The 72,089-nt window shown below is 35.0% G+C and overlaps 5 protein-coding genes across 5 annotated transcripts in view; 3 read left to right on the top strand and 2 right to left on the bottom strand.

The window, feature by feature from the left end:
- The window catches only part of LOC122306258 (protein SULFUR DEFICIENCY-INDUCED 1-like), a 15,487-nt gene extending 7,473 nt beyond the window's left edge, over window positions 1-8,014 (top strand). The window contains exon 4 of the mRNA XM_043118691.1: window positions 6,989-8,014. Coding sequence (XP_042974625.1) covers window positions 6,989-7,405 — 417 coding nt within the window. The 3' untranslated portion in view covers window positions 7,406-8,014. The remainder of the gene's footprint in view (window positions 1-6,988) is intronic.
- Window positions 8,015-19,217: 11,203 nt separating this feature from the next.
- On the top strand, window positions 19,218-30,962 carry LOC122307920 (protein SULFUR DEFICIENCY-INDUCED 1-like). Its single transcript, XM_043121051.1, has 4 exons — window positions 19,218-19,466; window positions 29,212-29,424; window positions 29,516-29,671; window positions 30,282-30,962. The coding sequence occupies exons 1-4, from the start codon at window positions 19,347-19,349 to the stop codon at window positions 30,726-30,728; spliced, it is 936 nt and encodes a 311-aa protein (XP_042976985.1). The 5' UTR covers window positions 19,218-19,346; the 3' UTR covers window positions 30,729-30,962.
- Window positions 30,963-34,643: 3,681 nt separating this feature from the next.
- On the top strand, window positions 34,644-38,874 carry LOC122307919 (pantoate--beta-alanine ligase). The gene is made up of 4 exons (XM_043121049.1): window positions 34,644-35,516; window positions 36,703-36,816; window positions 37,127-37,258; window positions 38,475-38,874. Exons 1-4 carry the CDS (start codon window positions 34,896-34,898, stop codon window positions 38,589-38,591), a joined length of 984 nt encoding a protein of 327 aa, XP_042976983.1. The 5' UTR covers window positions 34,644-34,895; the 3' UTR covers window positions 38,592-38,874.
- Window positions 38,875-39,728: 854 nt separating this feature from the next.
- Window positions 39,729-42,920, bottom strand: LOC122307870 (vesicle-associated membrane protein 722-like). The gene is made up of 5 exons (XM_043120982.1): window positions 42,608-42,920; window positions 41,259-41,400; window positions 40,997-41,117; window positions 40,758-40,820; window positions 39,729-40,169 (listed from the first exon to the last, which is right to left on the bottom strand). The coding sequence occupies exons 1-5, from the start codon at window positions 42,795-42,797 to the stop codon at window positions 40,017-40,019; spliced, it is 669 nt and encodes a 222-aa protein (XP_042976916.1). The 5' UTR covers window positions 42,798-42,920; the 3' UTR covers window positions 39,729-40,016.
- A 2,124-nt stretch (window positions 42,921-45,044) lies between these two features.
- On the bottom strand, window positions 45,045-56,304 carry LOC122307957 (uncharacterized protein At4g13200, chloroplastic-like). Its single transcript, XM_043121090.1, has 3 exons — window positions 55,940-56,304; window positions 53,719-53,873; window positions 45,045-45,447 (listed from the first exon to the last, which is right to left on the bottom strand). Exons 1-3 carry the CDS (start codon window positions 56,157-56,159, stop codon window positions 45,229-45,231), a joined length of 594 nt encoding a protein of 197 aa, XP_042977024.1. The 5' UTR covers window positions 56,160-56,304; the 3' UTR covers window positions 45,045-45,228.
- Window positions 56,305-72,089: the final 15,785 nt, after the last annotated feature.

Below are 72,089 nucleotides of genomic sequence, written 5' to 3'. Positions count from 1 at the left end.
GTCGTTTAGCCAAGAATAATTTGGATTCTTCTTACCATTGGCAATGCGTTGTCCAAAAACGTTGCCTTCTTCTTCCTCGCGCAAACTGAAATCAGTTTCTGTGAATGACTGATTAGTGCTTCCATCCAACGAGATTGACAACGGTGACCAAGTTTCCGATGAGTCCCCAACACTCTTGAATCCCTAAAATAGTAACATTGCGTGTAAATTTGTTGGACAGTGCATTGTTTTTTTGTATAAAAAAGTGTCAATAATTTTCTTCAAAATAATAACAATTTACAAGATTTTGAAGATTTCCAGTATACTCTAGACCTTCCATTGTAATTTGAAAAGAGTCTTTTCTTTAGATTCGAAATTCTCCGAAGATGATTGTAATATGCAAGTGTGGTTTTCAAATCAAGCACTTACCTCTTAATCATCTTCTTAATGTGCAAAATTAACCCCACTATCATGACCTGACTCTAATGCCACTGTAGAAAAATGGAGAACAAAAATAGCCAAAAATCTACAATATGGTGATACTCTCGTAAGGGTATTTTTCCGATAAGTTGGTAATGGACAAAAAGAATTAAGTGTCCTCATTATGTACCAATGATCCATATTTATAGGTCATGAGACATAGTTGGTAAAGGGCACAACCATTGTTGGCAAAAGACACAACCATTAACAAGCGACACAACCTTCTGACTAAATCAAAAAGTTGTATCTCTTGACACTTCCTCAACCATCATCCCTCATGGGAATCATTACCATGGAGACGATATCATTCCAAGGGATATACCGTTTGGTGATCACATTTCTTAGAATTACACACACGCACACAATATATATATACACAAAAATTCCTAGCCATGCATGTTTAACACTTAGGGCTAATTTAGGGAGTGATATAAGAATTTTGTAAATAGTAGTAAGATAGTTTGTAAATAGTAATAAGATAGTTTGAGTTGAGTATATTTTGAGTTTTGGGAAAGGAAAAGAAAATGTTGAATAAAAAATATTATAAAGTTAAAATATTCTAATTATAGTTTTATAATATTATTTTTATTTAGAGACTTGAAAAAGTTGGAATTGATATATAGCTGCATGTTTTGGGTGCATTGATCCTCTCATCTATGTAAGGAGGGGTTTTTTCTTTGCTATGCCAAAGGTTGTGTCTCTTAGATGGTGATATGGAGTAACAACTAGAGAAAATGTAGGCCACCTTTAGTCTTACTAATTAAGAAAGAAAAGAGGTTTTCCTATCTCCTTCAACCATTCACGAGTCTATTTCAAAAGGTAAAACTTGTCTACTTGCACTGGTTGTTACTAAAAAAAGATGAACATGGAGGCTTTTAATCAACCATATCTACAATCTGGACACCTGAGGGGTGGATTCGGTTGAAGGATGTTGAGGATAACATAATTCTAGTGGAGTTTCAGAAGGAGTATGACAAGGTAAGAGTCTAACAAGGGAAGCCTTGGTCTTTCGATAGAATGTTGGTCTATTTACATGAGCTTGATGGCCATATTCCTCCAAAAAATATCCATTTCTCATCTAAAGTGTTCTGGGTGCAAGTACATAACATGTCGCTTGCTAGAATGTCAAGAGAAGTGGGTAATTTGATATGTCAGGGACTTGCCAAGGTTATGGAAGTGAAAGTTGATGGTAATGGATTTGGCTAGGGCCAGTTTCTACGTTTGAAGGTGGAGATTGATATAACTCAACCTTTGATCCAAGGTAGATTCTTGTTTATTGAAGGCAGAAAAATATGGCTTCCTTTTAAATATGAATGACTCCATTTGTTTTGTCTTCAATGTGGAGTTATCAAACATGCAAAAAGAAGTTGTTCTTTGGTTGGCAAAATGTTGGACTCATCAGGGAGAATAAACCTCAATATGGTTTATGGCTTCGTGCAACACCCTTAAAGTTTGGTGCATCCAGGAAGTATGGAGGTCAAGAACTGTCTCATGAAAGCAGTAGTGGAGGCCCAATGAGAAAACCAAAAAGGAAAGTATTAAGGTGAACTCTGCACTGCAAGAGCTATCTATGAATCCATGGAAGGAACATACAATAATTCAGGAGGATCCCGGGTCTTTGGGCAAAGTTCCAAACTCAACAATTTTTTCTTTTCCATATAAAAAAAGCAAATTCAAAGGAAATTCCATTACCTCATAATAAAGATCTTTTCTTATTTGATAGTGGTCTAAGAAAGGAAACACAGATAATGGAGGAAAGATTTGACTTGATGAAGGAGGATCTTATTAAAGCATCTAAAGGCAAGTTTCAAAAGGGACTAATCGTCCAACCTGTGAGCATTAGAAAGGAAGTGTCTATATCGAATCAGGTTAATTCAATGGATCATTTCTTTACTACTCAGATTCAAGAATTAGCAAAGACTAAAAAGCAAGCTAGTTGGAAGAGAAGAGCCAAGGACAAGTATTTCCACTAATGCCCATAGTATGCAATCTGTTATATTTGGAGGTTCCAAGAGGGGTAGTAGGAAGTTGGCAGAGAGGTAGCAAGATGGAGGGCTTTTTAAGAAGGTAAAAACTATACTCTAACCTGGAGAGAGCTTAAACCAGGAAGGGTTGGTGGAGGCTACTATGCAGCCCCACCAACAACAATGATTTGCTTTAGTTGGAACTGCTAAAGGCTTGGAAACCTTTGGACAGTTCGAGAGCTTCACACTTTTGTGAAGAACAAGAGCCCAAGTTTTATTTTCCTAATTGAGACTAAGTGTAATAGAGGAAAATTTGAAACAGTGAGAACAAGGATAGGTTTTGAACATAATTTTGTGATTGACAACAAAGGCCTTAGTGGAGGTACTGCTTTTCTATGGAGATGGGATCATGCTATGGAGTTGGAATCATACATAGGGAATCATATTTTCTTGAGATTTTCACATCTTGTAGTAGGGAAGGATTGGATACTAACTAGATTCTATGGAAACCCTTTGACCTCCAAGTTGAGACTTGACAACTGGAGACTTTTCAAACCTCTTATACCTTCTCCTGGCATAGGGTGGATTTGTATGGGAGACTTTAAAGAGATATTACACCAGAATGAAAAGTATGTGGCAGCCATGAGGTCTTATGGCCAAATGAAAGAATTCAGATTAGCTGTGGAGGATAATGATTTGAGTGACCTAGGCTTTGTTGGAGACATGTTTACATGGAGTAACATAAGAGAAGGGGGACAATTCACTAAACAAAGCCTGGATAGAGTGTTCAAATAGAAGAGATAAACCATTCAGGTATGAAGCTAAATAGGCTCTTAGGGAGGATTGTTTACTTTTAGTGAAGGGGGAATGGCAGAAACCTATGTTGGCTAATCACAAACTGGCAATGGCACAAAAGGGCTCCAAAGATGCAAAGCTAAGTAGATGAGCAGAAGTAAGCTGACTTTTGAAAATTCTAAAAGACTTATCAACTCCAAACTTGCTTAGCTCTCAAGGGCACAAGAGTTCAACAAGGGTGAAATGGGCATCAGAATCAAAGAATTAAAAAAGGAAGTTGACTTACTCCTAGAAAGAGGATATTAAATGAAAGCAGAGGGCTAAGCCAAAATGGCTCAAAGAAGGTGACAGAAATACCAAGTTTTTCCACCAATGTTCTAATCAAAGAAGGAAAACCAATTCTATCCACAAAATTCTTGGTGATTCAGGTTCTGTGCGTCACACTCTAGAAGAAATCAGTGCTTAGTTCCAACATTTCTTTTAGGGGCTTTTTTTAACAAGTAATCTTGAAGGGATTGAGAGATGTCTGAGGCATATGAATCGTGTTGTGACTGAAGATATGAACAACATATTGACTAAGAAGTTCAATGCTATGGAAGTGAATGAGGCTGCGTTTCAGATAAAACCCCTCAGTTCCCTAGGTCTAGATTTCTTTCCTCTTGCTTTTGATCAAACTCCTTGGGATTATGTTGGAAAAGAGGTTATTGAAGTAGTCCTATATGCTCTCAACTCTGCTGGTTTGGTTACTGACATCAATGATACATTCTTGGCTCTTATTCCTAAGCTGAAATCTCCCATTAAGGTGTCTGACTTTAGGCCTATTAGTTTTTCCAATGTTCTCTACAAAATTATCTCAAAAACTATTGCAAATAGGCTGAAGAGGATTCTACCAGATATTATTTTTCCAACTTAGTCAACTTTTGTCCCAAGGAGGCTAATCTTTGATAATATCATTGTTGCTTTTGAGGCCATGCATACCATGAATAGGTGATTATTAGGCAAATATGGTTTTATGGCCCTAAAGCTAGACATGAGCAATGCCTATAATCGAGTTGAGTGGGTTTTGCTAAGAGCTGTTATGAGCAAGATGGGTTTTGCACAGAGTTGGATAGAGTTAATAATGAAGTGTGTTGATTTTGTATCCTACTCTATTTTGTTAAATGGTATTTCTTAGCCTTTTTTCAAACCATCTAGAGGTATTAAGCAAGGTGATCATTTATCACCTTACCTTTTTATCTTTTGTGCAGAAGCATTGAGCTCCCTGTTAAATAATGCTGAGATGATAGGTGATATAACTGGAGTCTCTCTTGCAAGAGGCAAGCTTCATATTAATAATCTCTTTTTTGCATATGATAGTCTGCCATGCTGCAATGCGAATTCACTCAAATGGAGTAGGTTGATTTTTCTGCTAAACATTTATGAACATGCATCTAGATAAAGACTCAACAAGGAAAAGAACTCTATCCAATTCAGCAAGAATACCTTGAGAGAGGCGTAAGATTTAATCTTGAGCATTGCAGGTATTAGATAAAGCATCCCTTATGAGAAGTAGCTTGGTTTACTAGCCTCGATTGGTAGAGCTCAAGCCAGGTCCTTTGGAAGCATCCTAGATAAAGTGAGACACAAAATCATCAACTTTAAGTCAAGTCTCTCTCACATGCTGCTAAAGAAATTCTTCTGAAAGCTGTTGTTCAAGCCTTACCTACTTATTATATGAGAGTTTTTAAACTCCCTCATAATTTGATCAGAGAGATTAACAAGGTGATGTAGCACTTTTGATGGGAGCAGCAAGAAAGGGAGAGGAAAATTCACTGGATTTCTTGAAACACAATGGGGAAGTCTAAGGTAGTGGGAGGATTGAGTTTTAGAAAGCTAGAAAGCTTCAACTTGGCTACGCTAGCAAAACAAGGATGGAGGTTACTTCAAGACCCTCAGTCACTAGCATCCCAAGTTTTAAAACTGAAATATTTTCCAAAAGTCCACTTTTTTTAAGCTAAACTGTGGGTAAACCTTCTTTCATTTGGAGAAGCATTTTAGCTACTAGATCATTAATTCAAAAAGGCACTATGCGAAGAATTGGAAATGGGAGAGAGGTTCATATTTGGAAAGATAAGTGGATTTCAAAACCCAGACACTAATCAATGGAGGCCTTCTTTAATTATAGAAATGTTCTCGAGGGAGGAAGCTAAGATTATTATGAATATTCTCATTAGTTTCACCAATAAACTAGATAAATTGATATGGTCTAGTTCTTCTAATGGACAATTCACAGTAAGGAGTATCTACCATTTTCAAAAGGAATTGGTAGAATTATCAAAGGGCCAACTTTCTTGCTCTAATAATGGAAGTGTAATGTGGTCAGTTTTATGGAAGCTGAATATCCCTCAAGCTGATAGGATCTCTTTCGAAAGCTTGTGTAGAAGGCCTTCCTACTAATGTGAAACTGTACAAAAAAAAAAAAAAAAAGGTGATAGATAGTCCAAGATGCCCTTTCTGTTTTGAAGATGAATTTATTTTTCATGTTATATGGTCGTATCAAGCTACACAGGATGTATGGAGCCAATGCTCTAAACTGATTCAGAAAAAGGTTTTCCAACAGAAGACATTTTTTTGAACTAGTTGTGGAATTTTGCTTAAACTTTGAGTCAATAGTTGTGGAAGAGGTAACAGTGGTAGCAAGAAGAGTATGTCAAAGAAGAAACCAATTTGTCTTTCAAAGTGAGTTCAAGCATTCATATGTGGTAGCATAGCAGTCTAAAGAGCTTCTATAGGACTTGCAATCTAATCTCTTGGAGAAGGTTACCACTTCTGGAGTGCCTAGTACTCTGATACCAGTGTGGAAACCTCCCGTTTTAAATTGTTACAAAATCAATTGGGATATTGCAACAGATAGACTTAAGGGCATGATTGGGATTGGAGTAGTAATTAGAGATTGTGAAGGGCCAGTGTTAAGTTGCTTGAGATTTAATTGACCATTAGCTTTTGATCCTTTATTGGTAGAAGCTACTGGGGCCTTACATGCAATCATGTTTAGCTTGGAGTTGGAGTTGCAAACTATTATCCTTGAAGGTGATTCTCTATAGGTGATCAATGATATCTAAGGAGAAGGGTAACTGATCTATCTATGGGATGGTGATTAACGACATCAAGTCTAAATTGTAAAATTTCTCTTCCTAGTCTATTCATCATGCGCGCAAGGAGACTAATGTTGTTGCTCATACATTAGCAAAATTTGCTTTACTTGTTCCTAATGTAGTAGTGAATATGGAGGAAACTCCTTCCTGTATTTTTTCTTTGCTTTGAGAGCATTGATGAATAAAAATTTTCCTCTAAAAAAAAAAAAAAAAAAAAAAGAGTTGGATTTTTTTTTTATCTTTTATTTGAAAGTTTGAAAAAATTGGTTGAAAATTTTGTATTTGAATTATGTTTAGGAATAAGATGGATGAGATGAAATGAAATGATTTTAGATGAAATTTTTTTTATCTCATATGAGGCCCCAAAACTGCCCTTAATTTGTCAATATATATATATATATATTTGAAGTGCTTGAAGGCATTGTTGTGATTACCAGGGATGTTTGCCTCAAGTTCATTTTCTGCAAGTGAGAGATAGATAAACACATAAAATAATTCATTCCGGAAGTGTTTTATATTTCTCTCCTACGACCCTTAAATTGAGACAACAACTTGAATTGATATTTTTCCATATCGACTAAAGTACCCATGTTTCTTTGCCTTTCATTAAGTACTACTTACATGAAATGATGACAGGGAAATTTGGGTTGGGCGTACATGAAGAAATCAAACTTTATGATGGCAGAGGTGGTATACCAGAAAGCACAGATGATCAATCCAGATGCCAATAAGGCTTGTAATTTGGTATTTTGCCTGATCAAACTGGCTCGATATGATGAAGCATTTTCTATTATTCAAGATGTTTTACAAGGTAGACTTCCAGATTCAAATGAATGCAAGTCAAGGAAACGAGCCCAGGAACTGATAATGGAGCTTAAATCCAGATGCCACCCTTCACTACCGTTAATGGAGTCATCAGATGATCATGATCATATAGTAGTACCAGGCCTTGATGATGATTTTATTAAAGGACTTGAGCAGTTGATGAATGAATGGGGTCCATTGAGATCAAAGAGACTGCCCATCTTTGAAGAGATCTCTCCCTTTAGCTAGGAATGATGAGCTCTCATGTTAGATAATATTTGTTTCTTTTTTACTTGTTCATAAGGGGTTTCAGATTGTGGTTTGTGGGAGAGGGGGGGCTGAGAATAGTTATTTCTGGGTAGAATAGTATAAGGTTCTATTGAAAATAAATGGGCGAAAAGAAAGACTATGAGGCTTGTTCTGCACAATGTATTCTCCACGCAGTAGTTGTTTGGGAAACCAATCACCAACCTGTTTTGGGTTTCGACAAAATTGGCTTTTCTTCCAAGTAGAAAGGAATATATATGTATACATATAGAAAACCTGGTAAGATGAAGAATTCTGATTATCATGACTGAAATCTTCATTATTTAGGCAGTTGAAAAAATCTGCCTTTATTAATGGCGCCTCCCACTTGTGAAGTTTACAAATGGACAGAGGTAATTTGTCGTTAGGATAAATATTTTTCGAAATTAGTGTGCTAGTTACAAATTTCTAAACACCAAATCGAACTAGCTGAGGAGGTTGTTTACAGGCATATGATATTTGTTGCTTTGAGAGAAGAACTTGGAATCTTGTAATTTATTTAAGGCACGAATGCTTATTATAAGTTGGCTTCTGTGTCCATTTGTTTTCTTGACAACTGAATTAAGGGTAAGTTTCTAGTAGAAGAACATTAAGTTTGTTGGTTTGTGAGAAAGAGGAGCAACTATGTAATATTTACTTCATTTTTTGTTGGAATGGCTGCTGTAGAGTCCAATCTTTCCCTTCTTTTCCTACGCTTATTGGAAACCAAATTATCTATATTATTCATGTTTGGGATTATGGTTGTCATTTACCTTATTTTATCTAAAGAAACAATCTGGGAAATATGGGAAAATAATACAGAAATGCTTTATCTTTACCAGTATTTTTATTTGTATGAAAGAAAATGGAGTTTGAACAGCATGAGGCCTAAAGGAATCATTAATTCACCATGACCTGTAACCGCTTGTCATGGTTTATCTAGTTCTCGCATTGTGAAGAGAGAGGTCCTTCCACTGTTTCAGCATCTCCAGTCTTGTCTACTTGGTGTATAGAAGTTAAAGGCATCATTTGATTGTTGAGATAAGATGAGATGAAAAATTTGTGAATAATAGTGAAATGATTTAAGTTACAATGTTTTATGGAGTTTCAGGAGGAAAGAGAGAAAATTAAATAAAAATATTATAAAATTAAATTATTGTTAGAATATAATTTTTAATATTATTTTTGTTTTAGAATTGGAACAAGTTGAATTATTTTTTGTATTTTGTTTAAAAGTTTGGAACAGTTGTAATGATTATATAATGATTAGATGAAAAAATTAAAATTTTGAAATTGAAAAGTATTTGTATTTGTAGTATTTAAATGTTGAGATGAGATAAAACTATCTTACAATCCAAAAAAGGGCCTAAGACCGTAGGGGACTTAAAAAGCATGGAAAGTTGAAGAGCTTCACTCATTAAACTTTTATGTTAGGCATATTGCTTTTAATATTTAGGCCTAATTTCAACTTATGCAATACAAATGAAATCATAATTTCAGTCAACCATTCAGTTCTCTGCAGGTTGGAAAGTTAGTGTTGGTATAGTTCAGACCTTGAAAAAATGGGTTTTGGGATTGGGTTTATAAGAGCCATTAATTTGGTCATGTTTCATTCTTTTAACTAGGTTTTTCTACTAATATATTGCTTGATGGTAATGAAAAAAAATGTCACCTAGTTTGTCAGAGAGTGCCGTTATTCCTTTTAACTTTTAAATTCTCACAAAGCTATGCTTCTATTTATGCATATAGATATCTTTTCTCTTTTTCAGGAAAATGATTTTAGTTATTTTCTGAATAAAAAATTATCAGAGTAGGTAGTATGAATGAACCATTGCCCTTTTTCTTCTTTTTTTTTCTCACACACAGTTTATTTTCAAGACCTGCATCTTATCTAAAGTAGCTAAGAGAGTATTTGTCAGTATTTTATATTCACAGCTCTGAAAAGCCATCTTATTTTTTATTATTGTACAACTGCTTCTTTGTATTCTGCATGCATTATCTATAAACAGGTTATTACATAATAAAGAGCATGCTACATGTCGTTCTTCAGCAGCTACATGCAGTTTGGATAAAGGATAGTTAATTGTTTTATTTTGATTATTTACATTTTATACTATTATTTCATTCTTGGTAAATATATTTGTAATTAGCAGATTCTGTTAGAGCACAGTGCCTATATTAGTTGGATGTATTCTGTAAATTAGAATCACGCGAAATACATGAGATTTCCTTCAGACTTGGCCCTGCAACCCGTCTTCTTCCTTTGTTTATTTTCGATACCTTACATGGTATCAAGAGCCTAAGCGCCATCTCCATGGAAGAACAACTAGAAAGCTCTGCCGATTCCTCCTCTACCCACATCTCTGCCCATTCTAAACCTCACCCGAACACTCGTGACATCGATATGGCCAGATACCTAAACTTGAGCGATCCCAGTAATCCTTTCCGACTAGATAACGACGACAATCCTGCCGTTATTCTGGTCACCGATTTACTCACCGCAGATAATTACATCACTTGGTCGCGTGCTATGCGACGGGCACTCCGTGCCAAAAATAAATTGGGATTTATCTCTGGTGATATTCCCAAACCAACCGACTCCATGGATCCTTTTCTTCAACTCTGGGAACGTTGCAACGACATGGTGGTGTCATGGATTCAAAATTCCATCAGTTCTTCTATCAAGTCAAGTGTTGTGTTCGTCGATGATGCTCGCGACATATGGCTTGACCTTCAAGCCCGATTCTCCCATCAGAATGGTCCACGGATTTTCCAGCTAAAGAAAACTCTCGCCAGTCTTACTCAAGATACAGACTCTGTAAGTATCTACTATGATAAGCTCAAAACTCTTTGGGATGAGCTTTCAATTTATGATCCGATTTCTGTGTGTACTTGTGGCACTGCACCAACACTCTTGGATAGATACCAACAAGACTGTGTGTTTCAATTTCTCATGGGTCTACATGATACCTATTCCAATGTTCGTGACCAAATAATGTTATTAGATCCCCTCCCACCCGTGACCAAATTTTTTTCGCTCATTCAACAACAGGAGCGCCAACACCAACTTATTTCCCATAACCCATCCCCTGACTCCATGGCCTTAGCTATCAACCATTCGTTTGCACCACATACTAGAACCTTCAATCAGTCCAGAAATACCCCTAAGAAAGATCGTGCCTATTGTACACATTGCAAAATTTCTGGTCACACATTTGAAACCTGCTTTAAAGCTGGAAATGCAGAGCCCCCTATTTGTTCTCACTGTAATTTGTCTGGTCACACCATGGAGAGGTGCTACAAATTGCATGGTTACCCACCGGGTCATAAGTTCTTCACCAAAAGCACCAATTCTGCTGCTCTTGCTACACAAACTACCTTATCACATGCTTCTGACCTGGATAAGACTAGTGATGGAAGAGTGGGTTTAACTCAAGCCCAGTATCAGCAACTACTAGCTCTGCTTCAGCCAAGGGATTCTTCCACTACTGCTCAACCTCCTTCACACCCAATTCAGTCCAATCTTGCATCTGCCAATCTGCCCAACCCGCAACCCAACCTCTCTGGTATTTCTCTTTGCCTCTCTACATGCACACACGTTCCATTTCACACCACAAATATTCCCTGGATCATTGACACAGGTGCAACAGACCACATGGTCTGCTGTACCTCCCTACTCACTACTATCACTGCTCATGTTAATTATTCTGTTAAAATGCCAAATGGCACTGAGGCCTCTGTCACTCACATTGGCTCTGTCCAACTCACTCCATCAATTTGTCTCCATGACGTTTTCTGCATACCATCTTTTCAATTTAATTTAATTTCTGCAAAAAAACTGGCCACTGCTCTCACTTGTTGTCTAGTTTTCTTGTCTGATTGTTGCCTTATTCAGGACCTTTTATCTTGGACAACGATTGGGAAGGGTGAAGTACGGAGTGGCCTTTATCACTTCTTGAGCATTGAGGTGTCTCCCTCCACTTTAACCAATAAACTTTCAACCTTCTCCACTGCTCCATTCACTGGTTCAACTTCTATTTTACCCAATACAGATGTTTCTGACCTATGGCATTGTCGCCTAGGCCATCCTTCTTTTCCATGTATTAATCTGGTTACAGATCCTATTGTAAAGAAAGATGTTTCATCTATTAATACAAAACCTTGTTGCATTTGTCCATTGGCTAAACTCCATCGATTGCCGTTTCCTCACAGCCAACATAAGACATCTAAACCTTTTGAAATGATACACTGTGACCTATGGGGGCCTTGCTCAACCATTGCATATGATGGTTTCAAATTTTTTCTAACCATAATTGATGACTACACAAGAAGTACTTGGTTGTATCTTCTCCACAATAAATATGAAACCAGAAACTGCATTACTTCCTTTTCTAACTTAGTTGAAAATCAATTTAACCACAAAATCAAAGTTTTACGAAGTGACAATGGAAGTGAATTTCAAATGACAGATTTTTTTAACACTAAAGGCATCATACATCAAAGAAGTTGTGTGGCCACCCCACAACAAAATGGTATTGTGGAACGAAAACACCAACACTTACTTAATGTCGCTCGAGCATTGAAAATACAAGCGGGTCTTCCTCTTGAATATTGGAGTGATTATGTTTTGACAGCCGCTAACTTAATCAATCGAACCCCCACTCCCCTTCTTCAAAACAAAACCCCTTATGAACTTTTATTCAATTCCAAACCAGTGTATGCACACATGAAAATTTTTGGTTCACTTTGTTTTGCAACCACACTTCCTCATGGGAGAAAAAAATTTGAACCCCGAGGTTGCATGTGTATCTTTCTTGGCTATCCTTTTGGCATCAAGGGATATAAACTTCTTGACCTTCACACCAACTCAACCTTCATATCTCGGGATGTTGTCTTCCATGAGACAATATTTCCCTTTCACTCTCTTCCTTCCAATTCTTCCCCATTCTCACAAAATGACCTTGTTTTTACTAAACCGCTTCCAGACCTCCTTGACTTTCCCCAAACAGCCCCTCAAATTTCTCCTTTACCCTCCCAAAATAATTCTGGATAGCTCACTTCGTCCCTAGACAACACGGCGTCTTCATCTCACATTTCTCCCTCTTCTTCTTCCACACACCCTTCTCCACCTTCCTCCTCTCAACTCCCCCTCCGCAGGTCATCTCGAGTAAGGAAAGCCCCTCAATACCTTCAACAATTTCACTGTCAACAGGCATCACTCCCTGCTTCCCCACCATTGCTGTCCAAGCTTAAAGACACTGTTTCAGGTAACAATTATTCCCTCTCTCACTATCTCACTTACCAGAAATTTTCTCCCTCATTTACTGCTTTGTCTACTTCAATTTCCTCTATTTCTGATCCACAAACATACAAGCAAGCCCTTAAGGACCGGCCTGGCTGGTGTGAAGCTATGAATTCTGAACTGCAAGCTTTAGAACAGAATCACACTTGGATCATCATTGATCTTCCTCCTGGCAAAGAAGCCATTGACTGTAAATACGTGTACAAGACAAAATTCAATTCTGATGGGACTATTGAAAGGTTGAAAGGTAGACTTGTCGCCAAAGGTTTCACCCAACAAGAGGGTATTGACTACACAGAGACTTTTTCTCTTGTTGTTAAATTAGTCACTATTCGGGTCTTACTTTCAGTGGCAGCTATTAAAGGATGGTTCATCCATCAATTTGATGTCCACAATGCATTTCTCCACGGTGATTTGGATGAGGAGATCTATATGCGTAAACCTCCTGGATACACCAAAGGAGAACCTCACCAAGTGTGCAAATTGCTTAAGAGTCTATATGGCCTTAAGCAAGCTTCAAGACAATGGTATTCCAAATTCTCTTCATCTCTTATTACTTTTGGGTTTCATCAATCTAAGGCTGATTATAGCCTCTTCACTAAGTTGGAGGGCAACTCATTTACTGCATTGCTGGTATATGTTGACGATATTATTGTGGCTAGAAATTGTTCTTCCTCTATTGCTTCTCTCAAAACTTTCCTCAATACTTATTTCAAAATTAAAGACCTTGGTTCTTTGCGCTATTTCCTTGGCTTGGAGGTTGCCCGTTCATCTAAAGGCATCCATTTATGTCAAAGAAAATACGCGCTGGATATTTTAGCTGACTCGGGTACACTTGGGAGCAAGCCTCTCCAATTACCTCTTGACCAGAATTTTAAAGTCAGCAAAGCTAATGGTGTTCCTCTAGCTGATCCAAGTCCATACCGTCGTCTCATTGGCCGTTTATTGTACTTAACAATCACTAGGCCCGACATATGTTTTGTTGTTCAGCTCTTGAGTCAATTTATGGATCATCCTACCTCTACACATATGGCCACTGCACACAAGGTATTGAGATACATCAAAGCTGCCCCCGGCCAAGGCATTTTATTGTCCTCCTCTTCTCAGCTTCAACTCAAGGCTTTTTGTGACTCTGATTGGGCTTCTTGCCCCGACACTCGTCGCTCAGTCACCGGTTATTGCATCTTTCTTGGTCACTCTCTGATTTCTTGGAAAACAAAGAAGCAATCAGTAGTTTCTCGCTCTTCAGCTGAAACCGAGTACCGTTCCATGGCCTCTACTTGTTGTGAACTTACATGGTTGCGATATTTACTCACTGATCTCCAGATTTCTCACCCTCAATCTGCCTTACTTCATTGTGACAACCAGGTAGCCTTACACATAGCTGCAAATCCAGTTTTTCACGAGAGAACTAAACACATTGAACTGGATTGTCACCTAGTTCGGGACAAGATTCAAGAAGGCAGCATCACAACTTCTCATGTTCCTTCTCACAGCCAGCTCGCAGATATGTTTACTAAAGCTCTACCTTCTTTTCTTCTCAAGTCACATTTGTCCAAGATGGGAATAGTCAACCTCTATTCTCCATCTTGCAGGGGGCTATTACATAATAAAGAGCATGCTACATGTCGTTCTTCAGCAGCTACATGCAGTTTGGATAAAGGATAGTTAATTGTTTTATTTTGATTGTTTACATTTTATACTATTATTTCATTCCTGGTAAATATATTTGTAATTAGCAGATTCTGTTAGAGCACACTGCCTATATTAGTTGGATGTATTCTGTAAATTAGAATCATGCGAAATACATGAGATTTCCTTCAGACTTGGCCCTGCAACCCGTCGTCTTCCTTTGTTTATTTTCGATACCTTACACAGGTCATTGTTGAGAGCTAAGCTTTCTGCAGAAAAGGGTCAAGTAAATTGTAGAGAATTAAGAAAGTTGGTGACCCAAGCAGTAGATAAAGCTGGTGGAAGAATTGATATTTATGCCGAGTACCTTAACTTTTGTCTGTTTTGGACGTACGTACAAATTATAAATTTAAATATAATAAATCTGGGATTTTTATTTTTCCTCTTTCTATTAGAAAGATTGTCAAAAGTTGAAACTTGAGCTTGATTGCTGGGTATTTGCAAGCGCCTTGCTAATTAGATAGAAAGGGCTTGCTTTGCGAGTAATATTATGAGCACAAAGTAAACTTCTTTGGTGATTTTATTTCTCTCTTGTCATATGTTTGAACAGATGATTATCTCCACTAGTTTTGCTGAGTTACCTGGTGTGCAGGGTCTGTTCTAACTTTGAGATTGTTGCATTATTAAGGGTGGGACTTATAGTCAAATGCACTAACCTTGACACTTATCCAATAGTAGTCATTTCCCTTTTAGCGACGTCACTTATCTATACTTATTCAATGACTTAATATTATGATCATATATAATACCAAAACATTTTAATCTAATCAATAGATCGTATCTTCGTGATTTATTCTGTTTAATGATATTTTATACATGGTATCAGAGTTATTAGCCAAACGCCAGGGTCAATTCTATAAACTATTTCTTTTAAAGTGCTTCTGTTAGTTTTATCTCTCACAAAATTTTATTTTCCAATTATTTTATTTTATTTTTTGTACCAGACCAGAGTCATCGTAACTACGTACGTGTGCAATCCTACTACCAAGCATTTCTCAAAGCTTCCTTTCGTACCAAGGGACCTATATATCTCAATATTCGGTCTTTCCTTGCATTGGAGCCCACGAAATCTCCATACTACCAAGTGGTCTGTGTTCGGAGCGCTGCTATTTCAGTGTACTTCTACCGAATTAAGATGTACTCGTCCGGTCCTCGTACGATTCTTTACATGCTAGTTACGCCTCTTTTGCAATCTGATTTTTTTTTTCATATCGTACCACTAGTTGACAATACAGAGTTGTTGTTGGCATTTTGGCATAAGAGCCACCGATTTCTTAGGGTCTCTTGTAGCGTTTTTAATTCTGTTATGATAAGTTTCATATTCAATATATATGTTATTTGTTGTTATTTTTAGTACCATATGTTCTCCAGAGGTCCTTCTTGTGCACTTAACGGATCGCTGTTTGTGATAAGTCTTATATTCAAAGTTTGCGTTTTACACACTTAACGGATTGAATGTTCTTTTTCATTCACCACACTTACTCCAAAGGGTTCTACGCACTTAACGGGCGTCGTTCGTTATAAGTCTCCCATTCAACGTATTATTTAGTGTTCTTTTCAGTTCACTACATATCCTACAGAGGTTTCCTATATATACACTTAACTGATCATGACCCTCCTTTTCATAATCAATCTCCTACATTGGTTTGTTTCTGCCATTGTCTACTTGCGCCATAGAGACACCTTTTATCTAGTAGTTAGTTAAATCTCCTACTCTCATCCACCTAATTAACCGTCAACACACTACAACTTATTTGCCCATTTCCCATGAGTGTTTTCTTTCAAGATCTACTATGGTGGCAAAGACTTAGCAGATGACACAAAAATTGTCCGTGGAAGAAATATAAACCTTTAGCAGTGGGATCACGTTTGACGAGTATAAATTCATGAGTAAAAACTACTTTTTGCAGAGACAAAAAGTTGTCACTAATAGTTTTAAGATAAAAACTCGCTTTTTCCTCTTATTTATTTCTTCCCTAGCTCGATACTCTCTCTCCATTTTCTCTAGGTGATTGTTGACGTGCCGTCGCCATTGAGGGAAGCCAATGAGTCTCTCAATCCTCTGTCTCTGTCTCTCTCTCTCTCACTCTCTCAGTTTCGTTGTTGTATGTGGAGGATCTTGACCTGAGCGGTATAGAGGGTCAACTCCTTGATTAGGGTTTGTCAAGGAGCTTATAAATCCTGTATGGATTTGGATGAGAACCAGCAACTCAAATAGGTATAAGGTCTTCTTGATTTTGAGGTTTTGTTTGCTTTTTCATGAATGTTTTAGAATTTTAGGGAAAAATAGGATGGTCTTTAGGCTTCTAATTTTAAGGTCTTGTGTTATGGTTTTGAGGTTTTCGTTGGACTACTTTACTGGGCGCGGTTAGATGGGGTTTAGCATTTTTTGAGTCCTCAAGATAATGAAAGATTCTGCAGCTCAAGAAGAAAATGTAAAGGGCTTGCAATCTTGATTTCAACGCTAGGCTTCTGATTTTGGGGTTTTTGTGCTGTGTATGCTTGTTGAAAATCTTAGGGGAGTAGTAACTTTCATTTAAAAAAACAGAAAACTTGTTTGATGATATCAGTTCATGTTGTAGTTGAGAATTGATCTCTTACGAGTTACGCTGAAACATATTGTGTAGATAACCATGTTTTTAGTTTGAGCTTTTAGAGAATGGGTTGAAGTTTGAGAATGGGTTGATTTTAGACTTTGGTTTATATAACATTATAGTTCTATGTGCAAACGACCTAGGCTTATATTTTATACTTATAATTTACTGATGATCAGGTGCATCATGTACATAGAGATGTACAATATCTTTCAATTCTGCTTATGATAGTTTGGATATATGTATTTAAGAACAATTGATAATAGCAAAGATGTAGCCACTAAAATCTATCTCCCTCATTCTTTCTTCTCCATCTCCTTTTCCATTTTATTCTATTTTCTACCTTTTTTAACTCTCAAAATCATAATATTTTACCTGAGAATATTTGCAGAAAGCTGTTAATTTTTTCCAGGAATCTTCAACATACGACCTGTTATAAATTCTCTGGCAAGTAACATTAATCGATGATAAGTAAAATTCTCTGGCAAGTAACATTAACCGATGATAAGTAAAATTAATGAAAGATTAATTAATTTATCGAATATCACGAAATATCCAAGGACTTCAGTCCAAACTGGATCTGACAAGGTTAAAGGCCAGATTCATCCACACCTCGTGATGTCATAATTAACACAACAACAATTTTTCAGTAGCATGATTCCCATAAAAATTTATTATATATGTTTCTGATTTTGGGTTAATTGTTTTTTCAAAAATAAAACAAAAATAAGCTCAGATAGTATAATAATATATATGTTAAGTGGCCAGCCATGATGCATGGGATTAATGAAATCATGTTATCAATGTAATCGATCTCCAAGGACAACATCCAATATCGATGTTTTCATCATGGCTGTTTGAATGGGTATTTTGAATAAAAAAAAGGGGGTTGTCTTTGGTTAAAAATAGATAATGTAAATCGTTGCACGGAGATAGCTGCATGCATATTCATTGAAACCCCCGTACGCTTTAATTATGTGGAATTATATATTGACATGCCTTAGTTTCGTCGGGCCATTGCTATCGATTAATATATGTATATATATATACACACACGTACGAAGCTGCATGCATGAGTAGTACGTGGTGTATTCTATACACGTTATGGTTGGCTTCGATTTGGTTGGCCGGAGCTAGCTGCTGCTCATAAACTATTGTATTTCTAAGTATACACTACTCTGACATACGGATTATATATATATATATATATATATGCTCTTGATCAGTTGGGAAAACCGCAGTACTGTTTCACAGAAGTATACAGACATGTACTACTGATGTTCTTATATATCCTATCATATGATACCGTGTCAACTAAACTTTGTGCTTACATAAATAATTTTAGTTATATTACATGTTGTGGTAAGACGAGAATCGTTGGTAGAAGTACTTAATAAGTTTTTTATTCACATAGGATTGTACGTACTTCTTACAAGGGTTCATCTAATTTGGATTGGATAACTTTGAGGCCGTTTGGGAGATTATATATATATAGATTATGGAGAACCACACCATATTGGTTATGGTATGCATGCAAGAGATCATATCCCATTTTTTATGATATACACAATGATCAAAAAATCTATTTGTAAGTAATTTTACACACTAATATGTATGTTCATCTAATATGAATGGTCAAAAAGTCAGATTTTAATAAAAATTATACCAATTTAAATTTTAAATATAAATATAACAGTATTAATATACAAATCGATATGCGAATTTACTTATAAGTAACAAAACTTCAAAATTAATTAGAAGTGTCATTCTCCAAATTAAATTCGATACCTTCCACGATCGGGATTTCAACGTAAAAATGTTGAAAAACACGTGATAAATCTCTTCATTCAAGGCGATAATAGATCAATTGTGAGGATAAGGTTTGACCAAATATAGAAGCCAATAGGACTGAATAATTGATAGGCGGTGACATATATATATATATGTGTGTGTGTGCGCGCGCGTGTATAGAAAGAACGATTCATGTCATACAGGAGAATGCTCAGTATCATGAGAAGGTTGAATCATTGAGAGACACGTGTACCAACAGACGGGTTTCAGAGCAGTCGATTTGCTGTTTGTTGAGTTGAAACGGCCTACGAGGAGGAACATAGACACAACCTTAGTCCAGATTCATGTTTTCAACACCTAATATAATATTCACCCACAGCTCTCTACGGGTGGGCTTCCCTCTCTGTCCTTTGTCTCCCTTTCTGGGAGTACCAAACCTGCATGCACCTTTTATTCCTCTGTCTCTTCTTGATGGTTGGTGACTGTGAAAGAAAATGCGCACACAGTACACACGCAGAGAAATAACATGGAAGGAAGTAGTTCAAGGAAGAGCTCAAAAGGGCAAAAAGAGAGAGGCAGTTTGTATCACATCATACACAAGGTTCCAGGTGGTGATAGTCCTTATGTTAAAGCTAAGCATGCCCAGGTGATCTGTGCTTCTCAATTTCATTCTCTTTCGTCCAACCCATTATTCTTTTTGGCTTTCTGATCGACAAAAAGAGTACTACTAAATGTGCACATTAATGGTTTCTCTCAGTACTCATGTTAACTCCATGCATCATGGAACTTGATCTGCACATTGGTTTACCTTTCGTCATATATATATATATATATACTTACTGATCACCCTTTTCCGGTTTCCCAGTACTAAAAGACCAATGTTAGCTAGAAACGGCAAGTAATTAACAAGACCTTGAGATTATAAGATTTATGAAGTAATTGGCAAATCATATTTTTGAACAGTTGACCTTTAGTTCCTAAAACCTTCCCAGAACAAATAGAAAGATCTAATCCTGCCAAAGGCATGTGGTCTGGTTCGTATAATCCCCAACCTCCAAAAATGGAAGTCTAGAGTTCGAAACCCCCTCCCCAATTGTATCAAAAAAAAAAAAAAAGTAGAAAGATCTAATCCAATTAATCTTCATCGGTATATATATAGTAATTAGTAAGTGTATATATTATATATAGTATCGATTATGGACATATATGTAATTATGCAAACCAAAAATTAGAATAGTGATCTTCTGGTTTCTCATCATTGTATTACATAAACCTAGCTTAAATTCCTGAGATGATCATTATTAGATCTATTGTTTGAAGATCAGATCCTCTTAGTTTTTAAGGATAATTCTACAATACGAAATTCATAAATCTGAGTTGATCATCAGGAAGGTGTTTAATTTGCACAGTGAGGGCTTATATAGAACCAGCCATCTACATAGTAGCTAGGCTCATTGTCCCGAAGAGGGACCTTGGCTTTAATAGTCAATTTTGTGATTATGCTTCCAAATGGCACATTTAGCTCTTTTTTCTACATGAGAACGATGTATAATGTCAATAACATGTTGTGGAAAGTCAATAAAGACACTTGTGGCCAAGGCATACCTAAAATAAGCACACTTTAATGGGAGTTCAGTGTGGCGGCTTATTGGCCAAAGATTGGACAATACTATTTTAGCTAACAGTCTGAATTGAGGGAGCATTACATTAAGTGGAAGAAAATTAACTTTTGGATTATATTTCAGGCCTTGAAGTCCAATAAAGAGGTTGCACATTGTTGTCTTTGTTGGGACCATATGCCCTTATATGGATATAGTGGTGCATTCACCTCAAGTAAATCATATAAGTCTCTAATAATGGCTGAGAAATCTCCATGAGGGTTTTTCTAACATTGGAGGTGATACTATGATCATCAAGATTAAAATAAGCAATGTTTGAGTAAAACTCACGCACCACCTCAACATAATGAGTGGGTGAGGGGTGTGTAAGCTTTTTTCAATGTTGTCCAACAAAGATACGATGAATGAGCTCAAAGTTAGTAGTAGGAAAGTCATTGATACTCACTTCTTGCTCACCTAGTACCGACCTGAGAGAGAATATAGTTCTGTAAGCAACTTCTACTTCAAGTGAAGTGAAGCGCTCAAAAGATGCTCCAAGTAGTGGAGTCTCAGGTGGAGGGGCTGAAGTCTCTCCAGCTTGTACTGTCAGCCAAAGAGGGTCTTTCCCACTTAAGAAATTTTTAGGTGAGGGTCCCTGAGCACATTTCTTCCTCTTTGCTCTCCTTTTAAATCTCATCTAAGGAAGCACATAGCAAATTATAGAAGTAAAACAATTAATATCAAACCTAGATGTGCCGAGAGAAAGTAAATAAAAAGACATCATGATAGCCCTCACATGTCTCAACTTCACATATTAAGTGCACCTGATATATGAACATGAATGCAAGTAAAATCATGATCAAATGCATGATGTAATTTAGTTGAGATATAAAAACAAACACTTAGTGGGCATACTATAAGAACCAAAAGGCATAATGTCGTAACCTATTTCACCAACTACACTTCTTCACATCTAAACATCAAAAACTTCAAATCTCAAATCTCAAATCAAACAAAAATATCAACTATCTCCAAATTTCATGTTCGTTGAACCCTATAACTGGAAAAGAAAATATAGATGAGGCGAGCACATACTGTGACTTGAAATCAAAGAGACTAAAGAGTGTATGATTTTGAAGTACTCAACTTGTCGTGTCAGAGTTGATGTTCGGCTAGGGCACGTAGAAAGTGAGAGAGACATGAGATGTGGAGATGGAAGTGTAAGTAAAGAAAATATTGGAGGTAGAGGGTGTTTGTGTGTGTTAAGTTACTCAAGTCACTTAATTTCCACTGGATCTTAGAGTCCCACTGGATCTTAGAGTCCCACTGGGACTTAGACACTAAGGCCAAACACCTTACTATTGAAACCAAAAGACACCATAATGCAAAAATATCAAAAATAAAATATACCCATAAAAAAAATATGAAAACTGATTAACCCAAAAAAAAAAAATTTCAAAAAAATTTTCTTCTTTCCTTTTTTGTTTTAATATATAAAAATTGAATCAATGAACATGCTTAACTACATCACAAGTCCAAGCATAGAATCACTCACATAGCCAAATATAAAATACACTCTTTTATATGCAACAATCATAATGGTTGTTCACACTTTATAAGTTCATTAATATCAAAATTCATGTAAATGTGTGAGTGAGAATAGTTACTAAAAAATCATATATATATATGCAACAATCATAATGGTTGTTCACACTTCATAAGTTCATCAATATCAAAGTTCATGTAAATGTGTGAGTGAGAATAGTTACTAAAAAATCATATATATATATATATATATATATATACATATAGGCAACAATCATAATGGTTGTTCACACTTTATAAGTTCATCAATATCAAAGTTCATGTAAAACTTTAAACTAGGACCTAGATATTTGAAATAGTATATCCTCCAAACACAATTTTGCAAAGCCCTTGATATTTCTATTTTATTGCTTATCGTTTTTCCCAATGATTATAGCAACGATTTTTTTCTATTAGGACTTAAGGGAAGATTTATGTAAGGTGTTTATCTTTTTCCGTAATGATTAAAAAATACCGAATTCTTCTATATGGATCAAAAATTTATGTCCAGTAAGGAAAGATCTCTTATTTTTAGTATTGGATTCAACTAATATTAGTCAATTTAAGGCATAGACTCCCTCTTTGGTGAGCACCTCTTAAATAATTGTGGAACATAGTAATAAAGAGCATAAAAGTAAGTTCCTCACAGTACAATATAATTTAACTTTGTCAAGATGAACTATAATATTAGCATAATCAAAGTTAACTGCACAAAGTAGAGAGATGCTTCAACTCAAGGAATGGACTGTGTGAGAACTCAAGTACTTAAGACTTGGCCCACCAAGTATGTACTTTCCTCAATTGAAAAGAATAAACTAAGAAACAAACCAAGAACAAAATATAATATGATTTAAACTAAAAAACAAAACAAAACAAAAATGAAAAAAATAAAAAATGCATGTCCTAGACTAATGCAAGTGTGTTGTGTGCTTCTTACTTGATGTCACAAACACCTATGGCTTTCCTTAAAAACTCAAACCTTAGACCATTTAAAGGTTTAGTAAACAAATTAGCTAGTTGATGCTCAGTAAATATGATCCAAAGACAATATTTTTAGACTCGACCAAGTCTCTAATGAAATGAGGTCTAATATCTATATGCTTGGTCCTAAAATGCTGAACATGATTCTTTGAGATACTAATAGCACTAGAATTGTCACAATAAATAGGCATAGCATCCTGAGAGAACCCATAGTCTTCAATCATCTTTTTCATCTATAGCAGTCGTATACAATAACTTCCTGTTACTATGTACTCAGCTTCAGCTATAGATAAGGAAATTAAATTTTACTTTTGCCAAGCTACAAGATTGCTACCTATATAAAAACATCCTCCAAACATACTTTTTCAATCATTAGTAGCTCTAGCCCAATCAGCATTCGAATAGACAACTAGTGTCAAGTTAGTATCCTTAGATTACCAAATCTATAATCAACAGTTGTACTTAGATATTTAATTATTCTTTTTACTGCTATGAGATGAGATTCCTTAGAATTAGCTTGAAACCTCGCATACACACAAATACTAAAAGCTATATCGAGTTTACTAACCGTAATGTAAAATAGACTTCCTATCATGCTTCTATAATGAGTAGGATTAATATTTTTACTTATAGGATTTGTGCTAAGTTTTACTAAAGTGCGAGTATGACTCTTTCCTTCCATTCCAAACTTATTAACAAGTTCTCTAGCATACTTAAATTGTGAGATAAAGATTCATTCTTTAGTTTGTCTTACTTGGATGCCCAAGAAAAAATTTAACTCACCAATCATGCTCATTTCAAACTCAGATTTCATTTTAGTAGCAAAATTCTATGAAAGAGAATCAAGTGTTGCCTTTAACACAATATCATCAACATAAATTTGAGCAATGAGTAGTTGCATACTTGATTTCCTGATGAAAAGAGTCCTATTAGTTTGTCCTCTTGTGAAACTATGTTCAAGTAAGCAAGTTGTCAATCTTTCATACCAAGTACAAGGTACTTGTTTTAGTCCATAGAGTACCTTTTTTAACTTGTAAATATGATCAGATAGAGGTGATTAATGAAAATTTATGTTGTTCAACATATACCTTTTTATGTAAAAGTCCATTAAAAAATACATTCTTGACATCCATTTGATGTAACTTGAAATTTAGATGATAAACAATGGCAAGAAGTATGCGGACAGATTATAAACAAGCAACCGGGGCAAAAGTTTAATCAAAATCAATCCCCTTCACTTGTGTATAACCTTGTGCAACTAGCTTGGCCTTATTTCTCACAATGGTCTCATGCTCATCGGACTTGTTCTTAAAGATTCACTTAGTTCTAATGATGTTGTAGTTTTCAGGTTTAGGAACCAACTCTCATATATGGTTCATACTAAATTGATGGAGTTCTTCATGCATGGAATTAACCCAACTTTCATCATTTAAAACTTCCTCAACTTTCTTGGGTTTAACTTGTGACAAATAACACAAAAGAAACAGCTTGCACTAACTCTTTCAAGTTTTCAAGTTCCCTTTTGGTAGTTTTGGCTGAACCATCATCTACAACCACATTGATAGATTTGATTACTATCTTTATCCATAAGTTGTAGACTCTATAAACTTTGCTATTTGAAGAATATAAAAGGAACACTCCTTCGTCACTCTTGCTATCAAACTTATGTGAGTTTTCATGATCTCACAAGATATAGCATTTGTTGATGAAGACTCTAAAATATTTGGCAGTGGCACTTTTATTCTTCCAAAGACCATAAGTAGTATATTTGGTGTCGGGCCTTAGAACAACTCTATTTAGAATATGACTTCTTGTGTTCACAACTTCTCCCAAAAAATATAACACCATCTTTTTGCTATTCAATATAGTTCGTGCCATATTGAATAGCTCTATTTTTTCTTTCTATCATTTCATTTTATTGTGGAGTAATAGAAGCAGAAAATTCTTGATGAATGCTCTGTTCATCACAAGAAAAAAAAAAAGTTAGTATTATCAAACTTTTTGCCATGATCACTACAAATTCTAAAGATAGAAAGATCCTTATCTATTTATTGTCTCTTGAATAGCTTCTTGGCAATGTGAAATGTTTCAAATTTCTCCCTTAAAAGAATAGTCCATGTGAATTTGGAAAAATCATCCACAACAACCGTAATGTACTTCTTTCCACCTAGGCCTTTGGTTTGTGTTGGACCCATCAAACCCATGTGAAGTAGCTCAAGTGGCCAAGAAGTGAGAATATCATAAACTTTCTTGTGTTGAGCTATTGTTTGGTTTCCCTCTTGGCATGATCCACACACCATCTTTTTGGCTTTAAGAGACTTGGGCAATCCAGCTACAACTTTTCTTTTTTAAATTTTGGTAAGTCTCTAAAGTAAATATGACCAAACGTTGATACCACAACTCAGCTTCATCCAAAAAAACTCTATGACAACTCAAATTTGATGTTGAGGAGACTCCATAGCAATGGTCTAATGTTCTAGTGCTCTTTAAATTCCATTCTTCAACTTGGTTATAGACATTACATTTATCATTTGAAAACCGCATAAAAAGATTGTCATCACAAAATTTGATTAATGCTAAGCAAATTTACTTTAAGACCACTAATAAATAAAACATTATAAAGAATAGGTAGTACGGGTATTTCAATACTCCATTTCCCTTCAACAATAGGCTTGCTACCATCTCCAAAGGTCATGGTGCCTCCATTAGTCAATTCAATCCCCTTGAATAAGGCCTTGTCTCCAAGCATATGTCTTAAACATGCACTATCCAAGTACCAAAGACAATTTTCCCTTGATTTAAGGCCGTTGTGTGAGCAACTAAACATACAATATACTATTTGACCACCCAATTTGTTGTGAGTTTTGACTTATTCTTTTCATCAACACCATTTTATTTGATCTTTTCTCTGTTGTGAAGACAAAATTCTTCACCAAGCTTGAGACTTATGAGGTTATTTGATTACTCAACTCATCAACTTGATTTTCTAGCGTCTTTCCCTTCCTATTGGATTTTCTTTCACCTCCATTTTTATGCACTTTACTCAAATTAAAGCAATATGGCCTTAAATGGCTAGCAATACCATAATGATGACAAGTATGAACAAATTTACCTTCAATCTTACCTTCGTTAAGCTTCTAGAGGTTGGTCTTTCATTAGGATTTTTAGAGTTATTTGACTTTGATACGGCTTGATTTTGAACATCCACAACTTGGTTTCCTTTGACAAAGACAATACCCTTAGATGTAGTGGCAGCAAACGATGAGAGATTCTTTGCCTTGAGAAGTTATGTACCCTAAACCAGTACGATCACAATTGGACTTTTGAAAGCTTAATATTTCCTTTAATTTCTAAGTTGTAATTTTTGGTTAGCACTCCTATAAATTTTTCAGTTTTCTTTTTTTTTTCTCGTGCTTCCTTATGAGCATTAATCAATCTTGCTATTTCAACATCAAAAATTTTCAGTGCTTCGGAAAGATTATTCTTTTCACTTTCCACTTCCGTGAGTTTGTTGTGCACTTTGTTGTTAAGTTTTTTTAGTTTGACTACTTCTTTACATAAATTATGATAGGCTTCCTGTACACTCAACTCATGGTTACCATCAACAAAAACTACATCAGAGTCACCATCATCACATTCACTTTTAGATTTTGTTAGCACGATCTTAGAAAAATCACTACCAATAGTGGAAAAATCCATAAAAGAATTCTCATTATCAAGCGATGAATTAGAAGTTTTATATTCTGAACTATCATTGTATGACATTTAGTGTTTTTCCCTTATTTTTCTTAAAGTTTGGACATTCAAATCTTATGTAACCATATCCTGAATATTTATGGTACTTTACTTTATCTTTTTTCTCATATTTATCTTTATTTCATTTTTCAGAATCGTTTTTATTTGCAGGAAATTACTTACCTCGATTTTGTTTTCCACTAGCTTTCTTGTTAAACATGAATTTCTTTTCCACTAGCTATCTTCATCGTTCAAATTTTTTTCATCAGAAAAATTCTCTCAATATTCTTTCACAAATTTTAAAACAATAGACTTACCTTTTCTTGTTTGAGGAAGTGATGACTCATATGATTTCAAAGAATCGACCAGTTCTTCAACCTTGATTATATCCAAATCTTTATTTTCCTCAATGGAAGTAACCTTTGAGTGAAATCTTTCCGGTAGAGACTTCAAAATCTTCCTCACAATTCTCTAGTCATCCATTTTCTCACCGAGATTAAATCTAGAATTTACAATAACGTTAAGCTTAGCATAGAAATCATTAAAACTCTCATCTTTCAGCATCTTAATCTCTTCAAAATTTAAGGTTAGCAATTATAATTTTAAATTTTTTACAAATTTTGTCCCCTCATGTGTGACCTCCAAGATATCCCACGCTTCGTTAGCAACCTCACACATAGAGATTCTTTTAAATCATTCATAAGATATAACATGAAAATAGCATTAAGCCCTTTGCTATTCTAGTTACAGCTGTTAATCTCATCTCTTGTCCAAGCATTAATAGTTGTCTCGAGTTTAGTTTACCCCCGTTTAATTGCATACCATACATGTTTATCCAATGACTTGAGGAAAATCTTTATACGTACTTTCTAATATACATAGTTTTCCCATTAAAGTGTAGCGGGGCTGTCAACGATGGCAACATAATTACAAGGGCACAGATCCCACTCGAATGAGTGAACCACCCACTGATGCTAATTGAATTACCCGAGTATCCCTATATGTATAGGGAAATATCTACCAATTCACTTCAACAAATTAGTTAGACTTCAACCATGCAATTATTTAAAAAAGTAAAAACATAAAATAAATAAATTGCATAACACCAAGATTAGTAATGAAGGAAAAATCTTTAAAAAACTTTTTAAAAGGAAAAATCCTACGAGGCAGCCAAATTCAGAAAAGTCAATTTTATTGTTTGAAAATCAATTATAAGCAAATCTCAATTACAAAACCGGTTTTGTCAATTAACTCTCTTACTTAACCTAACAAATGATTTGTTTCTCTCTACCTCAATAGCAATATGAACCTTTGATGATGTTCAAATATTGACTTTTCTTCAAGAACTCCAATGGCTAGATCACTACCAATCAATCTCCAACATAGAGCACGATCACACTCGAAGTGAGATAAATAACTAGAAAATTCTCAAGTAAATTTTCTCACACACATCACTCGGAATATACTCTTCAATAATTCCTAGCCAAAATCTCTTGATGTGTTATCCAATTGAATCACTTTAAATAAATAATCTAGAAGAAGTTTGAGTTACAGTAGAACTCTGCTAACGAAGAGACTATGTCGTGAAGAACTCTCGACCTGACGGGATGCTAATAGCTTGTGCTAAATCTTTTCTATAGTAACAAATTTCATATCAAACTCTTCTCTAGATAATTACAAACTCTATGAGACTTGATTTTCACACACTTGACTTATCTAAAACAATTTTAAAGACTTCTAGATAAAGTCAATATGATTTACATTCATCCAAAATATAAAATTAATGATAGGATAAACTCTATCATCTTAGTCACCTAGTCCTAGCCAAACTCTTGGATTTATAGTTATAAACTAATTAATTATGAATCGAGTCCCTTCATTTTGTGGAAACTTTCCTCTTTGACTGTATTTTATTCTTATTATTGGTCCCACTCAGCCAATTGAAGAAGAAAGAATGAGAATTCTTTTCATCACTGATTATATTTTCTTGTTTTATAGGTAAATTAGCTGATCACACTTGTTGAGCATAGTTTTGACAAGAAAAATGTTATTTTCAAATTGGTGAGGAAGACACAGTACTCCTCATATTATTGTTGATGTGACATGATTTAAACTCCTCCTATAAATCAAATTCTACAATATCGGCAGTGTGTAAAGTGTCTCTTTATACCATAATTTAACATATCATACGAAGTCATGATTCATGATGTTAATTTATGAGTTTATTTTTATGAGATCTCTTAGTAGATGTAACACTTCTTATTTTATATTGGGTTTCCTCTCCCTGCATCTATTTAAAGTATTGACTTGAGCAATATATATTTATGCTAATTAACATATATATATATATATAAGTCATGATATCTATTTGTTAAATATAGTCAACTGATTAGAAATTAAAATGATCATGATCACTAGCTAATTAATTAAATGATATTGGTTAATGAATTATTTTTCTTCAATTGGCATGGCAATTTGATCATGATCAATCAGCTAGTCGAAAAGGATCTAGAAGCAGCCATAGTATGGTTTTGGAAGGCAATAAATGCAGGAGATAGAGTGGAGAGTGCCCTAAAGGACATGGTTGTAGTGATGAAGCAACTTGATAGAACTGAAGAAGCCATTGAAGCGATAAAGTATTTCAGAGGCCGTTGCTCCAAACAAGCCCAAGAATCCCTCGATAACGTTCTCATTGATCTATACAAGGTATATGAACGTATGTAATATTGTATGTATGCATGCACATATTAGTATCATTGATCGTGCATGGCTTTCTATGTATGTATTAATAATGCAGAAGTGTGGGAAAATAGAGGAGCAGATTGATCTGCTAAAGCGGAAGCTAAGACTGATCTACCAAGGAAAGGCCTTCAATGGAAAACCCACAAAGACTGCACGCTCTCATGGCAAAAGGTTCCAAGTCTCCATCAAACAAGAAATTTCAAGATTATTGGTATGCATGCACCTTAATAATTTATTAATTACATACATGCATGCATGATAACTTCATTAACGTGTCTGATGATCACTTTTAACTTATTGGACTACTAGATCTTTAATGAATATGGTAGCTTGACATACATGATGCTTAAAAGTATGCAGATTAATATATAGAATTAATAGCATAGTTGAAAGAGGAAATTAGATATAACCAGTTTATAAATCCGTTTGCATTTATACAACCATGCATTTGTATAGCTCAATCGTATCTTTCATGGTTTATAAAAAAAATACATGACCTTCACACGTACATGTACACACACACACATACAGAAATTCCTAGCCATGCATGCTTAACACTTAATTTGTCAATATATATGCATTCAAATCTGAAGTACTTGAAGTCGTTGTCAAGGTTACCGGGGATGTTTGCCTCAAGTTCATTTTCTCAAGTGAGAGATAGATAAACACATAAAATAATTCATTCCGGAAGTGTTCATATAATTTCTCTGCTACGACCCTCAAATTCATACATGACCTTGAATTGATATTTTTCCAAATTGACTAAAGTACTTGTGTTTCTTTGCCTTTCATTAAGTACTAGTTACATGAAATGATGACAGGGAAACTTGGCTTGGGCATACATGCAGAAATCAAACTTTATGATGGCAGGGGTGGTGTGCCAAAAAGCACAGATGATAGATCCAGATGCCAATAAGGCCTGTAATTTGGTATTTTGCTTGATCAAACAGGCTCGATATGAAGAAGCATTTTCTATTATGCAAGATGTATTGCAAGGTAGACTTCCGGGTTCAGATGAGTGCAAGTCAAGGAAACGAACCCAAGAACTGATAATGGAGCTTAAATCCATATGGCACCCTTCACTACCATTAATGGAGTCATCGGATGATCATGATCATATAGTACTAGACCTTGATGAGGATTTTCTTAAGGGACTTGAGCAGTTGATGAATGAATGGGGTCCACTGAGATCAAAGAGACTGCCCATCTTTGAAGAGATCTCTCCCTTTAGGATCTCTCCCTTTAGGAATGATGAGCTGGTATGTTAGATAATATTTGTTTCTTTTTTACTTGTTCATATGGGGGTTTCAGATGGTGGTTTGTGGGAGAGGGGGGGTTGAGAAAAATAGTTATTTCTGGGTAGAATAGTATAAGGTTCTATTGAAAATAAATGGGCCAAGAGAAAGACTATGGCCAGTTTGGTTAACGGATTCATCTCATCTGTACCGTATAATAGTTTTTTTTGTACAAATATATTATATTTTATTTCTAAATTTTAAAAATATTCACTAAAATAAATAATAATAAACAGTGAAAACTGACATGAGTAGTGCATGAATAGTACATAAACAATGTACAATTCTGCTCTTTGTAAAATAATGGGACTCATACATTTTTCAAATTTTAAAAATTAAAAATTATCTCTTATCATCTCACTATCTCAACACATTTTTTTTACAAACTATTTCATCTTATCTTAATTCAAAATTTTCATTATTATTAAAAATATCTCATCTCATCTCATGTGAACTGTATCCAAACTAAGCCTATATTGAGACTTGTTCTGTATAGTGTTATTCTCCACACAGGAGTTGTTTGGGAAACCAATTCACCAACCTGTTTTGGGTTTCAACAAAATTGGCTTTTCTTCAGAGTAAGAATGCAATATATATATAGAAAATCTGATAAGATGAAGAATTTTGATAATCATGACTAGAATCTTGATTATTTAGGCCATTGAGAAAATCTGCCTTTGCTAATATATGGCACCTCCCACTTGTGAAGTTTCCAAATGGACAGAGGCAATTGTCCTTGGGATAAATATTTTTCGAAATCAGTGTGTTAGTTACAAATTTCTAAACACCAAACCGCACTAGAAGAGGTCGTGTGAAGACTATCATGTGAACGAAACAAATATAAATAGATGCAAATAAGGTGGATTATGCTTGTTTGAAAGGTTGCTTTTACTAATAACAGTAAAGATTTTTAAAATTTTACTATTAATAACAATTAATAGAATGTACAAAAGAGTACGTAAAAGTAATTGTATATAGCAGAACTTAAACTGACCCACCCCACCCAAATACCCTTGGTGTGTGGTTCCCACATTCTTTCAAATCCACAAATGAGTACTTCGGCCATTGTCGACTCAAGTTTATTGAAGTAGGTTTTTCTTTCTTATGTTGTAGCAGTTGCAATATAGTGATTTTTGGATATCCAAATCCCTTGTTATATATCTTGATCCTTTTTTAATTAGTGAAATGCTTGCTTAATTAGGAAAATATAAGAAAGTTAGAGTGTCATACTAAATCCAATGTGGCCTCGGCAATCAACATACAAGTTTTGGAGATATAGCCTTCAGATTATAGAGGAGTCTAATATGGTTGGGAGCGAAGTGGTTGAGTTATGTTGCTAGGTGGTGGTCATGGAAAGAATAATTGTTAGGTACTTTTGAAGTACGTATGAAATCACCACTTGTTCCAAAAGCTTAAATTAATGGGAAGCGGTAGATTTTTATTATTTATTTTATGTCTTAATACTCTCCCTCATATGTGGGTCAAACTCTCTCTCAATGGATGACCTAACATGTGAAATATTATTTATTTTATATCTTAACAGTACATACATATGATACTCTAATCTAGGATGTTATACCGATTAAAATTGGTGCTTATTGTGTGAGATATTTTAATTACATAATATATTGTAATAAGATTAGAGTGTTAGGTGATCCATACTTTAGGAGTATTTAGTAATAATATTCTTTCTGAAACCTTGAAGTTGTGGTAAAGTTTTTATTATAAAAGATTATGAAAATAAATAGTAGGGAAGATATTTGGCCAGTCCGGATTGGAGAAACCTTATACTATTAGCATAGTTATTAGTTATAATATTGGTACTAAGTAGGCCAAAAGAAAGACTGTATGTTAGAAAGGCTAGTTCGGTCCTGTCCGATCCAAATTATGAAGGATCGAAATCATTCGGTCTGGTCCACGGTCTAAGGGTTTTTCACTCCAGATCGAACCGAATAAAAATTAAAAAATATATATATTTTATTATTTATATAAAAAATTGTATATAATTAATTATTAATATATCACAATATTACATAAGTATTATATTTTTTAATATATAACAATAATATATAGTACTAGAATATATTAATATATTAACTTATTATAAGAGTTATAGTATAAATTATAGTATATGTATAAATTTATAATAGTATGAGTATAGTTAACTTAATATGTTAGTATTAAATCCCTATAACTATATAAAGTGTTATTTAATATAATATTACCAATTTATCACTAACATATAATATATTAGTAATACTACTGGTATAGTTATTAGTTATAGTATTGGTACTAAGTCTATAACTATATATTTAGATAAATATATTATTATATTCTTTAATGTATAACTATAATATATAATACTAGTATATATTAATAATTGTATAATTTATTATAAAATTTTCATGTAATAAGTCACTTAATTTTAATTTAGTATTTTAAATAAATTTTTTTTATCAATCGTCTTAAAAAAAAAAAAAAAAGACAAAAAAAAGAAGAAGAAAAAGAAGAAGGAGGAGGTTGGATCGAACAAACCAGACTATCCCAAATGGGACTAGACTGGCCCGGCCAGGTCCTTAGGCTGTTTGGTCCAATCTAGAGTCGAAAAATGCTGGACTGAATTGGTTCAATCTGATCCACAAAACCTCCCAAGATCGGACTAGATCGGACCGAGCTCTTGTAATAAACAGTACTTAAGACTCAGTAGCCTAATGGATAAAGATAGAACCAATGTAGTGTATGTACTGATGGGGTTGATGTTCTAAAAATGCAGAATTTTACATTACAGGATCAAATGGTATGTGATTATGTTTAATTACTCTATAAAAGGGATAAATGTGGGCAATAATACAAGAGATGATAAAAAAAACACTTCAGCTTTTTTAAATTTTAAAATAAAAATACTATTAAAAAAATATAATGTAATAATATTTTAATTTTATAATATTTTTATTTAATTTTTTCTTTTATTTCTTACAATCTCAGGCAATATATTATCTCTTAACCTATTATTATTTATAAATTATTTCATAATCTATCTAATCCTAGATGTTCATAAATTATTGGGTCATGAATATTCTGTTGATGTATGTCAAATCTATCTTTCAAACTACTATTACTTAGGGTTGTAAAAAAAAAAAAAAAAAACCAGTGAACCAGTAAATTGGATCAAACTGAACCAAACCAGTGGGATCGGTCTGGTCCCGAGTTTGGTTCGATTTGGTACTAGTTTTATTTTTTTTAAACCGGCTAAAATCAGTCTGGTTCTAATTTTTCTTTTTCTAAAACCAGACCGGATCGGTTCATATATATTTTTTTAATTATTTCTATTGTATATAAGTTTTATAATTATATATAAAATAGTTTTGTATTATATGATAAATTACTAATTAATATAATAGTAAATTTTAAAATCTTATATCATTTTGTTTATTATATTAATAGTTATATTAATATTATACGGTGTATATTAATAGTTATACTAATACTATATCACTATATATTATAATATATCAATATATTATAATCATTATAGACTATAATACAATTATAATATATATTATAATATACTATATTATATATATTATATAATATATAATATAGTACATTAAAATTCGAAAACCGAACCGAACTAAATTGAAAATTGGTAGAACCGGAGTATTGATTTAAGAGAATAAACGGTGTGTAATCGGTTTTAAAAAATACAAAACTAATGCATATTAATTTAGTCTTAAATTTTACCTAAAACGGACCGAACTGATTATACCCTATTATTACTTGAAGCAAATGACAATATCTTTGTTTGGTAGAAAACAACAAAATTAATTGGAAATACGGAGGTAAAAAGCAAACAAACGACAATATCTTCTATGGTCACTGGTTAGCACAAAGTATGCGACTATCAAACAATCCGCCACATATAATTCATTTCTGAAATTATAGTTCCGTTTTCGACTCACGAGGCCGCCAGGAACTTTGATTTCTCCTTCCGTAGTTCTCCACAGAACTTAAAACTTCCAATAAACTTCCAACATCAATACCTGTCTCTTTCAGTGCATAATTTCAAGAATAGCTCTGGTCCGAGAGACCCACAAATCCCACGCTTTGGGGAAGGAGTACAAATCCGTCGCCCGATTTCCAATGGCAGGCAGAGAACCAGAGATAATAACAGAAAAGAATCAGATGAGGAAATGGTCAAGGGCCATGAGAGCCAAAGGCGAGACCATAGGCTTGGTACCCACCATGGGTTACCTTCATGAGGGCCACATATCACTAATCAAAGAAGCGCACAAGCGCACCAGCCTGATAGTCGTCTCGATCTATGTGAACCCAGGTCAGTTCTCTCCCACCGAGGACCTTTCCACCTACCCATCTGACTTACATGGTGATATCCGGAAACTCATGGCTGTTCCTGGTGGCGTTGATGTGGTCTTCCATCCCCACAATCTATATGATTATGGAGAAAGTAAAACCACTGGATTAAAGAATGGAGGTAGTAGCAGTAATTGTGAGAACTCTAGTGGTGGTGTTGATGGTGAGGTAGAGAAAAAAGGGGTGATATCCTGTGTGGAGGAGAGAGGGTTGGGGCACGAAACATGGGTACGAGTTGAGAGGTTGGAAAAGGGTATGTGTGGAAAGAGTAGGCCAGTGTTCTTTAGAGGGGTTACGACTGTTGTCACGAAGTTGTTTAATATAGTGGAGCCTGATGTCGTTGTATTCGGGAAGAAGGATTATCAGCAATGGCGAATTATTCAGCGGATGGTGAGTTTACAGAGAATCATCAAGTTCTTGTTTGAATTTGGAAAGAATTATTCAAAAGAAAAGGAACATTTTCGTTATTGATCAAGAAATGAAAGGATTTAAAAAAATAATAATAATAAACTCCCTTCTTTTTCTTTTGTTCTTTGCGAGAACCGTTTTGAACTGTTGAATGCAATTGACTGTATAATATACAAGATGGAGTAATTCAGGATAGTTTAAGGCCACAAAAATATTTATGCACTATGATACTTTGAGCCCAATCCAGATAATGGAAATCATAGCCTTTCCTTACAGGCATATGATCTTTGAGAGAAGAACCTGGAATCTTGTGACTTATGTAAGGCACGAGTGCTTGTTATAAGTTGACTTTCTGTGTCCATTTGTTTTCTTGACAACTGAATTGAGGGTAAGTTTCTAGTAGAAGAACATTAAGTTTGTTGATTTGTGAGAAAGAGGAGCAACTATGCAATATTTACTTCATTTTTTGTTGGAATGGCTGCTGCAGAGTCCAATCTTCCCCTTCTTTTCCTACGCTTATCGGAAACCAAATTATCTATATTATTCATGTTTTGGATTATGGTTGTCATTTACCTTATTTTATCAAAGAAACAATCTGGGCAATATGGGAAAGTAAAACAGAAATGCTTTATCTTTACCAATATTTTTATTTGTATGAATGAAAATGGAGTTTGAACAGCATGAGGCCTAAAGGAATCATTAATTCACCATGACCTGTTGTGAAGAAAGAGGTCCTTCCACTGTTTCAGTATCTCCAGTCTTCATTACTTGATGTATAGAAGCAGACATTAGGGGACTTAAAAAGCACGGAAAGTTGAAGAGCTTCAGTCATTAAACTTTTATGTTAGGCATATTGCTTTTAATCTTTAGGTTTTTCTATTGTGCCAGACTCCGCTTAATTTCAACTTATGCAATTCAAATGAAATCATAATTTTAGTCAACCATTCAGTTCTCAGGTTGGAAAGTTAGTGTTGGTCCAGTTCTGACCTTGAAAAAATGGGTTTTGAGATTGGGTTTATGCTGTTTCCAGAGCCCTTAATTTGGTCTTGTTTCATTCTTTTAACTAAGTTTTTTTACTAATATATTTCTCGATAGTAATGAAAATAATGTCACCTAGTTTGTCAGAGAGTGCTGTTCATCGTTTTATTTTCTGGTTGAATTCTTACAGGTTCGAGATCTTGATTTTTCCATAGAAGTGATTGGTTCTGAGGTCATGCGTGATAATGATGGCCTCGCAATGAGTTCACGCAATGTGCATCTATCACCTGAAGAGAGGGAAAAGGTTTTCTTAATGCCGTCAATCCTTTTGACTTTTAACTTCTCACGAAGCTATACTTCTAGTTATGCATATGGATATCTTTTCTCTTTCAGGAAAATGATTTTAGTGATTTTCTGAGTAAAAAATTATCAGAGTAGGTAGTATGAATGAACCATTGCCCTTTTTCTTCTTTTTTTCTCACACAGAGTTTATTTTCAAGACCTGCATCTTATCTAAAGTAGCTAAGAGAATTTTTATCAGTATTTTATATTCACAGCTCTGAAAAGCCATCTTATTTTTTATTATTGTACAACTGCTTCTTTGTATTCTGCAGGCATTATCTATAAACAGGTCATTGTTGAGAGCTAAGCTTTCTGCAGAAAAGGGTCAAGTAAATTGTAGAGAATTAAGAAACTTGGTGACCCAAGCAGTAGATAAAGCTGGTGGAAGAATTGATTATGTCGAGGTGAGGTACCTTAACTGTTGTCTGTTTTGGACAGACTATAAATTTAAATATAATAAATCAGGGATTTTTATTTTTCCTCTTTCTATTAGAAAGGTTGTCAAAAGTTGAAACTTGAGCTTGATTGCTGGGTATTTGCAAGCGCCTTGCTAATTAGATAGAAGGGGCTTGTTTTGCTAGTAAGATTGTGAGTACAAAGTAAACTTCTTTGGTGATTTCATTTCTCTGGTCATATGTTTGAACAAATGATCATCTCCACTAGTTTTATCAAATTTTTGTCAGCTGTATGCTCTTTGATTATCATTGGTTTGTTGCTGGCCATATGTGAGTCAACCTTCAAGGTGATTTTCTGATTTACCTGGTGTGCAGGGTCTGTTCTAACTTGAGATTGTTGCATTATTAGGGGTGGGACTTATAGTCAAATGCACTAACCTTTTTAACTTGAGCGTAAATATCTGAACATAACGAAAACAAGTAACAGAGAGTTCTTGATTTCATCCTCTTCTAGTAATAAGGAGCCAGGCCATCATAAGTCAGTGTAATTTATGGCTGCAGTGCACGATATCACTGCTTCTGCTGAGTACTAGAGATTTGAGTCAATTGTATGATAACAATTTAAATATTTTCCTGCAAGTACAAACCTTGAACTGCAAAATCAAGAAATTTTGGAGAGGATACTGAAGAAGATTTTAACTGCCCGTTTGTTAAAAAAGCTATCTCATGGATGTAAGGACAGACTATGCCCATTTGAGTTCTCAAGAACAAAGTGGGACAGGCATAGATTGCCAAAACCTGACCCAAAAAAACTGTCGGACTCAGGAATGGGGCTACTGATGGGCTGGTGGACTTTTGATCCACCTATCCAAGGGTTGTCGCTCTCTCCAAAGTCCAAGTATCTGATATTCATGAAGAGAATATTTGCCCTCTCCACTTATGATTTAAATTATGTTCACTTTTTTTTTTGTCTTTGTTTTGGAGCCACTTGACTATTGTCATTGTTTTGCACCATATGCACTATATAGTTTATGCTGGCTCCACAAGAAACTGGCTGGGCAGCATTTCCTAATGATGGCGCTTATGCATGTTTGGAAACCATGTCTCTGAGCTGAGTGGGTGCTTATCAATCGACATCATGAATAGAACCCTAGCACTTATATATTAGAGTTTAACAAAGTTCAAGTTACAATGTGTATTGATTATGTATGCTTCATGCTATCAGATTGTAGACCAGGAGTCTTTGGAGGTGGTGGAAGAGATCAAGAGCCCCGTTGTATTCAGCATTGCTGCCTGGTTTGGGAAGGTCAGGCTGATAGACAACATGGAAATAAATATATGAAAGCAATTGGTTTAATCTTTTAATCGGCATTGCGCAAAACTGCATATGTTGACAACTTGTCACAACTTATCATGTTATGATTATGACATGTTAGATGTAAGGTGCAAGACAGATTGCTGATATCTTCAACTTGTTTGAGAAAAAGAAAAACAAGAAAAAATTGTTCGAGGATGGAAAGAGGGAGTTACCAATAGTCTTATAGCCTGATTGTATTCCTCTTTGTAAAGGAGAAGATGAGATTCTACTCATCGTAAATGTGAGATTATTGGTGATTTGATACCCAGAGTAAATATGTGGCAGGAAAAGGGCGTACGAAGATTTGTTTTTCCCTGCATGGATTCAAAACCTCCTGTATGCGTAGACGTTTAAAAAGGTTTTCAAGTAGAATAGTGACATTAGAAGGCTTTTATACCACATAATATCTAAAGATTAATTTGATTTGTAAGATTAAAATTTATCTTTCAAATTAAATTATGAAATCACACTTCGTGAATAATATATGGTGTAAAGGCTTTAAAATAGAAGAACTATTCTTTTAAATATATATAAATCAAATGAGTTTTGCTATATACAAACAAAGTCGCATACTAATCTATGTATCAATACTGAATTTTTCATATTAAAAATTTAAATTAACACTGTTTTTAATAAAATTTACTTTTTGATTAATTATATTAGATTGATGCACATATTAGTACACACTACACAATTATATTTGCAATTAAATTTTTTCAAATTGAATCGGCTTGTGAAGTCACCACTTATTTGAACCTATTATATTCTTAAAAAATGTTCAGATGTGAATACTTTTCATATGTAAATTGATGATACCTTAAACGGTGTGTCATTAGACAGTTTATAAATAGATTTATTCCTCCCACAGTGGCCATGCCAACATACTATTTTGCGAGATTTTGGACTACCTCAACCTGCATTATGGGATGTCAAGTCAGGAAACATAGCCAGTACCCAGATGGTCCCAGACACCACGTCGAAATTTTATCTGGTTTTTCAGCTTTCTACCAATACTCGGTTCGGTGTAATTACTTTGTTTTATCTGGTATTTTACTGCATGCGCATCTTCACCTTGGTTTACGCGCAAAGATGAATGCAACTTCGAAAATTTAAGATCGAAAATTGCAGATAAAGGCTCCAACTGCCATTCGGATTTTAAATGCAAGACATTGGTTGATTGTATGTAATTGCTTCGACCTCCACACTTCTAGTGATTGTCAACCAGAACTATAATTCAAGACATGAATGACAAGCTTAACACGTAATGCAGCAGCAGAATCGTTTTACCAAAAAAAAAAAATACTCAGGAATACAACCTATACAAGCATCATCGTACAACATACAGTAGAAAGTGGACTGTGTAACCAAAACCACTATAGGTAAACCGGCATCAATGAAATCGTGAAGCATTCACTTTTTACCGCAATTGAAACCACCACATACGGATAGAATTATGATGAGAATCAAGGCAACCAGGATACCCAGAACTATCAGCTTTATCTTCATGTTCTGGAACCACATTTTTCTCCTTATCTGGGTTCCTTGCTGCCTGAAATCTTGTGCCTGCAACACCATACAGATGGGCAATCACATTGCATCATTAGCGATTGGAAAACAATAATAATAATAATAATAAATAAATATATTAAAAAAAATACAAGCAACTACAGAATTATTTTAAATGTAACTGGGAAAGAAAACAATTCAATTCAATATTCACAGAGGCCAAGATTAAAAAAAAAAACAAACTGCCCGACAATGAAGTTCATTTTTTAAAGTGTTACAATTGTTTCCCAAGCATAAAAAAAAAATGTAGGCCACTTCTGAAGTACAGTATACATGTCTAGATGCTCAGACTGAACAGATAGTTACCCTGCAAATTACAGGGCTGATTCTTGCATTTGCAGACAAGACATCAATTTTCAGATCTAAAATAAGAAATGTCATCAATGCCCACTACAAAATACGTCTTATCTTAGATTGCTCATTCCATTAACTATATGTCAAAACCTTGCACCCTTGATACGCATGCAGGCAAACTAGAAACAAGTTAATTTCTGGGTTCTTTCTTCTTTTCTATAATATATATACCACCGTCATTCCAAAAGAGGGAAAACAAGAAAAAAGAATCAACAATACAAAGTCGCTAACCTGAGAACGAAGGTTCTCTGTTTTATCCACCAGAAGCTCAATCTTTTCTCCACGGTCAAGAACCTATACAAAAAAAAAGTTGTTAATAAAATGAAATGGCACCATAGTTCCAAAAAATATCAGGCTTCTTGAGTTTCACTGGCAAAAGATTCAATCAAAGAGAATATAACCTTTGAAACTGAAATTTTTTTATTAGTCTTTGCAGCTGACATATAGAACAGAAAGCAACACCGCCTTACCTTCTCTATATTTTCCATCATAACTCCTTTGACTTCTGAAACCTGAGCTTTAACTTTAGCCAGCTTGCTGATCTCCTCTGGATGATCTACACAATATTGCATCTGCTCCTTCAATTTGGGCCTAAATCATCAGAACCAAATTTTTGGTATTAAAGTAACTTATAAAATTTAAAATGAACATCCTATTTTACAGCAACAATATGACATACTTCAAAAAGAAGAAAAAGGGATAAGCAGAAGAAGAGGAAGAAGAAAAGGTTACCCAAACTCCTTGTTGAGGCTATTGGCAACCGCTGTTGCAGCTTTTCCTCCACCATATCTCGAGGTGAAATCCTCCTTGATTCGCTCGAGGAAGGCAATTGGCATCTGCCGCCCAACAGCCTCAACTGCAACCACACAGTAAGCTGCAATATTCAAAAGATGAGGTTAGCACCACTAAATTTTTTTTTACGAGTATAAGTAGCACCACTAAAATTATTGGGGACACAAGTCCATAATTGAGTAAAATGGGGGAAAAAAACTTCAATAACCTAAACCATTAACTCAAAGGAAAACTTTACAGAATGGGGTATTACTACCCAACTAATGCTTATAATGTATCAAAGCTTACTTCCTCTTTTCACATGTTACATCTCATTTACTGAAAAACTACAATCTAACTTCTCTAGTATGAAAAAGTGGTTTGGGTGAGGTAAAACCACGAACCAGGTAAAACCCCAAAATAAGTATAAGTGGGTGGGGAATGAGGTCCTACATTATCTTAGGAATGGAAAGATCTTGTCCTTTATAACGATTTTAATGGACTCTCAGTATAATCTTGATTAGTCCTTTTGACGCATGAACTCAAATATGACTTGAACTTTCATTGAGTTGTTACAAATGGCATCAAAGACTCAGATTTAATCCCCAACCAGATGAGTGGGTTTTGAATCATGTTCCGTAGAACAGAATGTCCTAATAAGGACGTAAGCGTTGTGAATGTGATCCACATTGCCTGCAAAGGAGAATTTCTTTCCCTTTATAATGATTATAAGAAGCTCTAATTATAATTTTGAATGTGTAATTTCCGTGAGTAGTTACAACCATCTTGCTATAGCAAGAAATCTTTGCAAGAGAGAAATAAAAACCGGGACAGCAAAGCATTTGAACAAATCCAACAGGGGGAATGACAAGAAAAAAAAAATCTTTAAAAAGGGAAAAAAGGCTACCTACTTATAGAGCATTCTGTAAAAGTCGGATCTGCAGGGAAATTTATTCTCCTAATTGTTATAGCATTAATACTCTTTCAAGTGAAAAAAAAAAATAGTAGTCCAAAGAACAACTCCAAATGACTACTTTTATTTTTGTAAACTCCACATGGCCAGATTGGAATTGCAAAACGCTAAAGGACATTGGTGTTCAACTATGATAAAGCAAAAACGGAAGCTAGCAGAAACAGAGTCCACGTCTGTTGAACAAATTAGAAGGAGAGGCCACAAAGAACTCAAGAAAAATAAAAAATAATTAAATAAAAATATGTCTCGACATAAAGAAGTGAAAAAGAAGATAAAGACATAGGTAGCAGATCAGAGCGAAAAGAATCGGAATGAGGGGCGAGAGAGGGGGAAATACTGAAGCCGTTGTCGACGAGGTAATTGAAGGTGTGGCCGTCGCAGTTGTAGGTGAACCTGTTGTTGGAAGCAGGGAGTTTCTGAAGGCACTGCGAGGCGATGCCTGTGAAGTTTCCGCTGAATTCCGTGTATTCGGCCAGGATAACCGTCCCTCGAGCTATGAAGCTGTAGATTAACGACTGCTGCCCCATCGAATCGATCACCTCAACCCTAACCCTAGGAAAGAGAAATGAAAACAAAAAAAGAGAGAGAGTCTCAAGAGGGAGATGAACTCGTTGAATGGCTTGCTTCTCTCTTTTGCTTTAGATCGGGAGGCAGAGAGATAGCGTGGTTTTGTTTCTTTTACTTTACCCTCCAATTCTCCCTAAAATAACTGAAATGCCACGCGGCCTCACGCGACATTGCAAAAGTCTTCTTGGTAGGTGTGCTCGTAAATTTTCTGGAAAAAATGGAGTTCAGACTTAAGAGCAATTATATTTGAAAGTTGAAACCCGATTTAAAAAATAAATTTTAAATAAATAAAATTATTTCACATAAATAATATATATTACAAATTTTTTTAATTATTATATTTTAATTTTTAGAATTTAGTGGAGGAAATAAAATTTTGAAAAAATATTTTTTTAATTTTGTTAGATTTTTTTAAACTTTGATTATAGGGGTGTAAAAAAACCGATAAACCAGACCGGAACGGACCAAACCTGTGGGATTGGTCCAGTCCTGAGTTTGGTTTGTTCAGGTACCGATTTTATTTTTTTTAAAACTAGTCAAAATCGGTCTAATTTTAATTTTTCTTTTTCTAAAATTGGATTGAACTGAACCGGACCGGTTTATATGTATTTTTTAATTTTTTTATTATAGATAATATTTATATATGATATATAACTATATATAAAATAGTTTTGTATCATATAATAAATTACTAATTAATATAATATTAAAATTTAAAATCTTATATCATTTTATTTATTGTATTAATAGTTATACTAATATTATATCACTATACATTAAAACCGAAAAATCGGAACGAATCGGACCGGTTACATCTTTATTCGATTATAATGTGCTACTTTTTGACATTTAGTCAATTATTTCATTAAAAGAAATCAAAATATGAAAACGCAACAAAAAAATTATACACATACAATCATTTTCTTAATTATTTACATAATCCTATTTTAATAAAAAATATTTTTATAAAATAATTTATAAAAATACCAAAAAATAATTGTACCTATATTATTACTCCAAAACAATAATGCTGCAAGTGATTGCAATTTGATAATGTCTTGTCGTTCAAAGCAGAGTGCATTCCTTACGACCTACGTTTGGATTTCAAATATCGAAATTGGATTTTTGAAAATTATGTCACAATAACTGAGATGGTTAAAGAAATACAGAAAATAATTGTGTCCCCTAAAATTCTCACTTAGATTAGATCTACTATACCTAACTTTACATTCGTCTCCACCAGTTCTCAACAATCATGACTGGAGTTAAAAGGCTAATGGCCTGATTAGCATAACTTTCAGCATCTAAAATTGAGGTATGGACTAGATCTCCCATTTCTAAATGGATATTAAAAAAATAAAAAAAATCATATGACTGGACTATCAACTCAAACCACCTTAATTTCTAATTTTTTTTTTAATAAAAATGATATTTATAATTTTAAAGTGTAAATTCTCGATAAATTTAAAAAAATAGATAAAATAAGATTTATATAAAAAATTATTTTTTTTAATGATAATCATAATCTTTAAAAAAAAAAAAATACAAAGAGACTACGTGATCTAAAACTATACCTAATATATATATATATATGTATTTTTAGTCAATATTGTAATCCACTAGATCCCAAATATCCTGTGTATATGTCCTTTCTTTCTATCTTGTTATGATAGTTTGGAATTGTGATCAGAATGTCCTAGGTAATCGTAGAGATCTTTTGGCTCATGGTCTGAAGTTCGAACAATGGCACAGAAAAAAGAGGAAGTTGAACATGAAATTGGTGCCAGAGTAGCTGCAAAAGGACGTCAAGTTATCCCAATTCGAGGTTGAACTTCTTGTCCATTCCCTCTCATTATAATACTATTTTAATATGGCGTGGGAAACTTCTACGATGCCGTAAGATAATCAGTTGATGTCTGCGTACGTTGTCGTATGCTGGCCGATTTTACTTGTATTTTTTCTGTGTTCATATGGATGGATGTATTAGTATTTGCTTGCTTTGTTTCCATAACATATAGAAGCTTCCCTTTGTGTGAGGAAGAATCTACCTCTCTCTGACTTAGAACAGCAGGTAAGGATATAAGAATGAAATCTACTATTAAAAAATTAATTTTTTTTATATAGTCCATTTTTTCAAAGCGATTATATGATAATTGTATAATTCATGGTTGCAAATATCTTTTCTCACGAGAGAAAGGGAGAGCAGGTACTTGAAACTGGACGGCTTTAAGTAGAAAAGCTTATGTGCTGGGTTTTTAATCATACATATCTGGCAGCATAAAGGAAAATTTGACGACATTAGTATAGGAAATTATGAAGACTAATTTGTTGAAAGGGTCGACCCTATGTCACGATAAAAATTCATTGCATAGATTTCAGATAACTCACAGATCAGTCATCATTTGACACCCCTATAACAGTTTCTTCCTTGTTTGAGACATCCTGCTCCGACTGTGCTGTTGGCGTAGTCAGACCCGAGGGTGAATTAACAGAATTAGCGACTGGTGTTGTATTTACTGTAGACGACTTGGAGGAAACGATGCCTTGTGCCTCCATGGCCTCCAATGCTGCTTTCTCCTTTGCTCGTTTTGCTCTTTCCAGCACCTCATCCTGCATTCAATCCATAAATAAATATCCTCTATTTCAAACTGTACGGGAACGAATAATTACAGGGGTTTGGCTATTATGATTCAAAAAACACCGTCTTCAACAAGCCAATATAAAATGTTGGTGATTCTAATCATTTCCCTACTGAAGTTCACAACAATCTAGAACCACCTAAATAAATTTGTCACCGACGATAATGCTAGATTTGTTGTAATCAGTTGACTTTATAGGACAGGCCACTGTGAACTGAAATATGAAGTCATGGTTGGACAGACATCAAGTATAGATACAGAAATATCTAAACTTCAACATCATTTTGAGTCTCTCTAGTCCAGTTTGGATACAAAAGTCTCTCTAACTCATTTTATCTAATCATTACAATTTTATCCAATTTCTATATAAAATATAATAAACAATTCAACTTTTTCAAATCCAAAAACAATAATAATATTAAAAAATAATATTTTAACAATATTCTATTCAACTTCCTTCTCAACTAATCTCATCTCTAACTCACTATCCAAACCTCCCTAGTCCTCTCAATCAATCCAAGTAGGGGGAAATCTTCCTCTTGGCAAGTAATAATACTAGAGTTACAACTGGGGGTGTGATCAATCCAGTCCCCCAAGGGGGTGGGTCATGGACCAAAAATTTCACCCTTTTTTCCATACGGGACTGGATTGATTACCCCTATAGACCAGACTGGACCGTTAGCAACCGGTCCTATCAGTCCAATTGGTCCAATTCCGTCCATATGAGCTAGGAACATTTTTTTTCTCTGTTCTTTTTTGGCAGATAAATTAATTAAATTAGTAAAATTAAAATTAAATGAGCTCTTTAATGTGGATTATGTAACTAATTCATTAAAAAAATTAATTATAATTATATTTATGATGTTAATAATTACTAACCTGGTACTTAATATATGTAAATTGTGTTGTTTAATGCATAATGACCTATATTAAAATTTTAACATTTTATATATGGTTAATGAATAATTGTAATTGACCATAGATACTTCATACTTGCTTGCAATTAGGTATCTTACAAAAAAAAATTACTTAATTACTTTAATTAGGTGTAGATACTAGAGTATGTATCTTTGAATATGAAATTATGAATTTCTGATTTATGATGATTCATATAATATATTATTTAATTGCCAGCATATTAATAATTATATATTTAACATTTTATATTGTCAATGGCGATGGATTAGATAAAAATTACATAACTCAATTATATAACTACTATATAAAATAATATATATAATTTATAAAAAAAATATTTAAATATATAATTATGATTCGGCCAGTCCGGTCTGGGGTGAAAAAACCCCACCTCGGGACCAGACTGATTCTCAAAAATTTCCATCTATTAGGATTGAAAGTAACCAAACCCCATTTCAGTCCGATCCGATCCTGTCGGGTTTGTGTGTGCACGCATTCTTATGTCTAGAAGTGAATATATGGTGGATCTCTTCCTAAGCTTAAATGTCATGTTAATGATGGTATTTCTTTTAAGTTTCCTAAGCTTAAATGTCATGTTAATTATGGTATTTTTTTTAAGTGCAATTACTGTTGAGTTGAGTATTTTTTAAGTGTGTTTAGGGGGATTATGGGGTTGAAACATTTGGTGATAGAATCCAAGGCGTTTGCCCCTGTCAAAGGAAGGGAAGTTCTTGTTCATTATTGAGAGGAGTAGGAGGGTGGTAATGGGGATGGGTTTATGAATCCCCACGGTGTAGTGGTTTGCAAAAACATTGGAGGATTGCCTGAAGGGTGAAAAGAAGGAATTTTACACAACAGCAAGGGAGGGTTCCAGAAGCTTCATGGCGCAAAGGTGTTCAAATGCTCAATGTCGTTACATGGCCCTAATGGTGTACGGTGGTGGTGATCGACGAAGCTTCATTTTTATACTTGAAGAGTTGGGAAGTAAGGGCTGCAGGAGAATGGCAAAGGCATTGTGGGAGGCCATTATGGAGGGTGGGTAAGAGTTTCACGGTCAAGGAGTTGTAGCGCGGAGGCCAATGGTGGAGCTGAACCACCCTCAAAGTTGCTTGTATAGGGAGGTTCTGGTGCAGTAGAAGGTCCCAAATCATGGAGCCGGTGTAGCAAATTGTGTCGAAACAGGTGGAAAGGCTCCACTTACCTCTGGGAAAGCAAGTGCACAAAGAAGAGGTGGAGGTGGCAGGCTTGTCGTGGGACTGGTAGAGGAAGATGTGCACAACACCTTGCTAAAAATGAAAATACAGTTGTCGGATTTATAGGAAAAGGTTGAGGCTCTAATACGGCGGGTTGAGGAGGAGCATAATGTGCCTAATAAGATGGACCTGGAAAGGGAGATGTGTGGATTGGGTAGCGTAAGGGGCATGAGAAATGAGGTCCATGTGCTTCTAAACGAGGATGGGCCAGGCTCCAAGCAAATGAATTTGGGTCCAAACCAAGTAAATGCACGTGGAGTGAGGCTAGGTCTAAACCAAAGGCATCAGAAGGCTGGTTAGACCCAAACTTAATGGGCCGTGCGGCGAGGGTAAGAAAAGTTTCGAACTGAAACCAAGCCTATGTGGAGGGCTAGGGAGGGTGGAGAGGCGGGGACTTCTGCTAGCGGGAATTAGCTAACCTCGCCGGAGAAGGAGTTGAGGTATCCATCAGACTCGCGAGACACCCCTTGGAGTTGCGAAAAGAAGGTGGTACAATGGAACTCTTTGGCGGTGATGAAGGAATTGCGAGACTGTGACGATGAAGTTGAGGTGCCAATGACCATGGGTCAAAAGCCACTCAACCCATCGAGACCACAAAAAGGAATCATCGACGGTGACTCAGAGGATGATCAGGGAGTTGCTGACAGTCGATCCAAAAATGGATCGTAACATTTTCGTGTCAACAGACATGGGATCTTTGGCACAACACACATAGATAGGGTCGATGGGTAACAGGGAGGAGGCTCAGGTGCTCTCTTCTCCGGCGAGGGCCTATGGGCAGTCTCAACCAGTCTAAGAGACAGTAGTGGGCGTAGAGGACACAAATTATATACTTCATTTGGCACACAGGGAGGTCAAGGTGGACTCAGAGCCGCTACGCACCTTGTATCCCTTACTTACATTGGGAGGTTCACCATCATACTGGGTGGTTCAAAAAGTGAAGGATATTCAAGAGTGTGTGGGGATCTCTTGTGACAGATTTGAGGAGCAATTCAGTGCATTACTTATCACCATTGAGAAAGGTCAAATTCAATCCCCTAAATCTAATTCTAGGAAAAAGAAGAAACTAAAACGTCTCACTTGTTCAATCAATTATGATGGAATGGAATGGAAGGGAGTACTAACAAAGCAAGATCCAAGTTAAAGTTTAATACTCCATATAATAAGGATAAGGGTAGGTGATGTATCGGATCTCACATTACTTGGGAATGAGAAATTATTGCTCTTTATAATATTCCAATGAGGTTCCAATTATATTATTGACTAGTCATTTTGGAGTATAGGCCATATGGTTTAGCCCTTCTATTGGGGTATTACAAATGATATCAGAACCTATCCCAATCAGAAATGTAGGACTTAAGCCGTACCACTTACAACGGACAAACCCGACAAGGACATTAGGAATTTAAAGGGAGTAAATTGCGATACCCCATATAATAAGAATAAGGGTAGGTGGCATATGAGATCCCATATTACTTGAGAATGAGAAATTCTTGATCTTTATAATGTTCCAATAGGGCTCCAATTGTATCATTGACTAGTTCTTTGGGAGTATAGGTCATACAGTTTAGGCTTTCCATTGAAGCGTTACAGAAAGACTATTCTCCCAATGAAGCCTAGAATTCTTTGGAACATTCGGGGTCTTATCACAATAAGCTTACAAGGGTGAAGAATCTCTCACGTTAATGGAAGTTGGATATCGTTTCTTTGCAGGAAACTAAGATGGAATTCTTAGATCATAGCTTCATCACTAGCATTTGGTGCCATACGTTTGTGAGATGGGTGTACCTCGGTGAGAGCATCTTTATTATGTGGGATTCGAGGGTGGTTGAGTCTCTATTAAGGAGTGTGCTGGAAATATATGGTAGTGTGTTCGTTTAAAAATGTGGAGGACGGTTTTTTTTGGACTTTCGTTGGTGTGTATGGGCCAAACATGGACACACATGGGAAGATCTTATGGGAGGCGTTAGTGGGTTTAGGCAGCTGGTGGAACTTACCATGGTGCATTGGTGATGACTTTAATATCACTAGGTTTCCTAGTGAAAGATTGGGAGAAGTCCAACATAGCTAGGCAATGAATGAGTTCTCTCAATTTAATTTTGATATGGATCTGGTGAACTTACCACTTGTTGGTAGTGTGGACACTTGGTCTAATAATCAAGCATAGTCTCGTTTGGACAGATTTTTTGTGTCTCCTTCATGGGAGGCACATTCTCTATCATATTACAGAAGAGATTGGATAGAATTTGCTTGGACCATTTCCCCATTGTATTGGATTGTGGAGACATTCACGAGGTTAAACGATACTTTAAGTTTGAAAATATGTGACTGAAAGTTGAGAGTTTTGTGGAGAAAGTGAGGTCGTGGTGGACCTCGTACTCTTTTGAGGGTTCATCAAGCTTTATCCTAGCTAAGAAATTGAAAGCACTAAAGAATAAAGATGGATTTGAAGAGGTGGAATGCTGAAGGCTTCGGACAGACTAATAGTCAAAAAAGGTCTTTTATGGGGGATTTAAAAGACTTGGAAGTAAGGGAGGTGAGTACTCCTCTTTCTGAAGAGGACTCTTGCAGGAAAGTAGCTATCACTTCAGAGCTGGAGAAGGTGTTATTAATGGAGGAAATCTCGTAGAGACAAAAGTCAAGAGCCCTTTGGTATAAGGAATGGGACTATTGTACGAAATGTTTCCACCGGTTGGCTAATTCTCACCATAGGAATAATGCTATTGAGGTGCTTTAGGTCAAGGGACAGGTATACTTTGATTATGATGCTATTAAGAACCATATTGTCACATACTATGAAGATCTACTTGCTGAAAAATCCCAATGGAGACCCAAACTGGATGGTTTGCCTTTTGAGAACATTGATCAAGTAAGCCATGTGTGGTTGGAGAGACCTTTTGAAGCAGAGGAGGTTTTTCAGGTGCTTCCTGGAATGGCCAAGGATAAAGCCCTAGGTCCGGATGGGTTTTCAATGGACTTTTATCATGATTGTTGGAATGTAGTGGGGGAGAATATTATGCAGGTTTTTCAGGAGTTATACACTTTTGGTAAATTCGAAAAAAAGCATTAATGTGTCTTTCATTGCTCTTATCACTAAGAAAGTTCAGACAGTGGAGGTGAAAGATTTTCTGCTTATTAGTCTCATTAATGGGGTGTATAAGATTATTTCAAAAGTGCTTGTCAATCACATGAGTAAGGTTTTGAGTAGTATTATATCAAAACCCCAAAACGCATTTGTGAAGGAGAGACAAATCTTGGATTCGGTGTTGATTGCCAATGAATGCCTCAATTGTAAGCTCAAGAAGCGTACACCCAAACTCGTGTAAGGAGAAGGCTTATGACCACGCTAATTGGGATTTTTTGTGTTATTTGCTTGGGAGGTGTGGTTTCGGGGAGGGATGGATTTCATGGATTAGGCATGGTATAACTACGGTTCGTTACTAGGTTTTGGTGAATGGAGCACCGGAAGGATTCTTTAACAACTCTAGGGGATTGAGATAAGGGGATTCCCTCTCCCCTTTGCTGTTTGTCATCGTTATGGACACATTGAGTTGTATGTTGAGTGTAGTTGTTAATAGAGGCTTTATAGCTGGATTCTCTGTGGGAGATGTCACTATATCTCACTTACTATTTGTTGATGACACGTTCCTGTTGTTTGAGCCAGACAGTGATCATATGCAGTACTTAAGGGCTGTATTACTTTGTTTTGAAACGGTTTCAGACTTGAAGGTAAATCTCTCAAAGTTTGAAATGGTTCTTGTGGGTGGTGTGAACAATATTCAAGGCTTGGCAATTATCTTGGGTTGTAAGATTGCTTCGCTGCCCTTGAACTATGTTGGTCTTCCATTGGGGGCTGCATTCAAGACAAAATCTATTTGGGATGGTGTGTTAGAAAAAATCAAAAGAAGATTGGCTGGGTGAAAATGGATATATTTGTCCAAGGGTGGTAGATTGTCTCTCATTAAGAGCACTTTATCTAATCTCTCGACTTATTTTCTATCCTTATTTCTGATACCTACAAGTGTGGCTTCTCGAATTAAGAAAACTTTCTTTAACTTTCTTTGGGGAGGAATGGAGGATGAAACCTAAGTTCCATCTTGTGGGTTGGGATAAAGTTTGCTCACCAATAATATGTGGTGGGTTGGGGGTGCATAATGGTCTTCAACAAAGCACTTTTGGAGAAATGGTTGTGGAGGTATCATAGGGAAGGAGAGGGCTTACATAAAGAAGTCATAGAGTCTAAGTATGGGAGCATTCAGGGGGGTTGGTGCTCTAATGAAGTTAGGGGGACACATGGCATGGAATTGTGGAAAAACATAAGAGCTGGATGGAGAAGATTCTCTCAATTTTTCAGATTCGCAATTGGAAGAGGCAACAATGTTTACTTTTGGCACGATGTGTTGTGCGGTGACATGGCTCTTAAGCAGGTGTTTCCTATGCTTTACCAAATTGCTTGTGACAAAGAGGCTGCTATGGCTGATTTATTGGTACTATCAATTGGAATGTGAGATTTTCAAGAGAGGCTCAAGATTGGGACTTAGACATGTTTGCTGGTTTCTTTGATTTATTATATGCAATGTCAATTGGCAATGAGATGAGGGATAGGTTGCTGTGGAATCCAAGTGGAAATTAAAAATTCTTGGTGTGATCTTTCTATAGGCTTCATTTGTCAACACATATGAGATGAGATAAGATGAGTTGAGATTAAAGTTAAAAATTGAAAAAAATATTGTTAGAATATATTTTTTTTAATATTATTTTTGTTTTGGGATGTGAAAAAATTAAATTTTTTATTTTATTTTGTATGGGGATTTGGAAAAGTTATAATGATGAGATAAGTTGAGATAAAATGAGTTGATATGGTTTGTAACCAGACCTAAGGCCCTCTTTGGATTTTCTAATGATCATAGCTATCCTTAGAAGGCTATCCGGAAGTACAAGGTACCTTCCAAGATTGCTTTCTTCGTTTGGACTGCATCTTTTGGGCAGATTCTCACCTCAGATAATCTAAGAAAATGTGGTCTCATTATTTCAAATTGGTACTTTATGTGCAAGAGTGATGGGGAATCATTTGATCATCTTTTGTTACATTGTGAAGTGGCCCAATGTTTATGGAATGAGATCTTTAATTGGATAGGGGTGGCATGGGTCATGCCTGGAAGAGTTAGGGATATTATGTGCTGTTGGAGAGGCATCAGGGGAAATGATCCCTAGGCCCCGTTTAGTTACACAAATGAAATGAGATGAGATGAGATGTTTTGAATAGTAATGAATAAAATATTGTTATAATATAATTTTTTAATATTAATTTTGTATTGAGATTTGAAAAAGTTAAATTATTTATTATATTTTGTATGGGGATTTGAAAAAATTGTAATGATGAGTTAAGATGAGATGAGATGAGATAAGATGAAATTTTTGGTTTTGGTTAAACAAACAAGGCCCTAATTGCATTATGTGGTGCTTGTGGCTAGAGCAAAACATGAGGTGCTATGAAGACATGGAGCATTCTGGGGATGAGCTCAAGTGATTATTTTATAATATATTACTTTCTTGGGCTTCGGCCATTATTTGTAATATGGACAACATTCATGATTTGCTTGTAACTCTCACTTGTGCTTGAATGTAATCAGGCATGTTCATTGTATACTACTAGTGTACCTGGGCAATGCCTCTTATATCAATAAAATTGTACTTTTACCTATAAAAATAAAAAAATTAAATAAAAAGAATAGAGCTCCAACATATTTAGAAAAGTACATCCTAGAAATGAATCAAATGATATTAAAAAATGCTTCTATAGCAAAAGAATGAGACTGAATCTGAAGAACAATCACTTTAACCATAATGATTAGAATAAAATTTTTCACCATTTTTACATGCTGTTTTCTGTAATCAAGCTAACAATACTGGTAGCAAGCATAATAGCAATATTGTTGTTACCTTGACATGTAGCTTCATCCAAGTGATAACATAATTATTTTTCAGGTTGTGCTTTTCAACAAAATAATATAGCTTTGAATTAGTAATGAATTCATTGTTGATTTATTGCAAGTTGAATTGCTCATTACCTGGAAGTCCAGTACTTGCTTTTGTTGCTCAGCTTGCAGCCTACCAATTGAACTCAAGAACTCCCCAACTGTAGATTCAATACGCTCATTTAGGGCTTCTGCTACAGCTTTTCCCAAGAAAAATGCATCCAGAATACTCCTGCTGTCGCTATCACCTACGAGATTCAGTTCCTCACTTGTTTGCAAACAACATAATTGCTACTGTACACTCAAAATGTTCATAAAAGATCAACATCATTTTTCTTTCATAAGTAAAAAGATATTTATAAAGCAAAGAAAAATTCTTCCAATTAATTGAAGTTTCCTTCTTTCTTCCATCACTACCTCTCTTCCTGGGAGGGTAATCATGTAAAAAAATACCCCAATTTATTAGCCTGAGACAGTAAATCACTAACAACTTTTTCAAAAAAATTAAAACTTAAAGAAAGCTGTCCAAAAGAAAGAAAGAAAAAAAAAAAAAAACAGTTTGCCACATGGGGTAATTGGTAAGGTCTCCTCGCCACCACCCAAATCCCCACACATAGATGCAAACGGCTAAAAAAATGCACAATGGTAGGCGAAGAAACAATAATAGAAGATGGTGACAAAAGAAATAAAGAAGCCATATAATCAAAATCTTTTTTTTTTGATGAATGAAGCCATATAATCAAAATCTGCTCAGCAGAGTCTGGAAAAGTGTAGTAATGATCCTAGTAGGCCCTTGTACAAATCCACTTCCTAAAGACATCCCAAGTTCTTAGTTCTGTGAGTTTATTACCTTCAGTATTTTCCATACGTGGATTTTACTTGATTGACCTGATTCCCCTATCAAAACTGAGAAAGCAAAACAAAAGTGACAGAATCTAGAAGGACCCAATAATAACAAATGCTTTCATGGACACTGCAGGTTCTCTTGCCAAATCTTATCCAGGATATCCAAACGGTAGTTCCCTACAAAGGCATTTTCTAGGGATTAAGTTCCTCAAACCATGTAAGCAAGCTACTTTGTGACTTGTTTTTTTTCAGTGGAGTGGGGGGGGGGGGGGGGGGGATGGGAAGGAGTCCCCGAACCCAAAAAACAGAAATGACTGTGCACTTACAGAATTAATGGAGTAAATAAACCTGTTTTGGTTGTTTTAAGAAAGAGAATTAATCCGGCACTTTGGTCAAATATAAAACACCTAGTCTCAATCAACAGTACACAATGTTTCTAAACTCATTACCAAGTCTAGAAATGTTCTCAAAACCCAAGATTCTGTTATTATTTCAATTTAGCTGCAGATGCAATGCCTAACAAGCAATTAAGTTCCTGATCTCCAAACAAGCTTCAATCCAATCAGATGGTACAAAATATGGTAAGTCCTCCAGCATTCACGTGTCCCTTCATCATTAATCTACCAACTTGACAAGGCAGATCTGCATCATAAAAAAAGCATAACCAAACTATCCCTTAACAAGCTGGTTACTGCAAAGACTTAATCAAAGCTCCTCAATCACAATGGCACATAAACATTTATTCAGTGGAATTGATCATTCACAATGGTTATCTTCAAAACACCCAAGTAGTTTCCGACTTCCCTTCAGGAGATCTCTAACTTCATGGCGTGCACATCCACCGTGCCATTTTTTAAGTCGAAAACCACGAATTCTTTCTCGCCCAAAGCAATTTATGCATTTTTGTCTGAACATTTGAAGTATATGGATTAAGTCCACATTGATATTCTAGCTTTCCCATCTGGTATCAGCAATAGCCAATGTCAAAACCTCGCCTACCTACTTAAATACCCATCTCTTAAAAAATACAATATTTACAAACTCCATATAAAGAAAAGCTTTCAGTTGACTCCCCAGTTACATTCAAAAAGCAGCAACGGATGGGACAGACGCATGTTTCAGATATTACACAACAAAGTAAAGCAGAAGATAAATATCAAACCTATATGCGAAGAAAGGACGAAATCTAAGGTGGAAGCCATAATGAACCTCAACCAACTCGTAAGGCTCAAAATTAAGATATAAAGAAATATATCCATCCTATCAAAGAGCACATCCCATGTCATTATCGAGCACACTTGAAGAATCGAGTTTATTCATTTCTTAACAAAGTCATCCGAACACTTTCTCTAAGATACCCACTTCACATATTCTAACAACTAACCACTCTCAGGCCATTTAACCGCAATATAGCAGCCCATAACACTTGAAAAGAGAAATACAAATTTTGAGAAAACGGGTACTGTACCAGAGCCAGAACCGCCGGGTCGGGTGCTGCTATTGCAGCATATTCTGACTCTCTGAGGTCCTTCCACTCCAGAAAATCTGAGACCTCTAAGCTCGAGATTCGAGAAAGATAGAGTACGGGGAAAGAGGGAGTTTGACGCATAGTAGTAACTGGTAGTTTGGCGTATAGGCAGTGGAGAAGAAAAGGTAGGTGTTGAAGCTGAAGCTGAAACCCCACTCATTTTTTTCTTTCCTGTATCTTAAAATTTCATCGTCTCCTTTCGGATCTTTCCCATATGTGACTGGATTTTTCTCGTCAGTCAAACTTCTCGAAAAAAATAAAAAAGGCAGAAAAAACAAAACAAGACAGCGACTAGCGGGTTTGGATCCAAGTGGAAAGTTATTTGGGTAATTAAACGGCCCAGGAGAAATGCCCAGTATAAAGTTATAAACCCCAACCTCCCCAACCTCACTAGGAGATTGATAAAGGCGTGAGCATAAAGTCCAGAATGATAGGAAAGTGACACAGACTAGACTGGCCATAAATGATGCTCATGAGTGCACAAAGTTACAAATCTCAGTGTAGAAAGACGCCCAAGCAAATGAGTAATAATATGGACATAATTACTTTACAATCCATTTAACAATTTTTATTTCTGTTGGCCACCATCCATTTAACAATTGAGCTACTTTGATATTTAACAAAAATATTATTTTTTTTTTCAAGTTTGAGTTTTCATCTTATTTAAATTGCAAGAATTATCTTTTCTTTTGTATAAAATTATATAAAAAGTTGTAAAAATAATTATGTACCTATCACTCATGTTTATTATTTTCAAACATAAATTCTACATAAAGTCAATTTTGTGTGTTTGTTGTGCACTCTATTGATGTGATTGTCTGCATTATTTTTTTTTATATAAGAAAAATGTTTTGCCCAATCACATCATTGGAGGATATAAAGAGTACCCAAAAATGATTGTATATAGCAGAACTTATGATCCAACATCGTGTCTTAAAACCAAACTATTTTGCTTTAAAAAAATATTTTACACATTTTAAAAAAAAAAAAAAAAACCTCAATTTTATTAATGATCAATCAACCCTCACTTCTAACAAGAGAATCTCGTTTACAAGTAAAAATCAAGTTTTTAAAAATATAAATATGAGGAAGATTAGCAGTATATACATACAGCTAAGTACTCTGTATTCCTGATCAATATTTAACTTCAAAAATATGGGATGCTTGTTTTATCCAAATTAGTGTAGCATGTTTAGGGGCTGCATGGCATGCATGCATGGGAGATGGTAGAAATTAAAACATTCATTATTACCCACATAATTAGCACCATTATAAGATGCTAATTAAGCTATGTATACATGGTCAGGAACGTCATCATAATTTCGATCCTTCTCTATAAATATGGGCAAAAGTGATCAAAATGAATGAATCTTTGAGCTAGTTAGCTTAAGGCCGGATTGATGTCTTCCAGGCCAAGATGTCAAGATATTTCAAATTAAGGAGCACCAAGGATTGGATATCCAAACTATTTTGGACCTCTTTGGTCAAAAAAAAAAAAAAAAAACATGATTTCTGAAGGGAAAAGATAAAAAAAGATCGAAGAGTGTATGTGTATATATATATATAAACACGTGAAGTGTATGGCTAACCCGATAAAGAAAGTTTCATAAGGGAACAAGAGCAAGCTATCATGAGACAAAAGATCTTATTTCTAAAGAGTAATAATGTCCAAAGTCTAATATTGAAATAATTTCAAGGTCTGCCTTACAAATTATACACCTCTAGGAAGTAAAATATATATTTTCTCACAATCTCTATAATATATGAGACAAATGTATGCATTTCGATTATGTCATATTCTACAGTTACGATTCTAGTATATATGTCTTTTTCATTCTGTCGAAAATCAATTTTACGACACTTATGATCTCCCATCTATGCCTATATATAAGGCATTATGTCTAGGCTTTTATAACATGATCATCATTGCCGATAGTACGCACCACTACAGGATGGCTCTAAACTCTAGAATAGCTAAGGGTTTTTTTTTCCCCCTAATCAAGCTTCATTCATTGAATTAAATAAATACACCAAAGTTTGATAATTATACGGTACTAGGTGAAGGGTCTTTGCCACTGTGAAAGCTTAATAAGCATTGAGAAATACTGATAAGGGGTATGCTTCCATATTCTTGCTTGGAAGCTACCCATTGTGCAATTTTGTACGCACATTGATTTTGAGGTCGATGAATTTTTTTCACTTGCCATTCTTTAAAGCTGCTTAGCATGTTCTTTATGTCTCTTACGATGGATTGCATTGTCTAATCTATTGTTTGCTTTGTATTAGAAATTGCATGCACAACCTGCTAAGAATCACCTTTGATGTAAATCTTCTTCAAGTTTATGTTTTGTGCTTCTTGAATTGCTATTAGTATTGATGAGGCTTCCCCAATAGTTGGGTTTGTGCCATGCGTGGGGGTTGTGTGGACAAAGATTGAAGTCCCATTATCAGATTTGTAGATTGTTGTTGCTATGTTGCCATGGTTTCAGACTATTACATCAAATGACAGTGAATAGAAGCCTTTTGGTAGGAGTTGTCTTGTGGACTCATCCTGATGAAATTTGGTGGGCCATGCTTTGTTGTGTTTATTAAAAATTTTGGTAACTTTTGAGATAAACAGGACTAGAGATGGGCTTATTGAGTTATGAAAAACCTGATTTCTCAAAAACTATATATTATCCATGGCTAGAGTGGCAAAAAGTTGGAATGCATAGCTGTCTTCCTCAGATATTACCAAATCGGTTGCAGGATTGAGAATGATTATGACCCAATTTGAAATGGTTGTTAGGCAAATTGAGATATATTGATGGGCCACTTTAATTCCCTCCACAGGATCCTTGAGAATGAATAGTTCATAAATAAATGAGAGAGACTTTCTACTTTGGTGTAACATAAAGGGCAGAGGATTTGGTCATCGTCTATGGCCAGAAATCTTTTTAAGAGAGACCTAGTAGGTAGAATGTTATGGATGATTTTTCAAATGAGAAGTTTTAATCTATCTTGAAACTTTAGTCTCCAAAGTTTCTTCAAAGTAGTGTTGAATCGGGTTGTTATTTTGGGAGTTTATCATGGCTACATAAGCAAGTTTGACAGAGAAGCTTCCAGTAAAGTGATGTGTCTATTTGATCTATCACCAGTAGCTAAGTAATTGTAGTTGAGAGAGGGATTTTTAAAATTTCATTTACTAAGTCTGGGGAGAAAAGAGCCCGAAGTAGAACAGTGTTCCATTTTCTTGGCTCTTCAAGTGTTAATTCAAAAACTTTCAAACTGGACTCCATGATTGGGTTGTTTTGCTTTGGTTGTGGTGTGAAGTTCTGTAAAGTGGGAACCCAGGGATCTAGCCAAGCTCTTATTGTGGGTCTATGGTTGATCTAAAAGCAAATACTGGATTTGATGAAATCTCTTTGTTTCAAAAAGCCTTTCCAAAACCAAGAGTCAGTTAGTTTAGGATTCACTTTGAAAAAGAAAGTGTTCCTCAAGTATTTGCAAGTTAAGAAATATTTCCAAAAAATGTTAGTATTGGTAATAAGGTGCCAAGAAAATTTGGAAATGAGTGCTTTATTAGACCAAGAACTGTTTTTGAGACCTAGCCCCCTAAGGATTTTGACTTATAAATAGATTTACTTGATTTTGGGGTATAAGTGTGATTGTTCTGGGAATCAGTACCCCCACCAAAATCTTTGAAAAGAAGCATCCATTAGCTTTGTAATTAATTTAGGCACTCACATTGTAGACATGAAGTAGGATGGAATTAAACTTCTACAGTTCTAATCAGAGTGGTTCTTCCAGCTTGAGATAAGATTTTGGATTTCCATTCTTGCAGTCTATTATGAATCTTTTCTTAGATTTCTTTAAAAAGATATTTTCTTAGATTTCTTTAAAAAGATTTTCTTTTGAGGCACCAATAAAGAGGGGAAGGCCTAGATATCTAAGTTTTGAAGAAGACACATTAAAGTTAAGAATCTCTCGAATCTCTCTTTTATTGTGGGTGGGAATATTGTTGTTGAAGTGAATAGAAGATTTCCCAAAATTTAGTCTTTGGCTAGACTTGGAGGAATATGTGTCAAGGCAGTTTGTAAAAGTTTGAGTTGTTTGAGCTGTAGTTGCTCCAAAGAAAATGAAATCATCAACAAATAAGAGATGAGAAAGGGATATATCCCTTCTAGAAATACAAATTCCTTCTAGGTTTTTGTTAATTTCTTCTATGTGAATCAGTCTTAAGAGAACCTCGCTTTCTAGTATAAAAAGAAAATGAGACAGAGGGTTCCCTTGTCTTAGGCTTCTAGATTGATAGAAAAAGCGTGGGGTGCCCTTTTGATAATGATGAAATAGGACACTATTGACATGCATTCTTGGATCCAATTGATCCATGTTTGATTGAAGTCAAGATTTTTGAAAATAGAAATGAGGAATGGCCATTCCATAAGGTCTAAAGCTTTTTCCATATATTTTTTATAGCCATATTACCTTCTTACCCCTCTTTTTTGAATTGATGGAAAACTTCTTGTGCCAAAATAGTAGTCTCATGAGTTAGTCTACTTGGCACAAAAGTTGTTTGGTAGGGAGAGATAAGGCTAGGAAGAATGGTCTTTAGTCTGTAAGCCAAGATTTTTGCAATGATCTTATAATAGACATTTGAGAGCTGATTGAACGATATTGGTGAACAGCATTGGGGTTTTCAGTTTTGGGAATAAGAGCGATATTTGTGTGATTTATCTCCTTGAGGATTTTTCCACGAGTGAAGAAACTTTTAATGACAGCATTCAGGTCATCTTTGATTAAGTCCCAATAGTGCTTATAGAAAAGGGCAGTAAAACTATCAAGATCAAAGACTTTTGTTGAAAGGATTTGTCATATTGTGTTCAGGATTTCCTCGTCAAAATGGATTTTGCATAGGAATTCGTTTTCAAACTCAAAAATTTTGTTTGGAAATAGCTATCACGGCTCTTCAATAATTTTAGGATTTGAGGATTTGTAGATCTTTTGGAAATGTTATTAAATTTGAGCTTGATGACTTAAGGGTCAGAGGTCCATTACATAGCCTTTATTTTTAGACTTTCTATGTTGTTCCTTTTGCGCCTTATGGAAGTGGAAGTATAAAAGTATTTCGTGTTAAGATCCGAGGTTATTAGCCAAGTGATTCTAGATTTCTGGAGCTAAATGGATTCTTCTCTTCTTAGTTGTTCATTAAGGTTTTCTCTAATGTCCTCTTCCAAAATGATGGAGCTTGGGGTAGGCCATTGTGATTGAATATCATTGAGGGTGATGTTGAGGTTTTTAATGGTTATTTGAATATGGCCAAAACAAGTGATATTTTAGTGTTTCAAAACTTGTTTTTTGGCTTTTAACTTTCTAGTTAGTATGTTAGCAGGAGTTCCAGTGAAATGGAAATGCCAAACCTTTTTAACAACTTTGAAACCAGTAGAGTCCATAGTATAGAATTCCTAATATTTAAAGATTTTCTTTTCATTGCAGGAGTTTGTTCTTTCAAGTAAAATTGGAGAGTGGTCTAAGGACACTCTGGGAAGATTGTTTATGAAAGCACCTGGGAAAAGATTGTTCCAATGAAGGTTTGTAACTCCTCGATCTAGCTTCTCTCTTATATTATTCAGGCCATATTTGTTGTTTGACCATGTGAATCTTGGGCCCGCATAACCAAGGTCTATCAAACTGTAAAGTTTCATGTAATGGTGAAGACTTTGCAGTATGGAAGAAGTAGCAAAAGGCCTACCTCCTATTTTATCAGATTGTTTGAGGATCTGTTGAAATATCCTAGTGCTATCATAGGACCTGGATAGGCTTCGGTGAGTGAGTTTAGGAGATCCCAAAATTGAGGTTTGTGTATTTTTTTAGCAAGACAGTTGATTAAGATAAGAAGCCACGGAGTAAGCAGTGGATCCGAGTACACTAATAAGGCAATAACATTATTAGAGATATGAACAATTTCTACATCAAGACCAGGATGCCGCATAAATAAAAATCCACCCATTTCCCAGTTGGGGAAAATTTTATAAAGTAGGAAAATTCTAACATATTTACAACAAAAGCAGTATTTACATTTTGCAAAAGAGTTTCAAAAAGGAAGATAGTTTCAAGATTGTGGGTCCTGATACTGGCCTTAAGATTTCTAATTGCATAAGGCCAACCAATTCCCCGGCAGTTCCATGACAAGAGCTTCATGGATACTCTAGTAGCAGTTTTGGCACTACCACTGCAATCGTTGGATTAAGATGGAAAAGATTCATAGTTTGGATGTGAAAATTTTTACCAGATTGCTTTGCCTCTACCTACTTATATGGAGAGAAACGATGCCTCCTGGAGAGATGCCTTAGTGTTCATTTCTCTTTGTCAGCTTTCTTGACTGATTGTGTGTTCGAGACTTTCTCTTGATTCTCTTCTGATTGCTTCATTTTTTTGTGATCAATTTTGTGAAAGTTGCTTGAAGTTTCTTTCTCTTCGGTGAATTCCACTAAGATGGTTGAGCAGATAAAACATTTTTTCAATGATTGTAATTGAGCTCTAATCCTAGATGAGTTGTTCTTCATTTTCTTCTCTGTTTGTGTATCGGTTAGGTGTGTTTTTGAGAGGGAAAGTTCTTTTATGGGTTTGGAGTTGTTTTGTTTAATTAATGGGCTTTCATATAGGCTTGGATTGTGTTTTTAATGGGTGGGTTGGGTATTTTTCTGTCTGATATGGGTTAAATGAAATGCAAGCTCTTCTAGGAGAGAGATCTTGTGGTTGTGGGCTTGAGTTTCAGCTAGGCTTTGGGTGTTTTGAAATTGGGTTGTTATCTGTTTGAAAACATATTGCTCGGGACTGAATAGAATGGGCTCTTCAAAGGCTGTGTTTTGACTTAGGCAATTAATTGAGTGAATTAAAGGTAATGTTGGAGGTTGAGGTTTTGGCTTTGGGGTCACAATGAATTGAGATGTTGTGTGGGTTTCTGCTAAGGCCATGTGTTTGAGATGATACCTTTTTTCTGCTAAGAAGGACTAGGTGAGATGACTGAGTGTTTGGGATTTTTTTGACTGGTTTCTGATGGACCTTGACTTTGTACCTTATTTATGCAGCTTTCATTAAAGACATTTGAATGGCTTATCTGGTGCTTTAGATTCATGCCACGTGTTTGGGTTGATATGCATTGGATTGTTGTGAGGTTGCATGGTTGGTTTCAAGGATGAAGAAGAATAGGAACATACTCTGTGATGGCGCTGCTACTGCCTTTGTAGTGCATGCGAGATTAGAGCTTTGTGATTTGGCTGTCTGCTTCTTCTTTTTTCTCCAACATCAGTTTTCTGTTTCCTTTGAGCATTGGCTGATTTGTCAACTGTTTTCCTACGAGGTGGTTGGTTTTAGATGGGTTGGTGTGATTTGTAGGTTCTCTAATTATGATTATAGGAAGGGGAGGTGGCCTTATAATGATTGGAGGTTCTAGCATGAATGGTTCCATTGCAGACGCCTCTGCTCTGGTAATTCTCCTCAGCTCTTTGCCCTCAACTTGCATCCATTGACCATACAGGGGTTCATTTGCACTATCATGGTTTAGTGGACAAGATCGATGAATGTAACAGCCCGCTCGAAATTCAATTGTGGAATTTCTATTGACTTTAGGAATCTTGTGAAGACTATAAGTTTTCACGAATCTATTAATCATATAGGTTTTAGTCTAACTACATAGTTAGTGTTATTACTCATTATGGTATTAGAAGTGTGTTTCTGATTATTTGAGATAGTTAGAAGTGTCAAAATGTATTATGGTTTGTGCCATTAAACTCGGTGGGTTATTTAAGGTCTTATGGCGCAATAACTCTTTTTCATATTTTCGGACAAAACGTCTGTTCAAAACTGTAGATACTATTGGATAAAAATATCTTGAGTTAATTTTTGTGGATATTTTGGATAAAAATATCTAAACCTAATTTTGTGGATTTTATTGGATAAAAATATTTTAAGCTAATTTCGTGGATATTATTGGGTAACAATATCTTGAGTTGATTTTTGTAGATATTATTGGATAAGAGAGTCCTACACTTAACTTTCACTCTGGGTAAGAGAGACTTATACTCCACTCTCACTCCGGGTAAGAAAGACCTACACTTAACTCTCACTCCGGGTAAGAGAGACCTACACTCAACTCTCACTCCGGGTAAGAGAGACCTACACTCAACTCTCACTCCAGCCTCATCTCTTCCATATCTTGTCCATAAGTATCTCCAGCCACCCCCCACGAAATTATCTTCATTTATACTTTCCATTGAAAGAATACCAAACACTCTCTCTTGGACAGTTTTTAAGTATTCTTTTAGACGCCCACTTCAAAGTTTTTGTAAGTATTTTCTCATAAAGTCTCCTTCATATAAATTGTTTCTTTTTTAGTCTAGTTTACGTGGATATATTATTTGTCCAATTTGAAAAGCATTTGGTCAGTCAAATATTGTGTAAACTATAAAAAAGTTGTTCTGGAAGATAAACTGGAGAATATGTTATAGTTTGGAGTTTTTGACCAAGCTAATAGATAGATATTGGTCCAAAATTTTTATAGAGTATTGTTAACATGTGTATATGGTTATTGGTTAAGGATTTTTGCATGATTAAAGGTTTTGATGAAAGATTTTCTTAGATTTAGAAACTTAGAAACTGGAAGAGGAAAAACAGTTTCTGTTTTAAGAAAGTTTAACTCTTTGGTGGTCTAAACCTATTCCAATGACTTTGATAATTTTATTGGAGGATCCTAAGCATCTTATATACATGTTATATTATTATTTTGAAGATATTTGATGTTAGTTTCAAAGAGATGAAATTTTATGCAAAAAGATATTCAGATAAGCCAAAGTGTGGATGTTATTGGCTAAATTTATATTTTGGTTAATTTTTAACTGTGTGATCTTGAATTAGAAACTTATCTATGTTTTAGGACATCTTTTTAAACCATGTGATGGTTTGGTTTGAAGATCACATATTTATAAGTCATAGATCAAAAGGTTAATCAAAATAAGTTGGAAATAAAAATCAATGGAAATAGCATATGGGAATTTCGGCCCTATGGAGTTTTAATAGTTGTGATTAGTTTTAAATTTTTCTAAATTGATATTTGAGTTGAGGATAAAATTTACATGAGGTATGTAAATTTTGGTGACTTTTGGAGTTAGTATGCAAAATCCTTAAGTTATGGGTAAAACAGTCATTTTCCTATATGTAGAGTAAAAGAAAATTTTACTCTTTCAGTTAGTATTTTTTATATTTCAAATTATTAGTGATTTAGTGCTAACTTTTAGAATCACTAATTACAGTTCCTCGTGATCGCGCTTGAGGTTTTATAAGAAACGCGGAGATTGAGGTAAGTTAGTTTTTAACTTACTAGCAGTCTACTGTGTATGTGTGCTAAGTAAAGGAACTATAGTATATGTACGTGTGTTATCATATATGTCATGCCATGCCAAGTTATCACGTAATTGTTTGTATACAGAATTTATTCTGGCATCGGTTTTTATCTGTTACATAATATATTCTGTCATGTATTGCTGTACATTACAAGTACATCATGCTAAGTATGTCATCTATTACATGTATTTCAATTCATATAATATTCACTATTGCAAGTATGTCATGTTAAATATGTTGTCTATTATATGTTATGCCATGTTACGAAATATTTCTATCTCAAGTTGGTCATGTATTTCAAGTTATGTTCAAGTCACGTTATGTTATGTCAGGGCTTCAGTCCTTTTGTATTCCAGTCACGTTTCATCTTGAGTTACATTCAGTTTCGTAGGGTCCACAACAATTGTGGCATACGAAGTATAGGGTCACAGCAATTATGACGCATACACTACGTGAGACACAGCAATTGTGACACGTAGAATACATGGGGCCACAACAACTGTGGAGTATGTATTTAACTGCATTGTGACGCATAGAATACATGGGGTCACAATAGCTGTGGAGTATGTATTTAACTGCATTGTGACGTGTAGAATACATGAGGTCACAATAACTGTGGAGTATGTATTTACACATAGAATACATGAGGCCACAACAACTGTAGAGTATGTATTTAACTGCATTGTGATGTGTAGAATACATGGGGTCATAACAACTATAGAGTATGTATTTACACGTAGAATACATGGGGCCACAACAACTGTAGAGTATGTATTTTTCATGTTAAGTTAAGTTTCAGAACAAGTTAATGATAAGTCAAGTTTCAGATCAAGTTCATGTCAAGTCAAGTTTAATTCACGTTTCAATTTAAGTTATGTTAAGTATGCTATGTACATGGGGCCATAACAACTGTGGAGTATGTATTTTTCATGTTAAGTCAAGTTTCAGAACAAGTTCATGTTAAGTCAAGTTTCAGATCAAGTTCATGTCAAGTCAAGTTCAGTTCACGTTTCAATTTAAGTTCATGTCAAGTTCAGTTCACGTTTCAATTTAAGTTATGTCAATTATGCTATGTTGTACATCCAATTATGCTTTAATTACTTATGAATTTGATTATACATTCTTACTTTTACTGTCATCCATGCATCATTAGCCTGTGTGAAAGTTTTTTGTTAATTTACTGAGATTTGTAATCAAATCTCACTGTGGTAGTCCTAAATACCATTCCTCCCGAATGGTAGATCTCGTTACAGGACTTGAAGGAGAATCAGGAGCTGACCAACTAGACACAGTTGATTGAGCGACGGTACGACGTCAATGTCAATATAGTAGTTAACGTAAATTACTACTTGTACGATGGAGTTGCATCTCCAGTACTTTTTGGATCATAACCATTTTGGACCAGTGTTGTGATCTTAGTTATTCAATTGGTCTTTATATATGAAGTATATTTTAAACATTTGGGATATTTCAGTTTGATGCATAGTATTGTTAAAGAAAAAATTTATCTGCTACAAATATTGCATAATGTTAGATGCATGTTAGGAACATTGCATCTTATATGTCATGAACGAGGGCAGGTAACCTTGTGTTGCATGTCTCGACGCTTCAAATGTTCGTCCAATCACAAACGGAATTTGGGGGCGTCACAGGGTGGTATCAGAGCAATACGTCTCTGGGCAGTAAATCCACATATCCTTAGGAAATGCATCAAACATTAGGCTTGAAATTTTAGTCATCAGTAGGCTTGAATTTCTTAAGGTATGAAAGGTAGTATGTGGTTTTAATACATATACTCGTGTGTTTCAAGAAGGGACACATGACTCGTGGTAGAATACATCGGAATCATAAGGAAGATAACAATCAAGAGGATCAGAGTTCCCCGATGGATGAAGGATTAGCTGAGGTGGTAAGTTTGCTGACCAACGTGTTTAGATATCCACAACTACGGCAAGTGCACATACCCATTAGAGTATATGTCACTACAAGAAATCAGGTCATTTGCAGCGCTTAAAATCGTTGCAAAAAACCATCTAAAATGCTGCATATACTCATTTCCAGCAATTTTAAATTCCTTGCATGTTCGCCACTATTATCGCGTCTTTTTTGTTCAAAGCAGCGATAAAAAAAATTTTGCTGCTAAAAAGACCTTTACCAGCGAATTTTTTTCCTTGCTAATACTCCCAATATCGCTGTAACTATCCTCATGCCCATAAACATATATCGCTGAGAAATCTCAATTACAGCATTTTAAATCCTTGCAAATAATCTATAAATCGCTAGAATAGATATCTGGTATTTGCAGCGAAAAGTTAAAAAATTGTTGCAAATGGCATTTTGTAGCGTAATTTGAATGCTAAAAAAGAATAAAAAGCGTTGCAAATAGAAAAAAACTGTTGCTAATGTAGGCATCCATGATTGGAAAATCGTTGTTAAAATGTAATTGCAGCATTTAAAATCGTTGTAAAAAAATGTAAATCGTTGCAATTGATATGATATTTCCAGCGATTTACTTAAAAATTGTTGCAAACAATCTTTTGCAGCGTAATACAAACGCTGAAAATAGAACAAAAAGCGCTGCAAATTGAAAAAAAACTGTTGCAAATGTTATCATCCATGTATGAAAATCGTTGTTAAAGGGTAATTACAGCATTTAGAATCCCTGCAATTACTGTAAAAATCGCTAGAATTGACATGATATATTTCCAGCGATTTATTTAAAAATTGTTGTAAAAATTTTTTTGTAGCGTAATAGAAATGCTGAAAATAGAATCAAAAGCGCTACAAATAAGGAAAAAATTGTTGCAAATGTGGTCATCGCTATATAGAAATCGTTGTTAAGTGTAATTGCAGCATTCAAAATCCCTGCAATTACTGTAAAAATTGCTGGAATTGACTTTTTTGTGTATTTTTTTCCCTATCTCGCCAATTACGTTGGTCATTTTCGAACTTATCTGAAATATAATTTTTATTTATTCTGTTCATGTCAGTCACTAAATAATTATTTAATCAATTTATTACCTAGCCTAAAATAATCAATTAACTTTTTTTAATACCTTAAACTTTACTTAATTTAAGTCATTTAAATTAAGATTAATTCATCATTCATTGTGGAACACTTTTCAAGCATAATCCACATTATAATAATCACCACAAGTTTTTCACCTACATGAAATGATCATACATAAACCTATGATTCTTTCTATTCCATTGCTATATAACACTTATAGTGTTTATCTAACACCCAATTTAGAAATAGGAAACATGAAAAAAAATCCTGGAACTTTCATTATAAATCAAATCTTGAACACCATTTTCATCTAATATAATAAATCAAATACATTCATTCATCCAAACCCAGTGGGAAATTCACATTAACGTAGTTATGGGCTATATACATTGGGATGGACCTATTTGAACCCAAAACCTACAACTGACAAACTACTAAATATATAGAACACATTTCTTGCTTCTAAACATTAATTTAAAATGTCCACCCCATTCAAATTGTTCGCCTGTCCTGCTCCTCTATATTTAAAAATTATATCATATCTATAACAATGTGCACCTGGGCATTGTGGCTTGAGTAGAACAGCTTCAACACGTCTTCATCAAGTGGGGAGGGATTCATTGTTCAGATAAGTACTCACTTATCAAATCCACCCATAAAAGCTAATGCTATTGCCACCCATATCAGCTAATGCTATTGCCACACACTTGGAATTCAATGACAGCATGGTTATACTTAAAAATCAAAAAACTGTGAATAAATCCACATAAAGAAAGAATCTGCATATGCTTGTAGCTTTTTGTTGTTAGGATCATTAACCACAAATTCGTTTATCAGCTAAACAATTTAAAGACAATGGATGGCATTTTTGGAGAAAGAGGTGATTTAGGAGATGATGCGAAGTCTTGAAAACCCTGTACTTTAATCTCTAAGTATTTATCCTAGTCACAATAGATAGGTTAATTCATAATTACCTTCAAGTAGTGGACTGATGTTTATGATTTAGACATGAAGACTTGCTCATGAGAGAAGATCTATAAGTATCAACAGAGTTCAGCATCATTAATTATAGTTAAAAGGCTTGAAGCCACTAGGTTAGTACTTAAACATGTTTGATACTAAATAAATCTTATCTCATAAAATAAGTTTACTTAGTTCGAATGAAAAATCTCATTCCTCCCAATGAATGATCAAATCGTAAGCATCTTCCCTAAACATGAAACAACAATATATCTTTAAACAATGAAGTGATTCATTTTTTCTTTTGTTCTAATAAAAAAACTAGGAGAGGTTATTAACTAATTGCTTGAATAAACATGTGGGGAAACAATACTAGACTGTAAAGTCATCATGTAATCATTACAATATTGTAAGGAACCTTTTGTTGGATTCTTAGCCCATAGTTTCAAGGTTTTCACGGTTTTTTTGTCTATGTTTGTGATTGTGGTTACAGCAAAACAGTTTCTCTGCGGTAATGGAATTTTATTAGCCAAGAAACTTTATAAGGTAGTCATTTCACATCTTTTCCCTTCTTATTAACATATCTTAACTCCAACATGTAAACCCAATGTCTAAAAACTCAAAGTACCATAGAACTTCAATGTTCTAAAAACTCCTGTTAAAGTACTATAGAACTTCAAAGTTCTATAGTCATGGAGATGTCCAATGACTGATGAAGAATTTGCAAGGGAAATGCTGGCTGGAGTAAACCCCATCGTCATTCGTCGTGTCCAAGTAAACATAAGCTTTCAATAAGGATCTATGTCTAAGATACTCTTTGAACAAGAAACATACAGAAAAATGAACACAAATTGGAAGAAGTTTTGAAATATATATATGATATATATATTTGGGTATGATTACTATGAAGCAAAACAATGGCCTTTTGAAACAGCATCCAGATTATTAGAAAGTGATGAAAAAGAACTAAATTCTCAAGAATATAATTATGAAACCTGAAAAAAGCTTTCTTAACAGAAGTTCCTATGTCTCCAGCAGCATATGCGTCATTTTTTAGCACCTGTTGGTGAAGATACTTGGCACAGAACTTTGCAACCACCTTACCTGAAAAGCAATTGGATTTACATGAGTACAATTTTGGAAGTTACCACACCAAGATGAGATATAGATTGGATCAAGAAGCAGAAGGGGTTCAGACTTTGAATCAGATAGTTTTCCAACAAGGAATACAATTAGAAATAGAACTGAATTCTTGCCAAACATCTAAGTACATAAGAGCCTTATGGGGTCTTGTCCTCTCTATATATATAAAAGTACATAAGAGCCATTTCCTTAAGCCATTAAAAATCTGTTCTCTGTAGACCCCCATAACAAAATGTCAATAAAAAGAAACCCCACCCATATCTACCCATAGAATAGGAACACTAATTTAAGTTTTCCAATATTGGATTTTGCATGATCGGGGCAGGTGTCGGTAGGCAGATCAGATCTGGCAGAATATACCCTTCACATAATATTGTAACATATGCAATCACCCCATAGATTGATCTATGAAGTCATTATTAAGTCCAGAGGATAGTATAAGCAATGACTTGAATTAGTCTCATTACAAGCTGTTGCAATTCTTCTAAATCCCATCTGATAAAGGATTCAAGTGAGGAGGAAAATTAAAAGGAAAATGAGAAAGACAAAATATCCTTTGGGGCTTACTAGATGCACCATTCTAGTTAGAAACAAATTCATATGATGATATCAATTGATGTTAGCTAACCAAAAACATTGAAAAAAAAAAAACTACAAAACCATTGAATGATTAATGAAGAGATGCTAAAACCACCAACTCAAAAACAGTTCTCTATAGCTCACCTTTTCAAGATATATGACACTCTCAATATCTACCAACAAAGTCAATGTAGAAAACAAGAGAAAAGTATAATAAACTTATAACAAAGCTGAAGTGTAGAAGGCATATAAGGGCTCAAAATGGTCAATGGTCAAGCAGAGGAAATGACCACAATCACAGTAACAACAAATCCCAGTTGCTTTTGTGAAACCTTACACAATCAAAATGGCCATCTGGGTTATCCTACCATAGGGATTGAGCCCCTCTCCACAATAAACCCAAAGATTTTACAGCCTTTCAATGACTCGATGAGCCTAAAATTGCACTACCACAATTTTCTTTTGCACTTTCATGATGATAAAGTGCATTTAAATTAGCATCAAACAACCTCTCTTTTTTCAGGGTTCTTTTGAAATTTTGTTGTTGAGAAGAGAATTTTCTTGGACCTCATAGTAATTTATCAGTCATGAATAGATTATATTCCTGGCACCACTTTTGTGCAAGTTTTGTGGTGGTTCTGTGGCTTCAGCCATGCTGCAGTACAAGTTCAAAAGCTTGTACATGAAATCACGTTACTTAAAATGATGCATGGGGGTTTAAGCCATGCCATTCCATGTAATGAGGCAAAAACCAACAAGAAAAATAAAGAGTAGATAGATCCCTGTATAAAGCAGAATTTATTTTTATTGTTCTGGATAAACCAGCATAAAATACAAAAATAACCCTCAACCACAAATCAAAAGAAAAGTGGTTACCCAATTATCTTTTTGTTATACACATGCCACTCATTCAAAACATACCCAGAGAAGGATTTAGGTTATGCATAAATCATGTCAAGTAGCACACAAATTTGTTACTGCACAAAATGAATAGCCATAACTTTTACACTTGGCCTT

This window comes from Carya illinoinensis, chromosome 4 (assembly GCF_018687715.1).
Source record: "Carya illinoinensis cultivar Pawnee chromosome 4, C.illinoinensisPawnee_v1, whole genome shotgun sequence".
NCBI classification, from domain to species: Eukaryota; Viridiplantae; Streptophyta; class Magnoliopsida; order Fagales; family Juglandaceae; genus Carya; species Carya illinoinensis.
The sequence above is the reverse complement of the archived record's forward strand: the minus strand, read 5'-3'. Positions and strand labels throughout refer to the sequence as shown.

Coding starts and splice junctions, on each gene's coding strand:
- LOC122307920 (XM_043121051.1), top strand. CDS start 19,347: ATGGAAGGAAGTAGTTCAAGGAAGAGCTCAAAAGGGCAAAAAGAGAGA. Junction 19,467..29,211: donor TTAAAGCTAAGCATGCCCAG/GTGATCTGTGCT, acceptor ATGATCAATCAG/CTAGTCGAAAAGGATCTAGA. Junction 29,672..30,281: donor AAGAAATTTCAAGATTATTG/GTATGCATGCAC, acceptor AAATGATGACAG/GGAAACTTGGCTTGGGCATA.
- LOC122307919 (XM_043121049.1), top strand. CDS start 34,896: ATGGCAGGCAGAGAACCAGAGATAATAACAGAAAAGAATCAGATGAGG. Junction 35,517..36,702: donor GGCGAATTATTCAGCGGATG/GTGAGTTTACAG, acceptor GAATTCTTACAG/GTTCGAGATCTTGATTTTTC. Junction 37,259..38,474: donor GAAGAATTGATTATGTCGAG/GTGAGGTACCTT, acceptor TCATGCTATCAG/ATTGTAGACCAGGAGTCTTT.
- LOC122307870 (XM_043120982.1), bottom strand. CDS start 42,797: ATGGGGCAGCAGTCGTTAATCTACAGCTTCATAGCTCGAGGGACGGTT. Junction 40,821..40,996: donor TGATGGAAAATATAGAGAAG/GTAAGGCGGTGT, acceptor TTTTTTGTATAG/GTTCTTGACCGTGGAGAAAA. Junction 40,170..40,757: donor CAGAGAACCTTCGTTCTCAG/GTTAGCGACTTT, acceptor ATGGTGTTGCAG/GCACAAGATTTCAGGCAGCA.
- LOC122307957 (XM_043121090.1), bottom strand. CDS start 56,159: ATGAGTGGGGTTTCAGCTTCAGCTTCAACACCTACCTTTTCTTCTCCA. Junction 53,874..55,939: donor ACCCGGCGGTTCTGGCTCTG/GTACAGTACCCG, acceptor TGAATCTCGTAG/GTGATAGCGACAGCAGGAGT. Junction 45,448..53,718: donor AGCAAGTACTGGACTTCCAG/GTAATGAGCAAT, acceptor GATTGAATGCAG/GATGAGGTGCTGGAAAGAGC.